This window comes from Eublepharis macularius, chromosome 12, assembly GCF_028583425.1.
Source record: "Eublepharis macularius isolate TG4126 chromosome 12, MPM_Emac_v1.0, whole genome shotgun sequence".
Lineage (NCBI taxonomy): Eukaryota > Metazoa > Chordata > Lepidosauria > Squamata > Eublepharidae > Eublepharis > Eublepharis macularius.
In genome coordinates this window covers 40,916,363-40,975,276 of record NC_072801.1, presented here as the reverse complement: position 1 = coordinate 40,975,276, position 58,914 = coordinate 40,916,363, and the positions used below count along the sequence as shown (strand labels likewise).

Here is a 58,914-nt window from a genome sequence, read left to right as displayed (position 1 = left end):
GTCCGCTCCAAGAGAAACGATTTAAACCAGTCCAGGGCACCTCCTCTGATGCCCACCTCTGTTTCTAAACACCTCAACAGGATGGCATGGTCAACTGTGTCAAAGGCTGCCGATAGATCCAGGAGGAGCAATAAGGAGGCATGGCCTTTGTCTATATTCAGACAGAGATCATCCACTAACGCTACTAGTGCTGTTTCTGTCCCATGCCCTGGTCTGAATCCAGACTGGAAAGAGTCCAGAGCACTAGAGTTATCCAAGAAGGTCTGGAGTTGGCCAGCTACTGCTCTCTCAATCACTTTTTCCAGAAAGGGCAGATTAGAGACTGGGTGATAATTGGCCACATCAGTTTTGTCTAGGGATGGATTTTTAAGTAGCAGATGGATAACAGCCTGTTTGAGCTACCAGGGAAAGCTGCCTTGAGTGAGTGATTGATTTACTATAGACCTCAGTGGTTCACTTATGTGGTCCTTACTTGATGTTAACAGCCAGGATGGGCAAGGATCGAGCGCACAAGTAGTGGTTTTCGTAGACATCAAGATCCTGTTAAAATCTGTCATTGTGATTGGTTCAAAGCAGTCCAAATGTTAGCTGGATGGTGTATTAAGCGTTTCTTCTATCTCGTTTGCAATGCAGCTAGCAGCTAGATCAGAGCATATTCGTGCTATTTTATCAGTGAAAAACTTAGCAAAGGCCTCACAGCTAATTGTCTATTCTTGGGACTGTAAAGATTCAGATTTAGGGGTTAGGAGGTGTCTGAATATCTTAAACAATTGGAATGGTCGTGAACTAGCTGACGCAATAGTTGCTGAAAAATAATGCTTCTTTGCTGCTTTCTTTTCTGCTTCATAGGTCCTCCAGTGGGTTCTGTAGCATGCTCTATCTGCTTCCACGTGAGTTTTTCGCCAGCGTCTTTCTAGACGTCTTCCAACCCTCTTTAAGTCAGCTAGCTCTGTGGTAAACCAGGGGCTGGCTTCCGTCCCAAGGGCTCCCTCTGGCAACCTGCCTGCGCTTCTGCTTGTGGCACTTTTATGTATTTCAGCGCATTTCCAATATCTGCCCTCCACTCTCCCCGTTGCTTGATGTCGGAGGTGGCTCTACCCAGGGGACTGGTGCACAGGGTCAATCTGCCAGCTGAGACAGAGTCTTGGGAACTAGCTGGTGTGGCTCAGTATGAGGACCGCAGGTCAATGCTAGCCCTTGACATGAACTGAGGGCATCAGAGGAGCCCCTGCGACACTGCAGGGGCCTCTGGAGGAACTCTCATGCTGCACAGGCAGGGGAGGACACCCCTTTTTAATGGTTAACAGGAATTTTTATTAAAAGCATTCTTTAGTTGACATATGATGTGCACGCACATTTATGTACACTTTTGGACAACTCACAGAGCATCACCAAGCGCTTGAACCAATATTTTTTTTTAAAAAAAGACAAGGGCTGGGTTTTTTTTAAAAATTGTAAGCAAAGCCACTTCCCCAGAGCTACATCTGGGAAGCAGTTTGGGGAATTCAAAACAAAAGCCAACAAGGACACAGCCACTCCCACTGCAACTGGCCCTCACTGCCGGAGAAGCAGGAATCATCAACGTGCTTTCTCAGAAGAGGGAGGCCTCACACTCACAACTGAATGCACTCCAATGTTGAGACCATCTCCTCTGGGAGATGGTCTCAACTCCTCTTGACCTACCTCAACCTAAAGGTAAAGGTAGTCCCCTGTGCAAGCACCGAGTCATTACTGACCCATGGGGGGACGTCACGCCATGATGTTTTCTTGGCAGACTTTTTATTATGGGGTGGTTTGCCGTTGCCTTCCCCAGTTATCTACACTTTACCCCCAGGAACCTGGTTACTCATTTTACCGACCTCAGAAGGATGAAAGGCTGAGTTAACCTTGAGCCAGCTACCTGAACGTGGCTTCTGCCAGGATCGAACTCAGGTTGTGAGCAGAGCTTCGACTGCAGTACTGTGGCTTACTACTCTCTGCCACCTCAACTTAAAGAGGGAAAAACTCTAAGCTATTCTGGCAGATGTAAATTGTGTGCCTGGCAGAGCAATCCTAAGGAGAGTTGCTCTCTTCTAAGCTTCAAAAAGTGCAACCCTTGCTTAAGCTTGCTCTGTTCATTGGGAGAAGGCGCTGATGAATGGATGCTGCCATCTATGAGTGGGGCATCACTTGGGGAGGGCAGAGACAACACCCCACCCCCATTATTTGGGACCACGGACAACCTATCATGTGGAGATCCACAGGGCGCAATCCCCATGTTGTCCAATCTCTATTTGTAGCCTTTAGGAGAACTCATACATAGCTATGGAATTGGATGCCTTCAATATACAGATGACACTCAGCTCTGTATCTCACTATCCAAATCACCATGGGATGCAGTAGAGATCTTAGGTCACTGTTTGATAGCTGTGGTCAAATGGTAGAAAGCAAACAAGTTGAAACTGAACCTAGACAAGATGGAAGTGAAGCTGGTTGGGAAGGCAGAGATCTTGAAGGACATCATGCTTTCCACTTTTAATGGAGTTTGTTTGGCCTTTGCAGACTCGGTCAAGAGCCTAGGCGCTATCCAGTGCTACTGCTAGAAAACAAATTAAGGTGGCTGCAAAAAATGCTTTCCACAAACTCAGCCTAGTTTGGAAGATGGCCCCTTACCTCGTCTCAACTGGATCCGTGCCATGGTAACATCAAGGCTTGACTACTGCAATGCACTGTACATTGGTCACCCCTCTAAGTTAATTCGGAGACTCCAGTTGGTGCAGAATGCTGCAGCTTGGCTATTATTAGGACAGGAGCTACTGTCATTCCATTGGCTTCCTATCAATTACCGAGCCCAGTTCAAGGTATTGACTATCACCTACAAAGCTCTCGATTCTCTGTGGTGGCCCCCACTTTATAGAATGGCCCACCTGAGGAGGTTAGGAAAGTTCCCACTCTCCTGGGCTTCTGTAAACTATGCAAAACCAAATTGTTCAAGAGGTCTTTTTGCTCAGATGGAAGGACTGTACTGTAAGAAAGTGGTCTCGAGATCCATCAGTAAAGGGATAAGGAGGGACCAAAGACTTTACTATTGCTGTAAGACTTTACTATTGCTGTGAATACCCTACCCTACTGGGTAGTTCCTATTTTATTTAATATATCATGGAAATTGCCTATGCTCTGTTTCAACATTGTTAAATCTTTAAACCTTTCTTTTAATTCTTTCTTACTTTCTCATTAAATCTTGTAAATTGCATGTACATACCCATTATATGTACAGTGAAATGTTGTGGTATTTATTGTATTGACTCACACTATGTAAACCTCCTTTAGTCTCAGTGAGAAAGGCATACTATAAATGTCTTAAAATAAAAAATAAAATAAAAACAAAATAAAGATGTGCCTACATCTTCAGTTGTTATTAAATTAGTCAGGTACCACTGTTTGTTTAAATTATCTATATTCCCTGACCTGGATAGCCAGGCAAGCTTGATCCTATTACATCGTGGAAGCTAAACAGGGTTTGCCTTGGTTAGTAATTAGAAGTTAGACCTCCAGTGAAGACTAGAGTTGCAGAGGCAGGCAATGGCAAACCATCTCAGTTAGTAAACCCCAGCAAGAGGTTGCCAGAAGTCAGCTATGATCTGATGGCACTTTATGACACCAGCAAATGATCTATTTGCTTCATTTATACCCCACCTGCTTCCTCAATGGGGACCGAAATCAACTCGCATCATTCTCCACTCCTCCGTTTTGTTATCACAACAACCCTGTAAGGTAGGTTAGGCTGATTGTGTGTAACTGGCCCAAGTTCACTCAGTAGGGTTGCCAGTTCCAAGTTGGGAAATTCCTGGAGATCTGGGGGCTGAAACCTGGAGAAATCTGGAGAAAGTGGGGTTTGGGAAGGGAAAGGACTTTGGCATGGTATAATTCCATAGCGTCCACCCCCCCCCTCAAAGTAGCCATTTTCTCCAGGTGAACTGATTTCTGTGGCCTGGAGACCAGTTGTAATTCCAGGAGATCTCCAGCCATTACCTGGAGGCTGGCAACCCTATAGCAAGCTTCCATGGCAGAGTAGAAAATCGAAACTGGGTCTTCCAGATCCTATTCTGCCACTCTAATCATTACTAACAGTTGGATTCTCCGGTCTCCTTTTTAGAAATAGCTTCCATTCCCCAGCCCCCAGCCCCCAGCCCCCCCAAACCCTGAAACAGCGTCTCTCTCTTTAAATGGAGGAATGGAATAGAATAGATGACGCTTTGACTTCATACACCCTTTGGTTAATCTCTCCCCTCCCCTCCCGAAAGACGAAACCTGGAGAGAGGGCATAGCAGACCTTGTCCTTGGCCTCACACTGGACAGGGGCTGCTTATCTCTGCAAGGTGGCCCTGCAAATCCCGTTTGGAGGCCCAGCCCTGCAGTGATCCTTGTTCAGGTTTTATCTGTTTGCAACTGATAGAGAAAAGCTTTCATTTGGGTGAGAGCTTTGCCCTCAGAACTCGGTTTTCAGTGCCACAGTTCAACCTTGCCAAGAGTGCTGCAGTAAAGAAAATATTGTCTTTGGGCCGCTTGCAGAGTTGGAGACATGCTCTGAGCCAAAGTTTCTCCCAGAATCCATATCAAAGAGCAATCACATGACTGTCTCCATAGGCCAAGGGATTCGGTTCCAAATTTTGACCTGGTAGCATCAAAAAGCAGCACAGAGATTAGCTTTGGAAGTGAAATGGAATCTGATACAAAGGGGCTGTAAACCCCAGAGGAATCGGGGCTTAATTGGAGACATGAGTCGGCCTGTTGGGCCTCAATCCTGGAAAACATTAAATGAGAGCATTTCTGGTCAAGTTCAGGGTCCTTTTCTCTCATCATAGAAAAACCAAGCACCAGACAAAACTGAAATCTGCATGCTTCCAAGACTCACGTGGTGAGGATTAATACCCCCATCTCCTTTCTTGCTAGAAATTAGCCACATCAGTTTTGCAGAAGTGTGATTTTTGGGTGATTTTTAAAAAAGAACTTCTGAGCCTATGCAATCCCCCCATTACTAATCACAGACATTGGAAGTCATGGCAGGTGGTGTAATGGTCGGGCAACCCGCCCCCCCCCCCCTCAAAGCTTGGAAAGATACAAAAGCACTTTCCAAACAAAGAGCTTGGAGCCAGCAGTGATTCCAGCTTTCTTTGCCAACACTGCCCCCTGGCCGCTGATCAGCGCTGATTCATTGAACTGTCTCAGAACATCATTCAGGGCAGATATGCAGATAGGCTGGTTGGTCGCTGATGGATGGAGAGGAACATCTGCTAAAGAGACACATTATTGGAGCTTCTGCTTCTGGCGCATCTGAGCATGGAGGCTGGCTTGGAAGCCACAAAGGTCATGAGAATGGAGCCTGTTGCAAAACTGCCACTGGCTCATAAACTAAGTTAGCAGACACTCATAGTCTGAGACAGACCAACTTTATTACTGGGCTGGGATAGGCAACCAGAGGCCCCAGAGCCAGACTAGCCCCAAATGTCTTTCCATCTCCTTCCCCACTTCTGATCCTGTAGCTACCCAATAATGTCTCTCAGTTATTTTCTGAGACTAGAGAAAAGGGCTCACTGACCATTTGACTTGTACTGTAAACATCAGAAGCTGAGACTGTAAGCTGCAGTCCAAGCTCTGCTCACATGACCTCCGATCCTGGTGGAAGCAGGTTTAAGTAGCCAGCTCAAGGTCGACTCAGCCTTCCATCCTTCCAAGGTTGGTAAAATGAGTACCCAGTTTTCTGGGGGTAAAGTATAGATGACTGGGGAAGGCAATGGCAAATCACCCCATAAAAGTCTGCCAAGAAAACGTTGTGATGCAACATCCCCCATGGGACCATAATGACTCAGTGCTTGCACAGGGGACTACCTTTGCCTTTACCTTTTACCCTTTCCTTAACAGGCTTTTGCTCATCTGCTTCCACCATAGAAAAGACAGTGAGTTTTATAATGAATGATTCAGGAAGATGCTTTAATAAGGGGAAAGGGATGTGGACTATACTGCTCTATATAGAACATACTCTCTTCTACTGTCATATTATCATACTATGTAATTAACATGTCATGTTAATACTTATGGGTTTTTTTTTTCCAGATCCCTTTGGTTTCAAGTTTCTGCAGTTCTAATTCTATTGCATTGCTTATTGGATGTCCCATCCTGTTGATTGCATTTAAGTCAACATGTGTAATCCACCTTGAATCTCAGTGAGAAAAGTGGACTATAAATAATGTAAACAAAATTAATTTACACTAGAGAAGAGCTGGATAAAGAAATATACTGGTATGTTTCCAATCTTAGGCTAGGCATTTCCTCCGGTTTAAGGAGCTTTCTTTCGTCTTAAGTGTCTCTTCCACCTTGCTCAAATTTAATTGGCACTTCTGCTGGAGGGAGAGTCACTTAACTGGGAGAAAAGCTCATTAGGCAGGAGGAAGGCTTCAAACCTTGTTCAGTGGAATGGCAAGATAGATGCCACTTTCAGCTCTGGACCATTGTCTGGACAGAAGAGAAGCTGGTATCCTCAGAAGCTGTGTCATCCCAAGGAAAAGGGATTGGGCATGACTCTACTCAGCATCCTGGCTTTAGTTGCAGGAGTCCATGATATTCCCAAAGGAATATAAGATAAAGGGGTTGTCATTCAGAGCCAGACAACCAGTCTTACAGCAGTCTACAGGTGAGTCCATTTCAATTTCACAGATGCACAGGGTATTTTCAATCTTGTGACTGAGGTCTTCCCTTGGCAATTGGGTATATCCATTGGCAGATTTTATATGTAGAAGTATATGCTTCATTGTAGATAATGTGTTACCATGGTCCTACACTGGACAGTAAAGGATTTCTGTATTTGAAATTTGCATATAGATAGATGGTTTATATATATATATAAAACCCAGGATGCTGGGTAGCGTCATGCCCAATCCCTTTTCCTTGGGATGACACAGGGGGAGGGGTTTGATGCTCAGTTCTGCCCACCACCCTTGCAAAGAAGATTTTTCCTCCAAATCAGATTTTACGATTATGGCTCTTATTTTAGTCAGTTATATACTTAGATGATAAAGAAATAACAGGGATGGAAGAACAGTATATATATAATAGATGGTTTATCTCTCAGTTGCAATTGTGCCATTGAAGCATTTCTGGTTTCTTGGATTTACAACTGCCCTGGACCTTGTAGGTTGGATCCAGCCATTTTTTCTGCTCAATATTGCTCTGTTCTCCTCCTTACTGCAGCCCCTACCTTACACAGCTTTTGTCCATGCAAATCCCACAATCCCCAGCATAGCCTCCTTTTTACTGGGCACAGCCCCCCTTCCACCAGTGGAAAAGCCAGCAGGATCCAACCCTATGGTTAAACATACCAGTGGAGGACAGCTCCCCCACCCCCCAGCAACCGAGCCTTCCACATGATTCTTTTAGCTCTGCTCACCCAGGATTGGGTGGATTTTTGAAGCTAACTACCCCTCTTATTATACCTAAGTGATCCTGGAAAAAAATCCCCCTTTAGCTACTAAGATTGTCTGCATGGAAGTTCTTATTAATTTAAGGATGGTGCTTGTTATGTGGGTAAAAGCTTCTGAGCTTAAAAATAACTGTTCTTATTCCACTTACGCATTTCTCATGCTAATAATTTTCCATTTTATTTATTTAAAACATCTATATCCCACACTCGTAGTTAAAAGCATTCAAACATTGGAGCTTGATGAGCTAATTCTAGAAGATTCTGTTGGTTGTGATGACGTCATCCGTTATTTTCCTTTCATTACTTTGAAGCTACCCACCTGGCTCCAGACCTGGAGGCATTTCACAGGGCAGAACTAATGGCGCTGGCCTTCCAAAGTTTTTCTTAAATTCGAATTATGGCTCCTGTTGTGGGTGGGAAAATACGTGCAGATTAGAAGGCCCTTTGTGGAGGTCTTTCCACATTGTGCTACCAGAAAGATGCTTCGGAATTAAGACTGCCAAGAACTGAAGTTGGGATTTGCACACAGCGTCAAGGCATGAGGCTGCCTTCTCCTGCATCAAGACCACTGTTCTGTCAAGGTCAGTGTTGTCTACTCTGGCTGGCAGCAGCTCTCTAGGGTCTCAACAAGAGGCCTTTCATGTCAGCTAATTCCTGATCCTGTTAACTGGAGATGTCAATGATTGAAGCTGGGTCCTTCTGCATGCAAAATAGATGCCTTACCTCAGTGTTTCCCAACCTGTGGGAGAGGACCCAAAAGTGGGTCGCATGGCAGGCCATCCATCCCTAATGGTGCCTGCCCTTTGCACCCTTCTCTTTCTCGCCTCTTCTTCCTTTCCAGCTTCTCGCATCTCCCTCCCTATTTGCAAAAGTAATGAGGGGAAAGAAGTTGTCTGGCAACTAGTAACATTATGATAGAGTCTGGAAGAAGGGGGGGTGAGGCTGGAAAGTAGGAGGGGGCTGTTCGATGCATGGAAAAGCAAGAGGAGAAAGAAGTCTGTGTGAGCTTAGGCTCTGTCTTGGCACTGCTCCTTCCAGCCTCGTGGCCAGCCGCCTACAGTGCTTCAACACTCTCTACCTGCTTCTCAATCTTTTGAGTCAGCCTTGAATGGGTCACCATACAAAGTACATTTGGACTTGTGGATCACCGTACCAAAAAGGCTGGGAATCACCACTCCAACTCTCTATCATTAAGCCTGTTCTGTCCAGGAGAGAATGACTAAGCTCTGAGCCAGGAATTTTGATCCTCAGTTGAAATTTTAGCCTGAATCATAAATTCTTGTAGCAGTAGAGCATCTAAGTTGCCTGCAGAAGAACCCTGGCTCAGGACCCAGGATCTCCAGTTTGAAAGTTTCGGTGGTAGTTGATATGAAAGTCCTTGACCCGCATTCAATGGCCCTGTTCATATTATAGAGAGTGCATGTACAACCTGCATGTACATGCCCGTACCTGTTTATAGTAAAGAGCCAATGCACGTTCACTTTACAAATAAAACCAGGGACTGGTATCTGGATATGTGGGGTTTAACTCATATCTTCAGATGTATATGTGATAAGTGTAACATGAGAATTACTCAGCGCATGTGTAAAGAAAATTCAACTGTACACGAATTGTGTGTCCTCTTTAACTTGTGAACAAGGCTACGGTGTAAGGCAGAATCATGCACACATATGAGAAAGGGTGGAAACCCATTTAGGCATCAACTGGGGGAAAGTGGGGCAATACTGGAAAAATCCAAATAAAGAACCTTCATAAATTTTGTACTTCCTGGTTTCTTCATTCCTAACCACTCAATGACCAGGAGAAATCTCTTTCCCAGTACAAGGCAGAGGGAAGTTGTTATGATCCCCAAATGCAAGCCTGAGTTCATTGGAGAGGAACTCTGGTACCCCTTCTGAGGTCCAGGGTGCAGACTTGGAACGAGGATGCCTTCTGAGTGTGTGCAAAGTGCCTGACTCACTGCAAGCAGAATGAGAGGGAGGGGCTTCCATGTCCTAGGTGATAAGGGAATCATTGGCTTTCCTTTCATTTAGTTGACCCCTGCTCCAGAAAAATGTAGCAGCCCCACCCAGCAAGGAAAGCTGATTATAGCCCTGGAAACAGTCAGTGGGCAGATCGTCTCATGAAGGCTCTTGAAGTGGACTCCTCCAGAGTAGCCCACTAGAGTCAGGAAGCTCCCCACTTCCCCCAATGGATGTATGAACAAATTTTTATAAACTACGTTAGCTGTGATAGTTGAATAGATCTTCCATGTATGGAGGCAGTATACCTTAGTGCCAGTGTCTGAGAATAAGGGAGAACTAGTGCCTAAAATGTTTGCTTCTCACAGACGTCTGGGCAGGCAGCTTTAGAGACTGAATGCTGAAATAGATGGATTCTGTAGTCTTATGCTGTTCTTGACAGATGTAGACAGACAGAATGGCTGTGAAATGCAATGGTTTGCTTTATTTGCTAAAGCACAGTGGAAGTGACAGATGTCCAGAAAAGAGCTATCTTACACTGGGGGACAGGGTACATTGTTTGGACCTCTGGTACAGCACCTGGCATGTAAGTGGCATTAAACAGCAGGAGTGGTGATGCTCAACAGGAGAGAGGACTCGCAGGAATTCCTGGGAAACACTTTCTTCATTTGCAAATACACACACACACACCTTAGTATACTGCAATTGCTCTGCTCAGTTTCTGGCAGGATGTTAAGTCATTCTCAAGGGGTGCTAAGCACCCCTTGGCTAAATCTGGCCCTGAAGCTGGCGTTGGCTGGTTTCTGGGCATACCCTCCTGGTGCTTTGTTGCCAGCTCAGCCTCCCTCTTGCCCATGGTGAGGATCCCAGCAGCCTGGTTGCTGGAGCCATGTAGGAGTTGGTAGAGCCGGTTCTGGAAGGCCTTGGTGATCATTGCGTGACTCCGCTTGCCGAGGGTGAGGATGCCCGCTGCGTGGTTGCCCATCCCGTGGAGCAGCTCAAGGATGCGGCAAGAGCAGCTCTTCTGACGGCAACAGTCGGGCATGGCTTGTTTGGCTACAGTGAAGGAGCACAGCAAGAGGAGCAGGAGCAATGAGGTTCCTTTGTGGATCTAGGAGGAGACAGAGTGGTGTCAGCAAGTGGCAGCCAGGAATGCCCGTGTGCTACTGCCAGAGGAATAAGTGAGACTGTATTGCCCTGCAGTGCCTTTAAGGCAGGGTATATAGCCCAGGGGTCCTTTTGTTACCGATGAATAACATTTAGCCATTGTCTTCTGTATTACAGAGGACAAATTGGGGCCTCACAGGAGAGGGAAATAAATTGCCTGGCAATCATCCACTCTCTGCCCATCCTAATCTCCCTTTCTAGGGTTCGACAATCTTTTGGGGGCTTGAGCAAGGTGATTTCCCCACTTCCCCCAATGTTTCCTCTTTTAATTGAGTCTCAGTTGCTCAACATTTCATGCCGCTTGGTGAATGTTCAGGCTTCATAAGGCAGTTTTTGAGGGTTTTAGTCAAATTTATGAAGCAATTCTGGGGGCAAAGCTGGCAAGTCCCTTGGGTATGTAGAAACCCGTCTTGTCTATGGACAGCATGACTTTGCCTCTGCCACAACTGGCACAAGCCACCCACTTTGCTATTAGATTTAATAATAAAGAAAATGAGTTCATTTTTGTGGTATATGTGCATACCAGTGCCATTGGGAAATGCAAATATAAAAGGGCCTGGAAGCCAAACTTAGCTTGTTAGGTACAAAGCTGAAATCCTGGGTTTCCTTGAAAATGTTTCCAGAAGCTTTAAGGATGGTCCGCTGGCCGAGCTGCGGGTGCCTCAATGCACAAGGGAGTGTGAGGCGTTGGACGGAAAGGTTTGGATTTGTTAATCGCTGAGCAAGAGACATGTCTGCATTTGAACTAAATCTGAACTATGAGCCAAGCTACAAGTGACGCCTTACACAGGTTGGACACTTGTCAGCTTACCTCAAGTTTTGATGGGAAATGTAGGCATCCTGGTTTTACAGCTTGGCTCTCCATTACAGCTGCAAGACCAGGATGCCTACATTTCCCATCAAAACTTGAGGGAAGCTGACAAGTATCCAACCTGTGTCAGGTGTCACTTGTAGTTTTGCAAAAACAAACAAACAGCATGGCTTCTGCGAAGAGCAGTCCTGCCTCACTGTTGTAAAGAGTAGCAACAGCCATACCAATCAGGATGACTTGACTGGAGATGAGACAGACATCCAAAATGTTTTAAACAAAATCCTTCATTAACAGTTCCTTCTATCCTTCTCTCTCTCTCTCTCTGTCTCTCTCTTTCTCTGATTTAATCTTGGATTATTTAACTCAGAGATAATAGTCTTGTGCAGGGCGTTTCAGGGGGAACGCAGTGGAACGAAGTTCCGGCACCTCTTGAAAATACTCGGCAATAGTGCTCGAAAATAATATTATTTCAAAGAACCCTGTGTGTTTCTTCCTCTTTTCCCTCTTGAGAGTTCCGCCACCTCTTTTCCCAGAAAAAAACCCCTGGTCTTGTGTGGTCTCCTATATTTTCGAAAACTAAAATTCCAATGCACATTCACCTATGTTTTTTAAATGTACGTATTCAGGCATAGTCAAGATCTTTTAATGGTTCAGACATAACTATTTGGTGTGAACAGATCTTGAGTGTGCGTATTGGTTTAAGAGCATACTTTTATTGGATCAGTTTCCTTGCAAGAATCTCAGTAACCAGCAATCTATAGGAAATCCAACAGAAATTAACTACGTTTTGCCACTGAAGTTATCAAATGTGTTTTTAATGTAAAATATTTTCAAAATCCTAATTTAGTGGGGGGGGGGACCAATGGTTTAAAAAAGTTCTTAAGAAGTCAAAGCAGTCTTAAGACGGCAGGTCTTTTGATGGCTCCATAACTGGTTAAAAAAAACAACAAACTGTTTTCTCAAGGATCTCCGGATTGAGATGTATGCTATTTATCTGACTGAGAAATAAGGCAGGGGCAAACAGCAAGACAGCTGAGTTTGCAGCCAATGTAATCATTCAAGTTGGTGAACCCTCAAGTGGAGCTTCAAACTAAACAAATGAGCAACAAAATGGAGTTATCAGTATAAGTAAGGGTGAAGTGATGTGCGTTTGGGGGCAAAACAAAAATCCAAACTACATAAATACTGATGAGATTGGAACTCGCTCTAGCTATCCAATAAAGAAGTCCTAGCATCATAATGCAATGTTCACTGAAAATGCCAAATTAATATATCTCGACAGCAGTGAAGAATGCAGAATTCTTATTAGAAACATAATTGAAAATAACGATGTGTGCATTATAATGACATTATATAAAGCCATCCGATGGCTCCATTTAGAATTCTGCATGCAACGCCTGATCCCTTTTCTCCAAAAGGATACCAAAGCACAGGAATAAAAAGACCGGGAAGAGCAATCAAAGGGTTGGAGTTTGAGGTTTTTAAGCTCAGAATAAACCAGCTGCAATGGGTATCATAAGAATGTGCAATTTTTCTCTCCCTCAACCATTACAACATCAAGCCACTTACTAAAACCAATTGGTGGCCATCTAGAATAGAAGACATACTTCAAGCTATGCATCATCAAATTCGCTGTCACAAGATGTGCCAGATACTTTTAATGGATTGGAGAATTCTGTAATGTCTATGGCTATTAACCTGGACATCAATGAATAGAACCTCTTTGTTCAGAAGTGGTATTCCTCACTGTGCCAGGTGCTGGGAGCAATCAAATGAAGGGCTTTTGATTTCATGCTTCTTTTTGTGTTTGGGGGGCAGAGCGATAGACCAGGTGGACCCAACCCAAGCAAGAAAATTCTCATGTCCTCTCTCTCTTCCCACTTCCTGTTTTGATCACCTGGTTTTGGCTTATTTGGTTGCTTACTTCCAGGACTTATTTTATGTTAGGAATAACTTCTGTTCAACAAGAACGTAAGAACCTCTTCTAGCCAACTTACTTCCTGCAAAGCCTTTCCTAAACCATCCTTACCTCATTTCACCTTCTCCTCTGCTGCTCTCCCCTTTCATATTTCCTCTACCCATCTATCAGACCTGCACCTTTCCCCATTCCATCAAAACCCTCTGAGCCGGTGTAGTAATGCTTCTGTCCTCTGGAACACAGCAGCAGTGGCAGAAAATCATGAGGGCCCCCCAAAGGAGACAAGGCACAGTAAGGAGGAGTCTATCCTTTACTGTATTAACTTTAGGTTGATGCAAGCTTCCGTTTCACAGCATTCTTCGGACTAATAAAGAGTTCTGTAAGATGGTTGTTGTGGGTTTTCCGGGCTGTATTGCCGTGGTCTTGGCATTGTAGTTCCTGACGTTTCGCCAGCAGCTGTGGCTGGCATCTTCAGAGGTGTAGTACCAAAAGACAGAGATCTCTCAGTGTCTCTGGACACTGAGAGATCTCTGTCTTTTGGTGCTACACCTCTGAAGATGCCAGCCACAGCTGCTGGCGAAACGTCAGGAACTACAATGCCAAGACCACGGCAATACAGCCCGGAAAACACACAACAACCATCGGTCTCCGGCCGTGAAAGCCTTCGACAATACATAGTTCTGTAAGACTTCGAAGATGTCTTGCTTCTGCAGCATCCTCTAACAGACTACTTAAAAAAAACTTCTTTGCACATCTCCTTCTCAAGCACATGCTGGTGTAACTTTTCCCTGTCTACAGCTCCTATCTAAAGGTTTCTTATCCTGTATACCCCCCTCCCCAGATCTGGCACCTCCAACCCAACATAACCATTACCTTAGCATTGGGGCTCTCCATATTCTGGGGTATCTTCAAGTCAACAGGGGGTCTTGTGTCATGATCTTCCAGGGTCGAAGTTCTCTGAAAATGCCTCCAGCAGTGGAGGATTTATAGGGTGAGGCTCTAAGCAGCCATCAGGTGCCTCACTTGTTACCGTACATGACCCCCTCAATTGTGGTGACCAAAATAATCCATTTCCTCCCCCCGCCCCCGCCATCCCCATAGTTTAGATCAGAAAAGAGAGGAAGGATCTCTTCATGTGCTGTTTCTTAGAAACAGGCCAAGACATTCACCTGCCTTTGTTGTTTTCCTCCCGCTGCTAATGAACCCGTCTGAGGAACTCGGCAGCTGATCATGAGCTACAAAAGCGGCTGAAGGCTTGGCTGGGATAATGAGACGGGCCGTCCTTGTTAGGCAGGGACCCATTACGCTAATCACCTCAAAAAAAGTTAAAGGGGAAGCGAGAGGCAGCCTTTTCATTGCCTTGGCCTGGCACGTGGTATTGGCATATTTCCATGGTGGCACGTGGCACTTGAGAAACTGAGAGGCCCTTGGCACTCACAGATGGGTGTTTTGTGGGTGCAGCTACCCTGCCACCCTCAGCTTCTAGTTGCCCTTCTCAGCTTCCCAAAGAAAAGATCCTCAAATTAAGGGGCAAAACACCATGAAATGCAGTACATTAAAAAGTCAGGCAAAATGTGGGTCTGTGCGCAACAGGTGATGCAGGAATTAAGATCTTTCTCCTGATGACACTTACCTTCCACCCTAACAAAAAAAGAAATCCCTCCCCTCAGCTGCTCTTCTCTTAGCAGGTCTAGTCTCAGAGTCCACCCAGGAGAACAGGGGCTTTGGTGGGGGGGGGGAGGGGGGGACAGAGGAAGGTTCCATGCACATCTCCTATAGGCTTCTCTGGCAGGTGAAATTGCTCCCTTTCCCCAGTATATATTTATGGTGGCCCATATTCTATAATGTGCATCTGCTGTTGCCAAGTAGACTCCAAGCTAAGAGTGCAAGTAGTCAAGAAAGAATCTACACTTTAAATTAGCATATTCCAAATGTATCTGTCTTTGGGAAACTTTCCATATTGATGTATCATGTAAAGAAAATTTGCACATGGATCCTCAGCATGTCTTTTTAAAGGATACCTTTTTTTAAAAAAAAGACGCATCTTAAAATGCTAATAGAGAAAACGGGGCTTATTTTGGAATAACAAAACCAATTGGAAGTTGATGGGTTAAATTCCCTTTCCCTTCCCTGCTGGGCCCTAAGGCAAACTGAGGGTGCGTGAGCCTACTATTTGTATTTTATTGACAGAATCTCCTCTCATTTGTTTCAGTCCCCAGAGTGTAACCTCAAATTCATTGAGCACTGCACCTGCCCCTCACATTGAGTAGAAATCTGTAGCCCCACTCACAGAACTACAGTTCCTTCTTCAGAATCCATGACAATACTGAACAGTCAGTTGCATAGTGAAGACAGAGGATTCTGACATCAGAGTGAGAGTGAGAGACTACAAGGGAAGCAGCAACATTCAAGGAGACAACAAAATGAAAGAGAATCTCAGGTTTTATTGTCAATAGCCTTCTCAATTCCAGAACATACCTCCTTGGTCTGACAGGTGGAGGAGCAGGGACCAGCCACAGAACCACAACCTTGCACCCCCACTTCCCACCTCAACCACTCAAAGCACGGGAAAGGGAAATGGCAGAATGATGTGCGCAGCTAAAAGGAAAGTTTGCACAAATTCACAGCTTGGCAACATTTGCATCCAAATGTCAAATATCAAAACTTTCACAGCTGATTTTGAGGGGCAGTTTTTTTCTCTTTTTGGGAGGCGGTGGTAGCTAAATTTGACATTCTGCGGAATCCACACTCCCCCCAAAACCAGGTAATAAAAAATACTAACTTGGGAGACTATATTTTGAAGCCTATTTTGTTTCTTTAAAAAAATCAAATGAAAACATCCACCCCCAAATCCTAAATTCAACAATTTTCCATGATCCAGAACACTGAACAATTCCAGTTAGGAGAATTAACAAGAAAATCTGAGATCCTCCTCATCCTACCCTGGCAATTTCCTTTTGGCTCTGACTAGGAGCTTAACAGCTGGGGCGTATTGGGGATCCTTTTCTGGAGGCCTCCCTCCTCTCCAAATAACATGCTCTGAGGAATGTCCACCCTTCAGCGGATTGCCTAGCCTTATGACCCACTCTGATTTTGGGGGGATTCCCATCTCTGGCACACCCCCACTCACCCACCCAATGAATTACGTTACAGGTTTCAGAAGGGGAAAAGACTCTTATAAGCCAGCCCAAGAAAATGCAAGTTGCAGCTTCCTCTTTCCAAGCAATAAAGGACCCATACATAATTGCTGTGTGCTGATGAGCCCTGAAGGATCACATTTCCTGTGGAATGTGAACAAGGAACTTGAGCTATGAGCCAGCTTTGGTCGAAAGGCAGGGACTGCAGGAAGAATAGCCAAGGAAGATCTCTTCCTTATACTAACAGGCCAGAACATAGGATACACTGGCTTTGCAATCTTAAATGAAGTTATTCCCTTCGAAATCCACCAACTTCAATGGCCTTAAAAAGGTGGTAACTCTGCTTAGGACTGCACAGCCAAAACCCTATAAAAGCTTCTGGGTCAGCCTTGCTCCATTGTCATTTCAGGCTCCTTTGATTCCCTCACCCCCTGCACCTTGCTTCACCCCTTCAGTGCCTCTGAAGCCTGGTATGAAAAAGCCCCTTGTGAATCAACAGAAACAGCACAGAAACGCAGCAGCTCCAGTTTTTAACAACGGGCTGGATCCAGCCAGCTGTTTTACTCAGTCCTGCCAAATCTCCCTCTTTATTAAAGCCTCCATCTCACATAGGACGTTTTGGAGGTCTTTCATTCATAGAGTCACCATAGGTTGGAGACAACTTGATGGCACATCACACACACACACTCGCCCACATGGCTTATTGTCCATGCAGGTCCTGTGATCCAGCATTGCCTCTTGGGATGGTCAAAGGCGATCCCTCTTTGCTTTTTCAGCAGCAGAAAAGCAAGTTGCATCCAACCCCATGGAGCTTGTGCAGGAGCATGTTCGCAGACTGTGCCCCATGGACTAGATCTCCTGCTCTTAAAAGGGTTCTGAATCGGAAACTGCCACCTTGCCTGGAAGTGGAGGTGCCCCCAGCTGTGGCACACGCAAATACTCAAGAAGTCAACCGTTTCCCCCTCCTCCCACGCTGGAGGCAACGTCATGCTTCATCTCTCTCTCTTTTTAAAAAACCTGTCTCATCACAATGTCTTTGTGCAGCACTTGCTGTGTCCATGAATTCCCTCCCCTCTAGCCTTTTTCATTCCAAGTCAGCAAGACCCCGTGTCGCTGCCTCCTCCTTCTGTCTCCGGGATGGGATCGAGGACGGCTCGGCTGCGGAAGAGGTCAGGGGAGGCGGCTCCGTTCCGCCCGATGCCACAGGACTGTGCGGCATTGTGAATCTGCCATAGCGTGTCCAGTGCCTCTGCCTTGGAGTGTTTGAGCAGGTCGGCCTGGCCCTGTAGGTGGAGGAAATGGTGAAAACATCAAGGAATGTAGTCATAGGGTCCAGGACAGAAAATAATCAAAAGTCCAGCAGGCAACTGCAGAGTGGGAAAGGTCAAGAATCTCAAGTTTTTAACCATTCTCCTCTGTACATTAAGTTCCTAAGCCTCAAGATAAATTTCAGAATTGTGAGTCCAAGGACAGGGAAGAAGCCTTTCTCTAAGCACTGACAGAGGCCTCTAGAAGCTGTTCAAAGACTTTTAAAGGTAGTGGCAGCTAAAGAAAGAATAAGCTAGAACCAAGCATTGGAAAGAGATGCTGTATTTGCATAAAATATACCAGAGTTAAAGATCATGAAGTCTAAATGTGAGAAAAGACAGGTCTTTCCCCCTCTGTTCCTGCTATTCCCCAGTACAAACATTCTAGCACACAGATTTGCGAGTTCCATCAGGGCAGAGCTCACACTGTTGTCAGGGCCTTTCCTTGGAATTGGGCTTAAGGCCAGGGCTCTGTCCTACCACATATTCAATCGTAACAATGAAAAATGTGCTTCTGGCCACATGCACTGAATAAGACATATGCACACACACACACATAATCTAGACTGGGAAAGCCTCAAGTCAAAAAGTTTCTAAAATTTGAACACTGAAGGAGAGATGAGAAAAATACATGGAGGAAGGAGGAAAAAGAAACTGACTTGACTATAAAGTGGGAATCCCCAGGGTAAAGACACACGTAACATGTAAACGGGGCTCTTTGCCTGTGTCGTGATCCTAGCTTTTCAACATACAGTACATGTAAATTAGTGTCAGCTGTCAGTCTTGTTCTCCTTCCCCCTGTTAAAATTGGCTGCCTACTTTTTAATTTAAAGCAGCATATATCTTTTTTATTCATGGACAGACGTCATCTTATTGTTCAAAATACGTATTAAAAAAAAAGTTGCACAACTGCTTTGGGAGTATGAGAGCACAGGCATGAGACAACAGGTGCTGCCTGCAGCACCTTTCCTCCAAAATTCTACCAGTTTAAAAAGCAGCAGATATTAATTTCTTCACAGCTCAGCCTAAAAGATCTAGTAGATCGCGCTTCTCTCCAGTGTAAAACTCATACCATGCAATGCATGGACTGAATGTGGCACATAGGATGGGTAGGGGTGGTGCTTAAAAAACTGCCCCCAATAATGTTAGTTTTGTCTACCCAAGCTTCAGAGAGCGCCGCCTGGATTTCAGGGGAAATGCGCCATCTGCTGGATGTGAAAAGTCTACTACACCATAGATGCAGAGAAGTTAGCCGTGTTAGTCTGTGGTAGTAAAATCAAAAAGAGTCCAGTAGCACCTTTAAGACTAACCAATTTTATTTTAGCATAAGCTTTCGAGAATCAAGTTCTCTTCGTCAGATGCCTGATACAGGCATCTGACGAAGAGAACTTGATTCTCGAAAGCTTATGCTAAAATAAAATTGGTTAGTCTTAAAGGTGCTACTGGACTCTTTTTGATTTTACTACACCATAGAAATCAAGGTTTATCCAGAATAATCCTGGATCCACGCCCACAATCAAGATGTCCACAATGGGCTCCTAGCTGGCTTCAGGGCCTCAGCATTTGCCCCCACTTCACCCCGCTCTGGAGTCATAGCAAGTCTAGAAACTGTAGATTTGCGGGGAGAGCCTATAGCTCAGTAGGGGAATACAGATTTTGTATCTGAAAGGCCCAAATTCAGTTTCGCCTATTCACACAAACACAAAGCAGGTTGCAAGACCAACAAATGCCTCTACCTGAAGTCTTGGGACTGGATCCGATCTGATTTTCTAATGGTGAAAGAAGAAGGCTGGGCCCCCATTTGACCACCAAAAAGAGTATACTAAGGAACGTAGGATGGGAGCTACAGTGAGGAGGATCAGACGGGATCAAGAAGAAAAACGGGAAGGATCCAGCCTTGGGTCTACTGCCAGTCACAGCGGACAAGGCTGGAGAGACCAATGGCGTGAATCAGAATAATGCATTCTCATATGAAGGAGTTCTACTTCTTAGGAGGAGACCAAACTACAGTTCCTACAATGCTTTGGGTGGGTGGGAGGGAGGGAGCAAGACAGTTCCACTTTTGACCTGGATTAAATCTGTAGATGTTTCCAAATAATCACTCTTCCTCCCACTCACAGGCTGTGTGGAGATGATAATTTTAGAGGAGCAGTGAGCACACTTTCCCTGTCCTCAGAAAAGCTTACTGTTCAAGGCCTGATCCTGCACTGAGAACAGGATAAATTGGTCAAACACAACAGATGGGGCTGGGGAGCCTTGCTTCCTTTAGAGGGAAAAAATTATAAAGCTGCTTTGCTCCCATTTTTTTAAAATTATGAGAGCTTGAGGAAGGGCGGGGGGAATAAACAAGCTAAAGTCATGTAAAAAAACAATCTCCTGTTTTCCAATGACCTGCATCACAATATTTGATGCTTAACTGGTAAGTACAACTGACTCATTTCAGTGGTGTGGTAAGGAGAACGCGGGCTAGGGTCTAGGAAACCCAGGTTCAAACCCCTACTCCACCATGAAAAAATGGCTCGACCGTGGGCCAGTCACTCTCAGCTTAACCTAACTCACAGGCGGAGGGGTGAATGATGTACTTCACCCTGAGCTTCTAGAAGGAAGGCTGGAATAAACACTGTATTAAAATGGGAACAAATGTGGCACACTGGTTAGGATCTGGGAGACCGAGGTTCGAATCCCCACACTGCCCTGAATGCTTGCTGGGTGACTGTGGGCCAGTTACACTCAGCCTAACCTACCTTACAGGGCTGTTGTGAGGATAAAATGGAGGAATGATGTAAGTAGTTTTGGGTCCCCTCTGGAGAGAAAGGTGGGGTACAAATGAAGGCAACAAATACATAAAACAATAAAATTAGGTAAGTGTTTATGCCCAAGTAAAACTGCCCAGAATTGCAGCTTAAGGCTTCTCTAGCCTAACCTTACAGAGAGGCAATAGAGTCTTGGTGTGTGAAAGGGGCTCCTCAGGTTATCTTCAAAGGTTTGGCCAGACGAAGATGCTCTACCCCAGAGCCCAGCATCTCCTTAGTTTCCTCACCTGGAATGTGACCACTGCTGCTTCTAAGCAATACTGCTGGTTCGTGCCAGAGCCAGATGGGGGCTCTGACATTGTTCCCATAACCACTGCAAAGGCAGGGCAGGACAGTGGGGCGGCAGCCCCTTTGCAGGAACAAGAAGGGGCTGACCTGCAGCTCCAGAGGCAAGGCTGGTGGTTGGTGCAGCTGCAAAGCCAGGTTTTCTCAGGGCAACAGGAAGGGGGTGAGCCAACCATGCCTTAGTGTCAATCCCTAGCAGGCCAGAAATCAGCACCATGCCTCCGCAGCCCAACGATGACCTGATGGCATCAGGCCAAAGATGAGGCCACAAGAGGTGCAAACCATTCCCAAGCCTTTTCCAAGGATGGGAGGCAACACCCAGGGTTGGCTAGTTGCCCATGAACCAGAGGGAGGCACCTGCAAAGACTGTGGGGAGCTATTTAAGCATCTCTAGCTCAGAGCCAAAGAGGACATGGTTAGGGTGACTCCTCTGTCCATGGAGCTAGCTCAGATAAGAGGGCAGGAGAGTTTCAACAGGAGGAGGTGGACCAGGGTAAAGATTCAACCTCTTCCCCTCTCAGTCTGAGCCCTCTGCAGGGGTGGAAGGTGAACTCAGTATGCCCTCTGGTGGCCTCATCTCCAAGGAAGTGGATATGCAACACCTGCACTCAACAATCTGCCCCACAGACCACTCAGTGGTTTTCTCTTTGCGTTACTAGTGCCGGCCCACCTCCTCACTCTGTTCTGTTACTGGACATTTTTTTGACCTGGAGATGTGCAAAGGAGTGAATGTTACAGCACCAGCATGGTGCAGTGATTAGAGTATTGAACTAGGAGCCAGGAGATCCAGGTTCAAATCCCGACTCTTCCATGGAAACTTGCTGAGCAGTCTTGGGCCAAGTCACTCACCCCCAGCCTAACCTACATCACAGGATTGTTGTGAGGATAAAATGGATGAGAGGAGAACAATGTAAACTGCTTTAGGGTTCCCACTGGGGAGAACGGCAGGCTGTAAATGAAGAAAATAAATAACGCATGACCTCTGCCACTAAAACTACAGCCCGTTCCCAAGGACAGCAATTTAATTTATGGCAGTAAACTCAATTATTTAGATTATGATAATTTTTTTACAATTTTGGAATAGGAGTACTTTGGGTTTTCTGCTTACTGGACCAAATTATCTTGGTTTGACTTTGCAGCATAGTCAGGTACTTGCTACAGCCACACCACACACACACACACACACATGACACTCAAAGTACTCGCTGAAGGAAAAAATGGATTTACACAGCCATTCATGGGCAACCTGAGCCTGATTCCTGGAAAGAAACGGAAGCAGAGATGTGACTGAGTCCCTTGTAGACAAATCATTGCTCACAAAATGCACAGCCCTTGTGCAAAGAAAAGACAAACCACCCAAAGCAACACAACAGTTCAAACACAGAGAAATTCATAAACACCCAAGAACCACTAGGTGGCAGGTGGTGGTCTTAGATTTGGCAGAAGTGGCTTGCCATTAGCAGAAGAAGTAAAACTCAAGCTACTATCCATGTAGCAACAGCTGGAGAAGAATATGATAGAACACAACAAACTCTGAGATGCATTTTGATAAAGACAACAGGGCTGTTAGTAACTATGTAAAAGGGAGTTGTTCGGCAGGGGTGTTCTATAAAGAAAACTGGGCTATACTATAACAGAATGGTTCAGGGACATGCTTTCTAAAGGGAAAGGGACTGCAGACTATACAATTGTTGCTGCACATATTATCCGGTTGTCACTGCATTATTTTCTACCTAGGTAATTCCGTTTTTATTAATTTTTTACTTGCCAATGGGAACCTAAAGCAGCTTACATCATTCTCTCCTCTATTTTATCCTCACAACAATCCTGTGAGGTAGGTTAGGCTGAGGGGGGTGACTGGCCCAAAGGCACCCAGCAAGCTTCTGTAGAAGATCAGGGATTTGAACCCAGATCTCCAATATTCTAGTCTGACACTCTAACCTCTATTCCACACAGGGTCTCTTTTTTCTGCATTTTATCTGTGTTCTGTATCATGTCTAGTGTGCTTTGCTTATACAGATTTCTGTTCTCCTAGTCCTAGTACATTGCTTATTCGATGTCTCTTCATACTGATTGTATCGACTCACACTGTTATCCAAGTCTCAGGGAGAAAGGCAGTCTATAAATACAGTCAATAAATAAATTTAATAAAGAGATAAGGGCTGTAGGTTATGGCATGGTTTAATGTACTGTTTTTACTGCATTGTTTTCTACTTTGCCTAATCCAATTTCTATCGCATTGTTTTCTAAGTTTATAATCCAATTTTGTTTATTATCTGAATTTGTGGTTTCCTCACTACACTTTAGTACAAATGAAAATATTATATTATAGGCAGCAAAATTTCTATCTCTTAGAGATCTGCTAAAAAAGGTTGGTTAAGTCAATTTAATCTGGAATTTTGCCTACGTTTTAAGATCTCTGATGTTCTAATTGTGCAATATGGTAATTAGACTGGAACTGGAACTGTACATGTGTGATTTTTGCCCAACTTCTGTTTGGCTACAAGAGGTCTGATTGGCTATGCAGATTAAAATACTATTCCTTCAGAGGCAGCTGCCACCACAGTGTTGCTTTTATTCTCTTTCACTCCTCTTTCTCAGTGTACTTTTAAATTTACCCCTCTCTTTTCCTACACTTGGCCTTCCTCTGTTTATGGTTCTGCCTCCTGCAGCAGCCATTTTGTGGTTGGTTCCGCTTCCTGCAGCAGCCATTTTGTGGTTGGTTCCGCTTCCTGCGGCAGCCATTTTGTGGTTGTGACCACCACCTTGTGTCAGAATTTCACTGCCCACAGGCTTTAAAAGCCTGCTCTACACCTTCCTCCTTGCCCCACTACCACCTCCTGTTCTGATGGGGGTATCACAGTACAGTTTTGGGATCCCACGCTGGAGATCCCTGCCTTAGAGTCGACTTACCTTGAGGACTGTGATGTTCCAGGCAAAACTTTCCAGAGCCTTCTGCAGCTTCCGCCCTTTAAGACCCTCCTTCACCTCCAGCCGGTAGAGCTCTTTGTGAAAACTCATTCCTAGAGAAGCAAGAAAGAGGAGATGAAAGAAAGAGAAGCACACAGGGAAGTGTCACAAGAGTGCCCCTTTTATCCAGGGCAGGACTTCTTGGCTAAGCCTGGAACTTATCAAAGACAGAATGAGGATGGCATTGTTGCGTACATTGTGCATTGTTTTTCTGCTATCACCCCTAGAAGAGAAGTTCTGCAGGTTTTTGTAGGGCTTAAAAAATCTACAAAAGCTGTTTGACCGAGGACAAGTGTGGGACCATGTGACTCTTGGAAAAACCATCAAGTCTCTCTCCAGCCTCTGTACATCTCCTTTTCTGTTCCCACTTGTGGTATTTGTTGTGTTCTTCCCCAAAATTCTACCCCCTCCCATCCTAATGCCTGCACTGTTTGCCATTCCCCATCTTCTACACAACCCCCTATATCATTTCAGTCCTTGCCCGTAGCAAATTCCAAGAACCTAAAGAACTTTGGATATGGAATTATGCAAAACAACAACACACATGCAAAGGAAGGAAACACTTTTAATGTTCCAGCAGAATGTCTGAATCATACAGAGATGCCAGTTGCTAAAAGCAAACATCTGGATGGGCAAACTGCCCAGGAACTTCATGCAAACCCCTGCAGGGGTTTATTCAGACCCAGGCCTGCAGCCAGACAATTTGTGGTGCGCGTGTGTGGGATCCCTAAGGGCACAACTCAATGCAGATCAGCAAGAACTGATTACTTTGTATACTACTTAATTATATCAAATGTAAATACAATTGTAATTTTATACTGTTTTTAAAAATCATGCTTGTCAGCAATGCCTTTATGGAATTCTGGAAGGCATGAGAGATTTTGCTTGTTATAGCAGAGCTGGACAGAATACAACTTTCCTGTGGTGCAATATTATGTTCACACATACAAATACATCACATAATTTTGAAACACTTCTTGATTTATAGCTGAATGCATGAACAGACTCCACTGGAAATCACTGTCTTTGGGCAACACAAAAGATCCACTGATAGCACATCTGATGTGTAATTCACGTGGTGAAATGTAAATCTCAGCTGAGGTGGTCAGATTACAAGCATGCCACTGAGAGTTCTTTCAAGATAGTCTGGGACACAAACTTTAAAAAGCACATGTGATTTAAAAGATTCCATGGCTGGCAACATCCAGGGATGACATTTTGCACGTGTGAATGGGACATCCATGCAAATATCATACTGCAGACAAAACTTCTGCTATCTTGGCATTTGATGCTTTTCAACATTGAGTCTGTTCACACATTCATCTGGCAGTTTTCAAGTGTACAGTAAAATTTTGGTTAGAAAAATCAAAGAATGTGTGAACTAGCCCCCAAAGCAACAGATAACTAAATCCTGGGAGTTTGCATTCATTCATTTACTCATTTCCTCTGTAGCCCTCCTTTCTATAAAAAGAGCTCACAGCACCTACATTTATTTATTTATTTAATCACATTTCTAGACCGCCCTCCCCGTCAGACGGGCTCATCCCAGGAAGGAGGGAAGAGAGGGGCTATTGTCACTCACCTGCTTGTTGCACCTGAATAATCTTGGTGTGAACAGCATCGGCTGACTCAATTAGTGTCCGGCTTGTCTGGATCATCTGAGGGGGAGGGAGGGCACAGACAGAATGCGTGGTGAGTATTTGGAGAGATGTGGCACACAAAGCACCACCACCCTCCAGGGGCTCTTGGCTCAACCCCTTCCCTTCCTCTGTAGCATCTGCAGCAGGCTGTTCACGGTAAAAGAGACACCTTGGTATAGTGGACAGAGGGTTGGACTACGGACACCCAAGTCTGAATCCTCCACTCTGCCACGGAAGCCTATCAGATGAATTAGGGCCAGCCCTACAAACACATACTCTCACAGCTATTTGGGGCTCCATTTGCTTTGGAGGGCCCATCAACCTTGGGAGCCAAGGTGGTATAGGGATCGGTCCCCCGTCCCCCCCGTGGTACTCTTTTCCTGGTGCTCACCAAGTGTTTTTAGAAAGTGGGTGGGGCCAGGGGGGAGCTTTTGCATATCAGGGTTTCTGATTGGTCACTGGAGATCTGATTGGCTGCACAGATTAAAAAACATCCTATTAAATTACAGACTGAAATGTTGAAGAGTTGTTATGAGAGCTATGCCTAACGTCATTCCCTGCCATTTTTTGTGGCTTGTTCCACCTCCTTCAGTAGCCATCTTGTGGTTGAGCCCACCGCCCTGTGTCAGAATTTTAAAGGTGTTCATAGGCTTAAAAAAGTTGAGGAGCCTTGAGCTAAAATGTCACACTACAATTGGGGTGGCCCAAGTTCAAACCTGCCAAGACTTTGAGCCAATCACTCTCAGCTTAACTTACCTCACAGGGCTGCTTTGAGGATAAAATGGGGAGGAGGGAAGCTGGCACACTGCCCTGAGCTTCTTCAAGGGAAGATGGGATACAAATGTATTTTATAGATAGACTAGCAACCCAGGCCGTTGGGAAAAAACAGGCTTGAGAGTGGTGCAGAGCCGCAGCGGGCTTCTCTGTCGAGGCTGCCACAGTGGCGGAGAAGGCCAGTGTGGCAGTATGGTCCTCCAGAGGACCGAACCGGTGCACAAGGCTTCCCCGTACCTCTGTGGCCACTGTGGAGCCTCCAGAGGGCTGTGCTGATGTGGCAGCCTTCTCCATCACTGCGAGGCTTCTGGATGGCCAGGCCAGCATACTGGGTCTCCCCATTGCCTCTGTGGCCACCCCCATGGCTGCTGCTTCTCTGTCGTCGTGTTGTCAATGACTCACTGTGCCTGCACCAGGATAAAAAGTGAGTCATCGGCAACACGGCTTGCCTTTTATATATTAAGAGATATTCCCAGCAATCAAGCCCCTTTCAGGCCTAGTTCCATCCAAAGCCCCCCTCCCAGATTGTCAACCCTTCCCTCTTTCCCTTGCATCAACACCCCTGAGGTACTTCCACTAACTGACACACTAACAAGCTTTAAGAAATGACATTTCAGTAGCAGGACTGTTAAGCAGAGAGACAGAACCACTCTATCCCTGCATCTCTATGCTACAAACCTTATTTGCCTGATCCTGACTGCACCCAAATGGCTGTGTACAGGAATGCCAACCAAAGTGTATTCGGACTGGGATCCTCTAGTTGAGATTTGTGGATACTTCTGCACTTGCCATTAGCAGGGGGATGGAGATGGAACCAGGTGACCCAGAAAGTGGTGACTCTTTAGGACAGCCCCAGCAATGTTTACTGGACTAGGCCAGGGCCCCACATGATAACAGGCAACACTCACAGCATCATAGGCGGCAAGCACTTTCCGTAGCAGCTCCGGGACAGGCCCCTGGGTCTCCATGGAAGGGTACTCCTCGCCCAGGTTCAGGGTGACAGTTGGGGGGCTTTCTTTCTCACTAGGTTGTAGCCAAGTGGCCAGCTTTAAGATGCACTGCTTGATGTTGGCTGCTGGAGTTAAGCCACACAACTCCTTGAAGGAGACCAAAGCATTCTAGAGGAAAACAAGACAGAGGCAGATAAAAATGCTGACACCCCTGGAGACAGTTATCAGATCCTCTGCTAAGCCCAGTGCTACCCTCTGCAGCAGTAACCCCATTCTCAGATATTTTCCAGTGATGGGTGGCTTGGGTAGCCAGCCAAACTCTGTGGTTGCCATGAGCCTCTTTTCTGATTTGGGGAGGAGCAGGGTCTTGGTTTTGCTTTCAGGCTGAGTTCCAAAGATATTGGAAAGCTCCTAAAGAATAATCACCATTACATGAACCACCCCAATGCCTCCTCCCCAAATCCAAATCGAGGAGAAGACCAGGGATTACCACACTTCCTGTTTGGGGAAGGGGAAGGCGTGCAGAGGCATGTGACTCTAAGAACTTGGTCCAATCCCCAGTCTAAATCAACAGAGACAAAAATGAGCTATTGTGGCTTTGGGGTCAAATCCTTCCACCGTAAGTTTGTTTTTCCCAGTCTGCAAAAAGAGAGTAAGGTGTGAGTCAAGCTGAACTCATACATGTGATTTTATACTAAGCCAGCCTTTTGGCCTGCAAAGTCCATTATTTTGTACTCTGACTGGCAGTAGCTCTCTGGGGTCTCAGGTACAGGGTTTTCATATAACTTACCTAATCTTAACTGGAGATGCTGGGGACTGAACCTGGGACCTTCTGCATGCCAAGCAGATGTTCTACAACTAAGGGAATTAATGGCTCAGCTGAAATTCCATCTGAAGCTCAGACTTACTGGCCTGAGTACATTAATTCTCTTGACTCTGATTCATATGTAACAAGCAAGCACTCAGTACTCAAGCCTGCTTCTTCCCTTCCTTTCCATGCTAGTAAAGATGGTCTGAGAAAGTTGGGCAGCCTTCTAGGTCCATGCCCTCTGTGCAGCCCTTACTTTCTCCAATGCTACTGCCATCCACTCATCCTTGGCCAGAGCAACCAGGGAGAAACATATCTGGGAAGAGAAGCACTGCCAATGAAGAAAGCAACCTCTCTATTGGCTGTGTTTTAATTTCCCCTTTCCTTCAAAGAGCTTCTAGCAGGATACATGGTTCTCCCGTTCCTTTGTTTTTTATCCTCACAACAACCCTGTAAAGTAGGTTAGGCTGAGAGAGAGAATGGCTGGCTAAAGATTACCCAATAAAGTTCATGGCATTGGCAGATTTGAACCTGGGTCTTAGTCCAACACTCAAACCATAACACCACATTTAGCCCGGGTAGCAGTACTCCCTGCTTGCCAGAAAAGGCAGAAAGAGATCAGTAGAGACCTGCCTTGGAGAGACTGAAAGGCTGAAACAGAAGGATAACTAATAGTTAGAGAGTAAACCTATGAGACCCGAGTTCAAATCCCAACTCGTCCATAGAAGCTCACTGGGTGTCCTTGGGCAAGTCACTCTTTCTCAACCTTGCTGAATTATCAGGGTTGTTGTGAGGACTGCATGGGGAGTGGGGGGTGGGTGGGAAGATCATATACACTATCATGAGCTCCTTGGAGGGAGAGTAGGATAAAAACTAGATACATGGACAGATCCTCATTGAGAGAATAATGTATACTAAACTGTAATATGCACATGTTGCTTTATGGAACATAAGGGGGAAAAGATCTCTGCCTAAAGTACTTAAAATTTTAATTCCAACAGTTAAGAACATACATACATCAGAGCTGAAGTTATAAGTTATGGATATCACATGGCTGTCACCCAAACTGGAAGCTTTGCATCTCTCCGTCTTCTCTTCCTAATGCATTGAGTGTCTCTCTGCCTCCATTCACTACCATCAGAAGTGTGGGGAAACCCACCATGTGATGATGTCACTTTAAGCAACTGAGACCCAAGCTACAAGTGACGCCTAACACAGGTTGAACACTTGTCAGCTTCCCTCAAGTTTTAATGGGAAATGTAGGCAGCTTGGTGGAATGTTAGACAAGTGACAGTTGAAAATCCATTGGACAGCAGTTGGAGAGCCAAGCTGCAAGACCAGAAGGCCTACATTTCCCATCAAAACTTGAGGGAAGCTGACAAGTGTCCAACCTGTGTCAGGCATCACTTGTAGCTTGGCCCTGAGTCCACAAGGCATTGCTGAGGGGGAGGAGACACCAGGCTGCTGCTTTCAAGGGCACCCAGCCAATCTTGACAATGTCTCATTTCAGCCAAAGGGAAGGAAGGCAGAGAGGAGGATACTCGGGTGAATTGACCATTGCAGGGGTATGGGGGAAAGGATTGTGGTATTATGGCCAAAGCTTCACAAAAACGGAAGAGGGATGAGGAGAGATTTGAAGGAAGAGAATGAGGTGGCATAGTTGAGGCGTTCTGGGAATGAGATCCACATATAGGATGCACACAACAAAGAAGTGGTAGAATCATTTAAGCCAGACTTTTGGATAGCTAGAGATGGCAGAGTGTATTGAAGGCAAGAGGGAGAAGGGAATGGGATTTGCAGTGCAGAGATCTGAGGGATTAGCATCTTGTTCTAGCATCTGTTTACTACAACGAGCAGAAAGGAGGACACGTAGGCCTTTGGGAGAGACTCAGGATACTCGTTTTGCTCAATGTCTTTCCCCCCCAGATCAGATTTGTGCCTTCTTCACCTGGTGCTTGTGGCTTGGATGCGAAGGTGTTCTAGTCTCTTACAAACATTATGACTTAAATCAACTTTCTACAACCTGCTTGAGTTTTTAAAACTTCCCCAAGGGAGTATCATGTCAGACCCAATTTCCCATTCAGGGCACATCTACCCTATCAATGTAAACCAGTTTTTAAACTCATTTTAACTACCAGGGTTCCCTGCTGGCTTGTTTAGGAAATTAATCCTCTTTCAAAAAATTCCCAGTTCCATTACAAAATAATGGTTCCCAGGCTCCTTTGTGAAAGCCAAGGGAGTTGAACTTCCAAGCCTCTATAGCAAAGATGTACCCTCCACGGAGTTCAAGCTCCAAGAAATACCCCTTTCTCCCCAACTCCAAAACCTGCAAACCAAACTCGGGAGTTGTGGCTCCCATTTCCCTCTACCTGGGTACCTGCATGTTCTCCCGCAGGTCTGTGGCCTCCCGCAGTGGCTGAGTGGCAGTACGGAACACTTCATCTATGGCCTTGATTCCTGTGGCTTTCGTGGATGTGTACTCTCGCATGCGCCGTCCCTTGCGCCCTGAGAGCCCCCGCCGGTGTGCTTTGCCCCCACCCCTTCGGTTGGTGATGGCCACATGCACAAATAAAGTTGCATTCGGGAGGGTCTCGCCAGAAAGGGACTGGAGAGGCACGTGGCGATAGCCCATCTGGAGGCATTCAAAGGGGATGGTGTACTGCGCAATGAACTCGTCCCCAATGTAATCGTCATCGAGCACCATGAATCGAAGGATGGCCAGCTCAGGAAGGTTCACCTGGAACTCCAGAGTCTCCTCAAATATAGGGTTGTCCCCGCTTTGTAGCACCGTCTTAGTGCGTTTCTCGGCACAGTCAGCTGGAATGCCATGCATTTCGGCACAGACATATGGCTCCACCACATCACCCTTGGCACCAGAGCCCTTGGGCTTGGGTAGATTCTGCCCACTGATGATCTTGAGGTGTAGCAGCTGGGCTGAGATGCCAGGGAAAGCATCCCTGGTGTTTGCACTAAAGTAGGACACCTCATCACGCATAATGGCGGGCCGGAGCACATAGCCACAGCCCCCATTTTGGCGGAACCAGCCAGCGTTCAGGTCCATCATCAGTCCTGGTGTCTGGTAGTTCATTGCCACCATCTGGCAGCCGCACTTCCAGAAGTCCTGTGGGTTCATGTTGCTGGCATCAATGCGCATAGGGCTGGGATAAACCCGCGACAGGAAGCGCTTGTTGTAGGCCACAAAATCCTCCGGCTCCTCGTTGGCATAGCGCCCAGCCTCCACTTCGCTGAAGGAACACACTTCCCAATAGTGTTGGCCCCGCCGAGAGGCCTCAAAGCCTTGGAAAGACACCATCTGGCACAAGCTCACCAGGTCAGACAGCTCACGGCACAGGACCCGCCGGTGTCGGGGCTGCTCCCGGTCCTCCTCGCCTAGCTGCAGTCCCAGCTCTGAGGTCTCCTCATCATCAGATACGTCCCCCTCACTTGACTGGCAGCTGGGGAGCAGCTTCCGGCCTTGGATAAGGATGCATCTCTTGAGCCTTTCTGGAGAGGGGAGATATACTTCATTGGGATTTGGGGGTACAAGATACAGCTTGTCTCCAAAAGTCTTCCTCAGATGTTCCGCCACGACCCTCTGCTGTGCGCAACAGCAGTGCACAGAGAGGCACAGGATCAGAGGAAACTCTGACGCTTCAAAGGCATATTCTGCAACAGCACCCACCACTCTAGAGAAAGCCAAGCGGGCACCAGCACCAACCACTGGCTCCCCAGAAGGGCCGTCACATACCACTAGTTCCAAGCTGCGGCAGCCTGCCTTGAGGGCTGCCACGTAACCCCCTATGTCTGAGGTGGAGCCACCCCAGAAGCAGCTGTCCTCAGCCAGACAAGCTCCATGTGCAGAGCTTATGAAATAATGAGACAGCGGTTGGTTCATGTCCTGGCACACTTGGCGGTGCTGAGGGTCAAATATGGAGCAGTCAGCCGAGAGGAGGTAGCGTGTGAAGCCGTCAATTGCCAAGTAGCTCTTTTCCCGGCCTTCCTTGGACGGCTCGTATTTGCTGATGATTTCCATGCACATTTCTTCCGTTACCCCTTCCATACCCTGCTCTGCCTCCAAGAAGATCATGAGGTCCTTCAAGCCCATGTACTCCTTATTGCTGGAAAACTGGACCAAGAGAAAAAATACCTCGGGCCTGGTGCACAGCTCGCAGTAGGCCTCCCCAAAGACCTCGCAGCTGACCTCTTCCCCAAGCCGTTCACTGGCTGCTTTCTGGAGCTCTTTGAACTTCAGCTCAATTGTAGCAGCCTTCATACCAGGGTTGAGAGCCCGTATAAGCTGCACGGCCCGAGAGACCGGGATTCGGCCTTCCTTCTCCAGGTCTGCAATGTCAAAGACAGAGGAGACCCACGAGGTGCGGGGGTTGGGCCGGCCAGCCTCAGGGGTCTCCTCTAGAGTGTGCTTTCCATAGGACGCCAAGTACCGCAGACCCATGACCCAGGCATTCACCACATCAGCAGAGCTCGCCACAAGGTCCAGAGACTCATAATTGTCACCATAGATGATGGAGAAAGCACATTCATCCGGGAACTGGTCTGAGAGGCCATTGGAGCGCAGCACGGGTGTCTTCTTCCCAACCCGCACCTCCTTGACCGACTTGATCTCAATCCTGGCTTTGTCAGAGTCTTTCTTGGAAGGTTCCCAATGCATGAAACGCAGGTCGGGGTCCAGCACAAAGAACCGGCTGTACATGCGCGAGTTGGAGCGCACTTTCTTCATCTCACAGCCCTCCAGCATGAAGGAGATGCAGGCGGCGGTGCTGCTGAGCTTGCGGTTGCTGGGCATGGTGCTGAAGGAGACGGTCTTCTTTTTCTGTAAGGGGCGCTGGCGGGATCCGTCCTGCAGGAAAGGGAGAAGGAACAGAGAGGTTAGGTGCACAGCTGAAGCTGGCAGGGCTGAGAAAATAGAGGAGGGAGGAGGGCAGGCAAGAGAAAAGGATCAACGTGGGACGACTCGTCTAGTCCTGATTTCTTTGTCCTACATTGTCTCCCAGCACAACTGTATGGCAACCTGAGATAAAGCAGGACTGGGAAGGAGGAGTTGGTTAAGCTGGGAGAAGACTGACAAGGGAGGAGGACCTGATGAAAAGTTCCAGCTGCATCACAGCTGTAAGCAGTGTGAGAGCAGGCAGGATACCACAGTTGAGAATGCTGGACTAGGAATGGGAGACCTGAGTTCAAATCCCTGTTCAACCAGGAAGCTCAGTTAGTTCCATCATTACCTCTCAGCCTATCTTATCTCAGACGGTTGTTGTTTGTGAGGACAGACATAGAGAAAGGAGAAATATAGTAATCCCCACTTTGCCATGAAGTCAATTGGGTAACTTTGATCCAGTCTCTCTTCTCTCAACTTGATAAGAATTTACTTATTTACTTCATTCGTACCCCACCTTTCTCCTCAATGGAAACCCAAAGCAGCTTATATCGTGCTCCCCTCATCTTCACAACAATCCTGTGAGGTTGGTTAGGCTGAAGGAGTATGAGTGGCACATGGTCACGTAATGAGCTTACATGTCAGAGCGGAGATTCAAACCTGGGTTTCCCAGATACTCGTTTGACACGCTAACTGCTACACAACACTGAATTGAGAATAGGGAATGAAGAGCCATGCGCACTGCCCTGAGCTTCTTTAGAGATAGGTGGGATAAAATAAAGGCAAAAGACAGCAGTGCCTATTTTTCTTTTTTTCAAACTAGCAGACCAGTCTAGCCCAGGGAAACAAGTATTGACCAATTAGGATTGGAAGAAAGAAACATTAAAATCAAAGGAAGGGTCTGAAGCATTCAGAGTGAAGGCAGTTAAATTTTATAACATAAAGCGGCTTTTTTAAAGCTGAAGAGTGCCCCAACTTGGATTTGTTCTAAATTCGCACTCTGAACTAGACTCCTCGATGGAGATGTGGCCATTTGCAAGCCCCTCCAGAAAAACCAGACCCTCCCTCCCTTCCAGCTGACCAGACCGGACTAGAGTGAGCATTGTTGCCCTCTCCCAAGGTGCAAGGGACAGATAAGACTGACTTGGGGGGCCAGGATCTCAGACCCATCCCCGGCTGCTAAATATAGTCACTTCCGACCATTCTGCCATTTCCTCCCCTTTCTCTCCTCCTGATGGTGTAGCCAGAAGGTCGCAGGGGGGGGGGGAGCGGCACTGAGACAGGACAAAGTGAAGAATGGAATTGATGAAAGAGGGGGATATGCTGGGAATAGTTAAATGGCATGAATTTCAGCTGCAGGGAAAATATTTAGTCCACACCAGTCACTCTGCAAACCTCACCCAGTTTCTCCCTAATGCCTATAATAGTTCAGAAAACAAAGGGGAGAGGGGAAAGGCCTCTTCTCACTTCTTCCCTCCTTTCTTAGTGGTGCACAGAAGGCACTCTGTACATGCTTAGGTGATTAAGGCACCGGACTAAGAGCCTAACAAGACATGACGGCAGTCATGGGTCCATCTCGTGGCCACAAATACTATTAGGTGTGCAACACGGCAGCCCCAGGAGCTTTTGTTTCTCCCCTTGCACCTTTTCAGGTGCTGAAACAGCAACAGGGGTGGGGGGTGGCACCTGAAAAAGCATGGGGGAAACAAGAGCTCCTGGTACTATCAGGGCCTTACAGCAATTTTAAAAATTGGAGCAAGAGCTCCAGTCCAGATCAAGGCCTCACAGCAATTTTAAAGAACTGCTTCTAAAATGGCATTAACCTACTAACAAGCTAAGAACAAAAGAGGCTCCTCTGGTTAACAGAGCAAAGATCTGTTATTGACTCGTGAGCATTTCATTCTCTTGGCTGTGGCTTGACCACTTTGATCTTTGTTCTAAAATGGCATTGGCGTCTCAGGATGGACTCGTAGCTACCGTCACATCAAGTGTGGCGTTCTCGTTTTAGGTCTTCCTCTTTTCCTACTGCCTTCCACTGTTCCTAGCATTATTGACTTTTCCAGAGAACAACAACAACAACAACAACAACATTTGATTTATATACTGCTCTTCAGGACAACTTAATGCCCACTCAGTGGTTTACAAAGTATGTTATTATTGTCCCCACAACAATCACCCTGTGAGGTGGGTGGGGCTGAGAGAGCTCCTGGAAGCTGTGACTGACCCAAGGTCACCCAGCTGGCTACAAGTGGAGGCAGGGCCGGCGCCAGAGTTTCTGGCGCCCACAGCCACGAGCGTGCATGCTGCGCACGCACACACCTCTGACTGTGTGATGACGTCATCATGCAGTGTGAGATGGACGGGGCGGCGCGCGGAAGCTTCTCTGTGCTCTGCACGCCGCCCCAGCAGTTGCTCGCAGCTTCTGTGCCCGGCTGGGGTGTGTGGGGGCGGAGGAGCGCACAGCAGAGCTGGCATGGCTGGCTACAGCAGTAGCTGCAGCCAGCCAGCCCCATGCCACTGCCGCTGCCACGCGCCCCAGCCGGGCGCAGAAACCCCAAGCTGCTGCTGGGGCAGCGCACGGAGGCTGCGCCCGGCTGGGGCATGCAGCGGCGGCGGCTTCTGCGCCTGGCTGGGGCGTGTGGGAGCAGAGGAGCGTGCAAACCAGCCCCATGCCGCTGGCGCCACGCGCCCCAGCTGGGCGCAGAAGCCGCGAGCCGCTGCTGGGGTGGTGCACGGAGGCTGCGCCCGGCTGGGGCATGCGGCGGCGGCGGCAGCACAGGGCTGGCTGGCTACAGCAGTAACTGCAGCCAAGTCATGCCAGCTTCGCTGCGCGCGCCTCAGCCCCCAACACCCCCACCGGTGCCCCTCCAGTTCCCTTGCGCCCGAGGCCACCGCCTACCTGGCCTCCATGGGTGCGCCGGCCCTGAGTGGAGGAGTGGGGAATCAAACCCAGTTCTCCAGATTAGAGTCTCACACTCTTAGAGTCAGATTAGAGTCTCACACTCTTATCCTCTACACCAAGCAGGCTCTTGTCTTCTCATGATGTGACCAAAGTATGATAGCCTTAGTCTTGTCATTTTAGCTTCTAGGGAGAATTCAGTATGGGAAACTTCAAATCCTCCTCTGCCAGGGAAGAGGGTAACTTTAGGTCACCCACTCTCAGCTTACCTTACCTCACAGGGGTGTTGTAAGAATAAAATGGAAAATGGGAGAATTGAAAGCCCCTTCAGGTCCCTCTTGGGGAGAACAGGGGGGTATAAATGAAGAAAATAAATGATTGAAAATGAGCCTCCTAAGCTAGTGCCTTAGAACTAAGTGCTCAAAACACACAAGGGCTACCTGAAAACACTGGAGGTTCCAAAAGGTGGAGGGTAGTAAAAAAATGTTTTAAAGATGTTATAATATTAAAATGGTGAAAGATGAGATATTAAAGGTACACATACTATTTTTAAAATCCAGGAGTAAGAAAAATAAATGTACTGCTGAAAACTTAAAAGCTCATGTCAGACAAATCAATAAGGAAACAGATTTCCTGCAGTGCTACAAGATGTTCCTATATGCTGTGGCCACCCACTTCACATCATAATGGAGGGATGTAGTTAGGGCCCTCGGCCGATGGGCTGGCAGGTACATATTTCATTGCCAAAAGGAGCTATTTCTGGAAGGGCCTTGCATAGCCTCCTAATCTATGCAAGGAATTGTGTGTACATGTTGACTGGGTGACTGACTGTAAGAGAGACCCGTCTCCTCTAAAGGAGAAAAAAGGCTTTGCTTTTCCTGTGAAGATCTGATTTCAGATATTTAATTTAAGATGAAGCATTTTTTGCTTTTAGATATCAAAACAGACTGGGGGCATAATATGGAATGAATTATCTTATGGGTCTTTAAGTTCAGTGGAAGTGGTGGAAAGTGCTGTCAAGTTGTGGCCGACTTATGGTAACCCCTGCTGGGGTCTTTAGGGCAAGAGACTAATACAGTAGGATTGCCATTGCCTGCCTCTGTATAGAATCCCTGGTCTTCCTTGGAGGTCTCCCATCCAATTACTAACCAAGGCCGACCCTGCTTAGCAGCCAAGATCTGATGAGATCAGGCTTGCTTGGGCTACCCAGGTCAGGGAATTCCAGTACTATTGATTATACTGTTTTTTTTAAAGTAAGCAGATATTTTCTTTAATGTTTCTGTGTATTTTGCCACGGTATTCGGGGAAGCTGCCCCATCCCCTCTCCAACCAGCCAGTTCAGTTTCCTGCTTACAGTGAGCTTCCAAGTTAACGGCTCTGAGTCCAAAGTCAAAAACATCTGCTTTCCTGCAAGTCAAGAGAGTGGTGAAATTAACTAGACCAGACCACAAGCCATGTGGGTCTAATCAATTTCATACCACAACAGAACTGCATGCCCATATATAGATTTATTGGAAGAGTTCGTCACAATTAGCCAATTTGCAAAAAAACGCCTAATGAATCTGCTTGGAATTCTAACCATTATGATTTCTTTCCACCAAGCAACTCAAGATGACATACACAGGGCTCCCAGGTAGTTTCTTAGCCAGGCATAACCCAGACCTACCTAGCACATTATCCCAAGAGAGTAGACATGTTTGAGTTTGATGGAGCGTCACTCCATCTAACAAGAGAGAAAGAAGCCCCATTTCTTAGGGCCAGATGGGTTGGAAGCTAAAGCAGATGCTCAGTGGCTGGGAGGAGAAGAAATGCTTTGCACAGGCTCAGAGGTAATCTCATCCACCCTCACAGGACACATATTGTGGTACTGAAAACAGGCTCAAAGGTATAAACCCTGGCTGTTGGCAGGTTCTTCATGCAGTGTATGAAACACTTTGCTCCCCAACTTAGCGGGTCTCAGTGTTGCACCCTGCTTCCTGGGAGGAGAGTCATGGAAAGTACCTTGAGCTCTTGAGGCAAGGGGATTTCACCGTGAAGGACCAGAGAGGGCTGCAATGCCCTCTAGCCAGACCCTGGTACTTTACTATAGCACTTTCCTGGGCGACCAGGAGGTGAGAGGGGACCCCGGGAAGGGAGGAGGAATGGCATCGCCCTAAGCTGGGCCAAGACAGAAAGTGACAGAGAGGAGGTGGAGGAGATGAGTCAGGCATCATGGTTACATAAAGTACTGTCTCTACGGTTACCATGAGAAGAAAGGGAAATGGATGGTTCTTGAATTGACACAGACTTGGGGGTTGAGAGGGAAGGATACCAATTCCAACTGGAGGGATTTCTGGATTCAGTGGAAGGCAGGTATAACATTGAGCGTGGACAGGTGCAGACCACAGTTACAGCCTTGGCGTGGCAACATCAGTACACAGCACCATAAATCTTAGCCTTAGCCAGGGTTTACTGGAGCACAACACCAGAACCTTTCTTCTGTATTGATGGCTCATCTTGTGATGTCATACAAAAAGCCAGAGCTCCCTACTGACCATGTGTACACTACATCACCTCTGGTGGGTAACCCCAGCAAATCCTCACACATTTGGAAATAAGGCACAGAGGCTTCCAGAATGGCAGGTTGGCTTCTGGGAAACTTTGCAACCGGCACCTCCATTTGGAGAAGATAAGCACCACGTATACCCACCCCAGCCAGAAATGTCCCTTCTGGGAGGCTGGCTGACCCTCATCTTGGTCTTCCAACAGCAAACCAACCCTGTAAACCAGAGGTCTTCAACCCCAGGTTGAGACACTACAGGTCATGTAGCCCCCTCCTCCTGAGCAGCTGCCATCTTTTCTGTTACCCTTTGGAAGGATCTGCTGTTAGTGTGCATGCAGAGAGAGCAAGAGTGCCACGCTTTCGGTCTCTCCGTGCACGCATGCATGCTCTGAGGAGCAGGAAGATGGCAAGGTGAGGTCACTCAGCAATGCAAAAGTGTTCACTCTGGCTCTGACCCTCTCGGCATTCCTTACTATGGTATACCTCCCAGTGTTCAACTTCCATTTCCTGTCTCCGGTTCTCTTGGTCTGCTGGGCTGTGAAATGGGTGAAGTCGGCATTCTGGTTCCCCCCCCCATTCCCATCACATGTGTGCAGTTCAGTGATCTCATGCTCAGTGAGTCCTGGGTCTGGAAACCACTGCTGTAAAAGCACGCCTTTTGCACCAGAGCAAAGGGGCAACCAGTACCTAGCAATTCTGCCTCGCAACCAGCTTGCCAAGACATGGAAGCAGCTGGAGGGGTGCAGAGGAAACGTAAGATGAATCTGTGCTAAGACTAAGACGATTCTATGATACGTATGCATGAGCAATCTGGGTTGCTCCATTCTTTCCAAACTGGTCAAGTACCACCCGTTGAAGATACCACCTCTCAGTAGCTAAAAGTGTCTTTAAGAGGTAGTGAAGGGCCATGAAAAAAGCTCCTAAGGAAAAAACAACACCCAAACACATGCAAAATCCACAGCGGCCTAAACGTCTCTGCTGCTGTCTGGCAGAGTGGCCTCATGAGATGAAAAAGGCCCGGGGAAATATGACACACATGTTGGTACAGTTGGAAATGCTCCATGCAAAACATCATTCCGAAACAATGCAGAGATAAACTTCCATAGGGTGAAGCACATTATGATGCAGGGGGACATCGACAATCAGCTACTCCCATGTTCTTCCTTTCTTGAAAGATCAAAACATGCACGTGGAGGAGGGTATCAGATCAGAGGAAAGGTGCTGGGGGAGAAGTTGTTTAATCCTTCTGCTTGCTGTTTTCTTGATTTAAATGACCCCCCCCCCGCGCGCAAGTTGCTACTCTTTGCCACATGGGAGAATATACAGAGGCACACATGCTTTAATCTAAGCATTTAAGAAAGAAAGTGAGATCTTAACCACTATTAGATCTCCTGCATCATACCTAGTTTGGCTCTTTGTAAGGAATGCATAAGAGTGCCGCAGTGTGCCCTTGTCCAGCGAAGGATGCATAGGAAGATATCCTCATGGGACACATCTGAGGGTCTACATTTCTACTGCCCTTCCTGGCACCCAAAACCTGGGAGATCGGGTTCAAATCCCCACAACCTGTTGAGTGATCCTGGGCCAGTCTGTCTCTCTCTGTGTCTAACCTACCTTGCAGGACTGTGGTGAGGATAAAATGGGCAGGGAGAGAACTGTGTATGCTGCTCTGAGTCCTGCAGAGGAAGGGGGGAATAAGATGTTTTAGATCTGGATAGCCACCTCTTCTTAACCTCGTGGCAGATTATACAAGTCTTTCTCCTGTGAAATCTAGCCATCTGTTCTGACACGTTATGGAGGGTAGCGCATTAATAATGATGAGCCCTCACTCTATGGAGTCGGCATTATTGCAGAAGCACGCCTGTGATGACCAGGTGTGGGGGCCCAACATGACACGGCTCTCTCCAACATGTCCTGCTGTCTGGACATCTGGCTGTCTCTGGTCTAAATTATAGATTTTTTTTTGTCTGCTCCTCCAAGCCTGTGTCCCTCTCCCAACCATGCATGCTAGGTCCCGGGGCTGCACAGAGTTCACCCAGCAGGCAAAAATGGGAAGGCTGGCCAAATCCTCAAGTAGGTAGAACAGCTGCTTTGCATACAGATGGTCTCAGGTTCAATCTCAGGCATCCCCTGTTTAAAAAAGCAGGGAGAACGTGATGTGAAAGACCTCTGCCCAGGACCCCAGAGAGCCACTGCCAGTGTAGATAATGCTGACCATGACAGACCAATCAGTCCTCATGATGGGGTAAGGTGTGCATTAGTTTAATGCTGGGGCTGTGGCACAGAGGTAGAGCATCTGCAACGCATGCAGAAGCTCCCAGTTTCAATCACCAGAATCACCAGTGGAATGGAGCAGGATGTGAAAGTCTTCTCCTCGAGACCTTGGAGAGCCACTGCTCATCAGAGTAGACAATATCAACCTTGATAGACCAAATCGACCTAATATCAGGGAGAGGTGAAGGGCTTCCCACAACCAGAAAAGCTCATGAAGCTGATGCAGTACAGCAGTTAGAGTGCTGGATTAGGAATGATGTGACCCCCCCACTCAGCATTGCTCACGAGGAGATCTTGGTCCAGTTAATCTCTCAAGCTGACCTACCTCACAGGGTTGTTGCGAGGATAATAGAAAGGAGGGGAGAATCATGTAGCCACCTGCTGTTTCTTGGAGGAAAGATGGGAAAGATAAACATATTCCACCATTCCTCGGACCTCAAGTAGCTCAGATGAGGCTCAGCTCAGATAAGATCAAGTTTAGCTGTAATTCTCATCTAAGTGCTCCAAGTGAACTACAAAGAAGGCTGCAGGAGAGAAATAGTGTATCCTCACCTGTCCTTCTCTTCTCCAGGCCAAATACATCCAATTCCTTCAACCTTTCTTGGTAGGACTTATTTTCATGAGCCCAGACCAGCTTTGCTGCCCTTCTCTGAACCTGTCCCAACACAGGACTGGCCAATGCATTGACTCGCACTGGGATGTCCCCAGTAGACTGTATGCTCTTTAGGCCAGAAACTGCCTTTGTGGCTTACATCAACACTGAAATGCATGGTTATGTAAGTGACTGTAATATAGAACACTGTTCATTTGCAAAACACTCTGCAACCTTGCAGTGGGACCAACAGCTGTGAATATCTCCCAGTCTCCTTGGAGAGGAAGCAAAGTACCGTGAGGGGCCCAGATGGTGTTTCAGGTTGCTTCTGCAAAGTGCAAATGGTTGGGAACAACTTCACTCTTTGCTGCCTCTCTCTGATGTGGTAAGCAGACAGACATGGGAGAAGGGGTGTGGAATCAGGAATGGACTCGAGCAGTTACTAGAGGAACAGCCCCCTCCACTTCCTGGCCCCCCTCCTCTCAGCTGAATGGCCAGATCCAGACAGTCGTTCCTGAGGAAGTTTATACAGGAGGAATAACTTTTCCTGCCTTTGGAAACAAAGCAGGTGTTTGGGCTTGGACCAGGGAGAAGAAAAAATAGGAACCAAATGCCAGGAAGAACCCATTATGTCTTGCTCAAAGAGGAGGGGCCATAGCTCAGTGGCCGAGGATGCATTTTGCCTGCAGAGGGTCCCAGATTCAACTGAAGGCAGAAGCACTTAGGGACCCTGTTCTCAATTGACAGGATGGGATGTGAGCCAATGGAATGAAGCCACTTCATACAGGCAGCTCCAAGCAAAGGGAAGCCTGAGCTCACCAGCACCAGCTGGGCAAGGGTGAATTTAAGTCACAGGGGTCAACACTGGGAACTTGTTCCAGGCTTGACTCTGGCATATACAACATCATTATGGTTATTTATTTCTTGACTTAAATTATACCCCACCCTTTTCCCCAATGGAAACCCAAAACAGTTTCCATCATTCACCTCTCTTTCATTTTATCCTCGCCACAACCCTGTGATGTAGGTTAGGCTGAGTGTGTGTGATCAGCCCAAGGTCATGCTGCAAACTTCTGTGGCAGAGTGGTGATTCAAACCTGGATTTTCCAGATCCCAATCTGACACTCTAACCACTATCCCACACTGTCTGGAGAGCACGTACTACAAATGAGAGTGTGTGCTCTTTTTCATTTCCTTTTTATTTTTGAATTTTCACCCATTTGTACTGCTGGCATTCCCAATCCCAACTGGTTATTTTTCACTGTTCCTGCACAATAGATGCAAAAAAAATTGTGAACACTTATGTGAGTTTAACATGAAAAAATCAGCATGAGGAAAGAGGAAGGGGCTATGGTTCAGTGGTGAAGCATCTGCTTTGGATGCGGAAGGTCCCAGGTTCAATCATCGGTACCTCCAGTTAACAACAACAACTGCACTTATATACCGTTCTTCTAGACAGATTAGTGCCCCACCCAGAGCGGTAAACAAAGTTGTGTTATTATTATCCCCACAGTGCAGCTGGGGAGCTGGGGCTGAGAGGAGGGGCTTACCCAAGCCCACCTACTGAGCTCATGGCAGTATTGGGATTCGAATCAGCAGAGTGCTGATTCGCAGCCAAACCACTTAACCACTGTGCTACAGATGCTGAAAATCCCAGGTTCAATCACCGGTACCTCCCGTTAAAGGTTATCAGGTGACAGGTGATATGAAAGACCTCTCCAATAAGTGTCACTATCAGAGTAGACAAGACTGGCATTGAGAGACCAATGACTCAGTATAAGGCAGCTTCAGCTGTTTATGAGGTTTGGAGAGCATCTGCTTTGCATACAAAAGGTCCCCGGTTCAATCCCCAGCACCTTCAGTTAAAAAGATATCAGGTAGGAGGTGATGTGAAGGAGCTCTCCCTCATACCCTGAAGAACTGGTGCCAGTCAAAGGAAGTAAGACTGACCCTGATAGGCCAGTGATCTGACTCAGCAGATCTTTCATGTACTCAATCCGACCTTTAAAAAACAGAAAATGGTCAAAAATGAAGTTTTCAATTCGCAGAAGGAAGACGCAGAAAACAAAACAGGGATTTTCAATGGAAGCAGCAGGGTGGACGAATTTAGCAGCATCCCTAACAGTGTAATCCTAAGCAGAGTTACTCCAGTCTGAACTCACCGATTTCAATGCACTGTAAATTCAGGTACTCTGCTGGAGATAATTCGGTCTGGATGCCCGAATGGGGTATCTCCAGGAACTCCTCTAAGAAAGTCAACTTGAATTCCATAATGGAAGAAATGAGGATACGAAACAGATAATATCATTGACTCAAGAATGTCCTAGAACCATCAGAAATGGCTTTGAAGGTCATGTTCTAAGGATTTATGTATACTTTAATGTCATTTTCAATACCTTGCATTTATTTAGTACAATTTTACACTACCTTTCCTAGGTTTCCCTCCATTTTACCTTCACAACAACGCTATGAAGTAGACCAGGCTGAGAGCTAGCAATTGCCCCAAGGTCACCCAGTGAGCTTCCGTGACAGATTGTATTGCAGTTGCAACAAAAAATATTTTAAAAATAAAGCAATTTAGCATGTGCAGAGTGTGTTTCCTTCACTGCTGAGCAAGAAGACATTTTCCCATCCCAAAGCAGATATTAGGAAGTACGTTGGAAGAGGTCTGCGGGATCAGACCAGCGGTCCATTTAGCACCCTGTTTCACACAGCAGCTGACCAGTTGCTATGGAGGGCCAAAAGCAAGGTATGGAGGCCCTGATGTTGCCTCCCAGCACTGGGATTCAGAGGTCTGCTGAATGCAGAGGTTTCCTTTAGTCACCATGAATAGTATCTGCTCATAGACCTCTCCTTCATGAATCTGTTTAAACCCTTTTTAAAGCTGCCTGTCTTGTGGCCATCATGACATTCTCTGGCAGTGAATCCCATATTTTAATCACTTGCTGTGTACAGAAGTATTTCCTTTTGTTCATCCTGAATCTACGGCCAATCAGCTTCATTGGATTCTCCCAAGTTCCAGTATTCGGGGAGGGGGAGAAAAAGATCTCTGTCCACTCTCTCTACCATGTGCATATTTTTATTAACTTTTATCATGTCCCCCCTTCCACATAGTCATCTCTTTTCAAAACTGAAAAGTCCCAATCTCTTCATACTTTCTTGATATGGAAAGGTGCTCCATCCCCTTATTTAGCTTGGTTGCCCTCTTCTGTACTTAGATTTTCCAGCTCTGCAATATTATTTTTTATTCCAAATGAAGCCACACCATAGATCTATATAGACTAGAGGCATTATAATATTGGCTGTTTTATTTTCATTCCTTTTCCTAATAATTCCCAGCATCGAGTTTGCCTCTTTCATGGCATACTGGGTTGACATTTCTACTGTGCTACCCACTACAACCCCAAAGTCTCTTTCTCTCTCGGGGCCAAGCTATACATGACGAATGACACTTGAACGGCAAGTGGATTGAGTGGAGGGCAAGAGAACAGGGAGAAATACACTTGCTGTTCAAGTGTCATTCGTCATGTGTAGCTTGGCCCTCGGTCTCAGCAAATTCAGACCCTATTCGTGTACACTTAAAGTTGGGATTTTTTTGTTCCAGCGTGCATCAGCTGAACTTCATTTATAACAATAACAACAACATTCAATTTATATACCACCCTTCAGGATGACTTAACACCCACTCAAAGTGGTTTACAAAGTATGTTATTATTATCCCCACAATAAAACACCCTGTGAGGTGGATGGGGCTGAGAGAGCTCCTAGAAGCTGTGACTGACCGAAGGTCACCCAGCTGGCTTCAAGTGGAGGAGTGGGGAATCAAACCTGGTTCTCCAGATTCGAGTCCCATGCTCTTAACCACTACACCAAACCATATTGTTGCCCACTCACCCAATTTTTGGAGATTCACCTGGAACATTTAACAGTTCTGACTTTGTATTCACCATCCTGAATAATATTGTGTCATCTGCAAACTTGGCCACCTTCTCTCCCTCAGTTCCAGATAACTGATGAACAAATTAAATACACCAGCCCCAATATGGATCCTTGTGGGACCCCACTGCTTCCTTCCTCTATTGAGAGATCTGTCATTTTGTTCGTACGTTGCTTCCTGTCATTTAACCAATTTTTAATTCATGAGAGGACTTGTTCTCTTATCCCATGACTGCTAAGTCTACTCAGGAGACTTTTGTTGATGAACCTTGTCAAAAGCCTTTTGAAAGTCCAAGTACATAATACCTACTGGATCACTGTTATCTAAATATTTGTTTGGTTTTTCAAAGAACTCCAAACAGTTGGCGAGGCAAGACTTCCTTTTACAAAAGCCAATCTGATTTTCTCTCAGCAGGTTTTGTTCCTCTATATGCCTAATAAGTATATCTTTGATTACAGTTTTTACTAATTTGCCTGGGACAGATGTTAGGCTAACTGACCTGTAATTTCCTGCTTCCATCCTGAGCTCCTGCTACTCTGCAGTCCTGTGGTACAGTGGCTGATTTTAGTGACAAGTTACATACAGTGGTTAGTAGATCAACAATGTTACGGTTGAGTTCCCTAAGAACTTTTGGATGTAAGCCACCAGGACCTGCAGAGTTATGGCACATACTCAAGAGTTCTTAGGGAACTCAAAGGAAAAAGGGCTTCAATATTACACAGAGTCTTCAATTGTTTTAAAAAGGCATGGTAAACCAGCCTTTTAGGTGCTACAAGATTCCTTTCTGTCCTTGCTGCAACAAATGGACTTCGCGACCTCTGTGGGATTTAATCTTCAAAATTAACAAGGCGTTTCTCACCATCCCTTCGAGGAGATCACTCAAGCTCAGGAGCCAGAGGGCAAAAGCCACAACCAACCATGCCCCTCAGTGGCTGGTGGGCTTAATATTAGTCACGATTCATAAACTCTCAGCTTTGGGAAAGCACGTGAAACAACTAAATTACAACCCAGACATCATGAAGCAGTGATAAAGACAGAGAGACTGAGCATGTGGCAATAACATCTACATAGCTCATGGTTAGCCCACTGCCCCTTCCGTTCTCCCATTTTAAAATTCATGGGCAGGGCTGCATGCTCAGAAAATTGCCTCTGAGCCTGTGTAAAGTGCCTTGAATAACAACCCATCTTCCACTTTTATGATCTCTTGCTAGTATCTTTTGTGTGCAAAATCACTTTGCCAGTGAGGTATAATGGTTAGATTGTGGGAGAAGGATCTGGGAGACCCAGATTCAAATCCCCATCTGCTAAGAAAGCTCGCTGGGTGACCTTGGGCCAGTCGCACCGTCTTAGTCCAACCCACTTTACAGAATTGTGAGGATAAAATGGAGGAGGGAGAATGATGTAAGTGGCTTAAGCAGGGTATAAATGAAGGAAATAAAATAAACTTAGTTAGAATGATCAAATTCTTCTGCTGAGGGGGCTCTACAAACAGGTTCAAGTTCTTACATCTCTCAGGACCCATCCCAAATTGGTTGTCTGTTGCACAAACTGCCAGTAATGGTTTTGGAAGATCAGTCTTCGGGGCTCATCTGTAACCCGTTGTCTTTCCCTCCCAATTAAAACCTTTCACTTCCAGGCATTCTTTTTTAAAAGGCTGCTGTCTTAATATCCTTTCCCCTCTCTCGACCTTTCTTTGACATCTTCTCTGGTGGGTGACATTTTGCTGACCAGATTATCTGAGTGGGGCTCTATTTTTCTTAATGACACTCTGGGAAAATTAATGTACTTCTTCCCACATCCTGCAATAAACCTACCAGATTCACTGTCACAAGATAACCACTGTCTTGGATGGCTCCAGAAAAAGAATGAACACGTCCACAAAGAAAGCCCTTAGTAGCGGCTAATTGCTACAAGAGCTAAGTGGAGACTCCATGTTCAGAGGCAGCATATCCTTGCCAGCCACAGGATGGAATACACACTGGGTTAGGCCTATCACCTTCACGCTGGCTTGCAGTCTTCCAAAAAGTACCTGGTAGGCCATGTTGAAAGCACGTTGCTGAACTGGAGGGAACCTGGGTCAGATATAAGCACGGCAAATTCTTACATTTTTAATGCAAGTGCCTTGCAGACTGTCAGTTGTGTATAAACAACACCACATCATCTCAAATCATGAGGTACAACTATTTCCACATTGGCTCAAAATCTTACTCCCCAGTCACTGCCCTACTGCCCCCCCCCCCCAAGTTCTCTAAAACCCTTCCTGCTTCTTTCGTACTTAATTTGCGACTCTCTCTGGACACCTTGCAGATTTTCTTTTCAACTCCTTTGCAGCAGAAGCAGCTCCCGGCTTATTCATGATCCTGCCTCAATGTTCCCTCCTCCTTTTCTTTGGAGTATGCTGTGTCTAATTTATTCAAGTGTGTATAGAGGTAATTACACAAAAAATACAATACAAACAAAGCCATGCCTGCAAGGCTGGCAAGAGGATATTATCATCAATGGAAAAGGGATGTATGAATGGAGGGGAGCCTACTTTTATGGTACAGCATGTACCTTGCATGCAGAAGGTCCCAGATTCAACACCCCCTTGCCCCCCGCTTCTCCAAGTCGTGTGTGTTAAGGATACCAAGTTGCTGGAAAACAGAGACCTGCTGTCGATTGAAACACACAATACTGGGATAAGTGGCCTGGTTCAGCACACAATGGGTTTGTATGCAATTAGAAGTGGCACAGCATGACCCAGAAGGACTGGTCTGGAACCCAGCTTTTAAAGCCCTGCTGCTTCCCCCATCTGATCTGCTTGAGCTGGTTACCACACTGGATGCCCCCCCCCCGCCCCAGCTCATGAAAGCAAGACCCTAGAGGGGACTGTGCTTCCTTGGCCAATTAGCATCCGGCGATTAAAGCTCCAAGGCCTGCCAAGCCTTAATCTCGAAAGTCCCGATGAACTGATTTGTTCCCGCATGGAATTAATTTGCTAACAAGGATTGGGAGAAATTTTCACCTTCCCTGCCAAAGCCCCTTTCGTTGCCCATCCTCATCTCCATTCCCCTCTGGGATGCAAGGGTGGCAATTGTGCTAACATGCAGGCCAAGTGGTCATAAGACCCAAGCAAAAAGTAGACAAGAAGACAGATGGGCAGAGGAGACTGACTTAGCAGCAGGGACAAGCCAGCGGAAACCAAAGCAGAAAGGCGATTGGAACACCACCCCCTCCTGTGTCCCTGCGCAGCCTCTCTGACCTGCCGAGAGCCTCTCTTGATGGCAGAACGCATCCTGTGCCAAAAGGGCCTTTGAAATTCGACTGAGGACCCAGCTGGAAAATCAAATTGTGTTCACCTTTTAGGCCCAAGACCCTTTTCCAGCCACCTGTGAAACCTCCGGCAAACACATTCTTCTCTGTCTGATCTCTGCCACTCTTACCCTTAGAGGCTGCAGCCTTTTGTGACGGGGGTACGGCCATGGTTTCATGATGGGGGTAAGGACACGGTTTTCTCTTCCAAGCACCGTAGGTGGAGGGGGGGTGGCAGAAATCTCTGCAGGAAAACGTCAGCTGTCACTTTGCAGACAAGGATAACATGCGTCAGTCCACACAGTGACGACAGTGACAGCAAAGCAATTTAGGGGCCCATTTGTGAAAACGCCTTTTAATTAAGCCATCTGTGCATCATGCCAGTATAAATGAGGTCATGCCGACAGTCATGTTTGGGGACAGTGGGAAATAAGCAGTACATACGTGAAACTGCCTTATACTACTGAATCAGACCAGCAGTCTATCAAAGTCAGTATTGTCTACTCAAACTGGTAGCCAGGTAGTCTTTCACATCACCTACTGCCTGGCTCTTTTAACTGGAGATGCCAGGGATTGAACCTGGGACCTTCTACATGCCAAGCAGAGGCTCTTTCACTGAGCCACAGCCCCTACCCTACCCTTATCATGGGTACTGCAAAGTATGCATATCTTGGTTTGGATAGCCTTTTAGTAGCTGAAGCTATTTAAGAGACTGTTTTAAGTGCTGCTCCCCAGCTCCAGTATCTAAGAGAGGGGCCAGCAGAACCAAACCTTCAGCATGGTTCTAGTTTCACTGGCCAGGCCTAAGGGTAGCCTTATTCTTTCAGCATTCATTTCCCATCTGCAAAACAAGGAGACCTCAGGTGGGATCTTTGCATGGGAGGAGGGCTGTCCTGTGAGTCAGAGACTTGGGAGCGAACTGAAGAGTCTTAAATATCCAGCTCCAAAACAGAGAGAGGGTTCGGACCTATCTGCTCCCCTATAGCTTGAGGCCAATGAGTGGGCAGTTCTGTCTGGGGCAGATCTGATGGTCCCATTGCTCATTTCCAATGTATTTATCAAATCTGTACCCCAGACTTTTTGCAAAGAACTCAAGGACACAATGTAAAAGGCGGGCTTTTCATATTCTCTGAAGAAGTAGATCAGGCTGAAAGGTAGTGGCTGGGATTTGAATGCAGTTCTCTCTAGTCAAAGGATGACCTTTGAGTCATTCCATTACACCAGACAGTAAGCTGGGACTCCATAAGGAGGGCTTCCGGCTATCAGGAAAGTGGACCCCAGCGCCCTCTTCTCCTCCTCCAGTCACCACCAGGTCCCCCGCTCATGCCTTCCTTCCAGCCCATCCAGATCCCCACCTACCTGCAGGGGCTTCATTCCTCTGCCCCTCTGGGAACCTTCCTACTGACCATATGTTCTTTTCATGATTGTGTGTGTGGATAGGCGTATCACCGCTGTGCCTGCCAGGTGTACCCCCATTTTATACCATCTGCAGGTCCTTCCCTGGCAGCATGTGGATGGGGGACTCTGCCAGAAGCCCTGGGCCCTGGCAGCTGCTCCACCTGAGGGTATGCCAATGCTAGCTCTAACACTCAGGATATCTGGCCAGATTCCTCCATGGGCTTCCAGCTTCTAACCTATAAACACTTGGAATAATATCAGGGCACAGCAAATCGCCACACAGCCCGTGTGGGTTCCAGTTAGCCTTTTAAAACACACCATTCAAAGACTTTCCCCCCCTCCAAGGTGCACAAAAAAGGCCTCACAAGTGGGGTGGAGGAGAAGGGTTGGAATGCAGCCCACACACCCTATATTAATAGCGCCCGAGCAATCAGCGCTTAAAATAGGCCACAAGGAGGCGGGTCTCAGCTGACAGTAACCTATTCTGCAGAAGAGCAACCGTGACGCAAGAACAATTAAAAAGACTGCTTTTAGAAACACACACACACACCTACGGGGAGGGGGGCACCTCCCTCTGAACTTCCAATACATACCCACACACAGGTTAATCCTCTACACACCCTTACAGAACCCCCATATGGGGGCATCTCAAGAAGGGGCGTATCATTTTCACCAAGTCTAACCTTTGCCCTCTCCAGCAAAAAAGGGGTTCTATTTCTTTCTTGGAAAAGGCTTTTGCTCAAGATTGGTAAAGTGGGTCTTGTGCTGCTAATTAGGATAAACCTAAATTCCATCCACATGCAAGGTTTGGCAAAGTTTTTTATTTCCACATTTCGAATTCCAGATTTATACAAGAATTTTAGGTGTGCTTGTAACTTTTTTCTCTATATAATATAAAGAACATATTCAGAGGTAGAATGATCATATATATTCTGCATGCCTAAGATCCCAGATTTGGTTGCCTCTAGTAAAGGATCTTAGAGAGCAGAGCTGAGAAAGACCTCTATGCCTGCTAATAGCTCTTCAAGATCTTGGGCAACCAGCTAATCAAACAATGGTCTGACACAGTATAAGTGAACTCTTGTTTGCTTATATTCAAACTTCAAAGTTTCAACAAACATTTAGTAGGGCTAAAAAATTGTGTTAATTGGTTGGTCAGAAATAATTATTTCTTATGATCAAACTAAAAAAAATGAGCACACACACCTCACTTGTGTTTCAGATTCATAGCATTCTCAACAAAAGTGCTTCTAAAAACTACAGATGGCAAGAAACACCATCTTACAAGGGGCATTTCCCTTTCCTCACACACAGGAAGGAATGCCTCTTCTAAGATGGAGACTGTGCATGTGCTTGCATACTTGAAAAACAAAGGGAAGCATGCCCTTGTTTCAGAAATATCATTTTCATTCATTTGCCGATTTAATCAGTTTCACATATCTGTCCAAAAATGTGCTCAATTCCTGCCATTAACTGATTAAGATGTCTTTGACTGGGCAATCCCTAATTTTTAGATAACAAGTAGAAACTCACCCAATTCAATATTTTATACCTCTTTTTCCTCCCCCTTCCTCAAATTCACAGCTGCAAATGCCAAAAGAGCAGAACTTCCAATTAGAATAAAAACTCTTGCTTTTCAGAGGAAGTTTGGATGAACAAAATTTGCCCGAAAACATTCCCAATTCTCCCACAGCTCTATTTATTTCAGGTTAAAAATTGGACTGCATAGATCATTGATCTGACATCCTAGAACACAAACATCTATATCCTTTTTAGACTTGTCTATGTTAACAACAAGCTGTCAGTTATTAAAAATACAGATGCCAATGGACTGCCCTTTCATAAGCACCCCCCTATCACAAAGGGACCCACTTTCAGTGCCAAATCCCAGCTCTGCAACACATGAAATAATACTAAAGCATGTGCCTCTGATCGGACAGTGGCAGTCAGCCATGACTGCAAACCCATGATTTGATCATTCTGCACTTAGTGGCAATGTCTAAATGGAAACAAGTCCAAAGAAATCAGGATGTGTTACTTACATCTGGGAGATAAACAGAATTTTTCACACAAGCTCATCAATTGCTTCACATATGCTGAGCGTTGGGAACTGACATGGTTTCAGAACTAAACCCCATTCAAATTACACCATTATGGGTTGACACTACAGGCCACAAAAGGGGAATGGGCACCTTTATTCCCCCCACCTCTCATATTTATTGATTTATTGCATTCAAATACTTATACTCCACTTTTCCCTTGGCTCAAGGCAGCTTACAAATCATAATTAAAACATTACAAATGCTTCCCTCCTCCCCTTAAAAGATGCCTGCCACTCATACCCCCTCAAAAGTCCTGGCAAACCGTGCCTTCCCAAGATCCCCAATGAGGGGGCCTCCCCTCTCCACTTCAGGGACCCCATTCCACAGAATGGAAGCCCCAGCGGAGTTTGCCCAGGCTCTGGTCAATGCCAGGTGAGCCACTCTAAGTGGGGAACAGCCAACAGCTGACAACCATAGTAGATGCTCAGGAACATGAGAACTATTCCTTCAGATATGTGATACAAACCAAAGGGGAGCCGTCCCTTTCCCCCATATTTACTGACTCCCAAAAACTGGTCATTTACGAGCCTGATGCTCCTTAACAGCAAAAAGACAGCCACCAGCACACCCTGAAGCCAAACAAACAGCCCTGTGAAATGTGCTGCCTTGGCCCCTTCCCCAAGGAATGGCCTTGACTCTGGTAAACAAGACAGAAATAACCTCAGGGAACCTGAGAGCCCCTCACAGTTGAGAGGCATGGCAGGATCCTTCAAGGATACTGATATAAAACACTTTAAAAAAAACGGTTTCTGGCATGTTTACAGGATCCATCCACCACTTCCCACAGTACACCTGCCCTGTCCACTCATGAGGCTTGGCAAATTTTAATCCTGGACCTCCAAGATAAAGGATCTCAGGCAGCCAGACAAAAAAGATCTTCACCTTATGATTTTGGTTCAATTCAGACATCGCAAACACAGTGGAGTTGGTCCCCAGTGGGTACAAAAGAGTTTAACTGACAAGGTTTCTCCCCGAGACTTACTCTAATTAATTGTGACATTCGAATGTGGGCACCTTCACTAACTGAGGCTTCTTTCCCAACAGAGATTCTTGACCACAGTTCAGTCTTGATTAAGAACCCTGGTTCTTGGGGAAACCCCCCCCCCCCGCCCCTTATGAAAGTGCTCTCATTCTGATCATTGGAACTAAACTGAAGACTTCTGTCTCAGGGCAGTGAGCAACGGGCAGGAATGTAAGAGATCAGCAATTAACTCAGTGTGGGTTAGTGGTTAAGAGTGTTAGATTACAGCCAAGGAGACCCAGCTTCAAACCTACCACATGCTATCATGAAGTTTACAGGTGAGGATAAAATGGAACAGGGCCACACAGGCAACGCTGTGGGCCTTGATTATTATATATTTACTTTGTTTATACCCTCACTTTCACCCCAAAGAGACCCGAAGCACCTTAATATCATTCTCCTCTCCTCCATTTCATCCTCAGAACAACCCTCTGAGGTAGGTTTGGCAGAGAGTGTGTGACTGCCCCAAGGTCACTGTGTGAGTATCCGGGGAAGAATAAGGCTCCTTGGAGGAGAACGATGGGATTAAAATGCAGTCAATCAAAAAATGCCCATCACAAACAACCTCCAGTTTGTTCGTGACGTCTGAAAGTAACCTTGGAGCTGCTACAAGTCAGAACAGGCAATCCCAGGCCGAGGGGACCATATGCTGTGGCAGCCGGCAGCCAGTGTGTGTGGGGAGGTGGGTAGTAGTGGGGGGTGACTGTGGGAGCAAGATGTCTCGGCTTTCCACCAGGCGGCCAGATTTGATGACTTTCAGCCTAATTTTATAACTATAATCGCAGCATGGAAAATGTCAACGAAACCCTCCAGGGATTTTCTCGTGAACTTTGGAACAAAAGTGGGGGCTGCAGGGGGGGAAGCCTCTGCTTAGAAAGAAGAGCAGGCACAGCAAGGAGTAGTGGGGCATCTCCCTGGCTATCCAAAATGGGTAATCCAGCCAGGGAGCCCTGCAGACAAGGAAAGTCAGGTATGACTTTGAAAGCCACCCGGACTAGCTGACCTGGGTACCCTAAAAGATCTACCTCCCACAATCACTTTTCTTCCATCTGCCAACAAGGAGGTAGGGGGAAACATACTGAAGGAAGGAACAATGCCAAATACTTCTATTCATAGTCCTGTATTTCATTTTCTTAATCTGGAATCGTTGTCATGGCTGCTGAAAAAGCACAGTGGCTAAAAGGCTGAGTTATAAGGCAGAAAGTCTTGGGTTCAAATCTCACCCATGTGCCACAGACTCACTAGATGGCCTTATTTGTTTATACTCTACCTTTCTCCCCAATTGGAGCTCCAAACAGCTCACTTCATTCTCCTCTCCATTTTATGCTCCATTTTATCATGAGGTAGGCTAGGCTGAGAGTGTATATGACCAGCCCAAGGTTACCCAGTAAGCTTCCATGGCAGAGCACCACTCTGGTATTAGGTAACCCACCAACTCTCAGACCTTTTCTTATCTAGATGTTTATTGAACATCTCAGAGCACTACACAAATATTATTTTCCATCCACACCCATTATTGCCAACACAAGTGAGAAGTACTACTTCACCCATAAGCATGTGCTGACAATGGTCCAGATTCATACACGCATATAAATCACTCAATGACCTCAAAAACCAAGCGATATCTGTAGCTTAGATCACCACAAACAGAATTTTCATATTGCTTTAAATGCAACAGCCTTTCAATGGGGCTGATGCACAAGCACAGCTCCTAGTCGCAAAGGCCCAGTTCATATGATTGCCAGACCCCTAGCCATCTGCCACAGGTGCCACTTTCATGAACCATATGAAGGGCGGAATATGCTGTCACTGGTGTGACCGGTGTGACTGCTAAAAAGAATGTGATGAGCAAATGGCACTGGCCACATATAAGCCCCTAGTGGAGACTCCAGGCCCACTATCTGCACCTCTACATGACATTAGTTAAGCCACAGCCCAGCTGGCCACTCCAGATCTTCTCACAAGTAGCCACATGGAGGATTCTGAATATATGCACCAGGCCCCGGTGTAATCAAGAGATGTGCATACATGTGTGAACTGCCTGTACCACTGTTTGGTTCTATTCAGATGCGTACGCCAAAAAGCAGGATAGGGTAGAGACACTATAAACAAATCCTAGCCCTGTTCACAAGTTACAATGAACACACACATACAGTGTGTACGCTTGATTTTTCTTTCTGAATATGTCCAGTGATTCTCACATAATGTTCAATGCATGTATAAGTTAACCTGTGGTTGAAACCTCACATTTATCCAGGTGCTGGTCCCTGGTTTCATTTGTAAAGGGTATGTGCGTCAGCAATTTTGAGTCCATGCAGGATGTACATACATTCCCTGTAAAATGTGAAAAGGGCTCCCCAGTACATCCATCACTTGATAGCTACAACATCAAGTGGCAATGTGCACATACACATGGATCGTCACTAATATGAACATTCACATCCCTTCAACTACGATATCTTTTTTTATTTAGTGGCCAAAGTAGACAAATGTTTTAAGAAATCAGACAATGTTACAGATGGGAATGGGTGGCTTTCTACAACCAGGTTATGAGTTGCATCAGTTGAATACATGTCAGTAGCTGTGTTAGTCTGTAGCAGCAAAACACAACAGGAATCCAGAGCTCCCTTCCACATCGCCTTTCAGTTGGCTGCAGTTTTGAGTATAAATACATGCATCTGATGAAGTGAGCTCAGAGTCATGAAAGATGATGCTGGAATACATTGTGTTAGTCTTTAAGGTGCCACTCACTTGTGCTTTACCATAGATTAAAGTGCATTAATTATTTTGAAAATACAACGGGAAGAGACAAGAGGAGGTTCTATAGAGGAACCTTCTTTAGAGTGGCTGGGAGAACAGCATCAAGTGATGCTCTTTTTGGCAAGGAAGATAAAGGGTAGGACTTTCCAGGGGGTATCAGGTTATATGGGTCACAAGCTGAAGATGACTGGATTGAAATAAAGAGTGGTTAAGATTATTTAGGAAGCAAAAGAAAAACTTATTTTGAGCTCCCATTATGTTCACCATTCACACCTCAGGAACAGAAAAGCATAACAACAGCTGCGACTCTGAGCATATACAGAGTGCTTTTTGCTTACATGCTGGAAATCCTACTGAAACAGTCCCCACGCGGGCCGGAACCCCAAAGCGAAGCGTTTTGGGAAGGAGAGGAATGCGGGGGAGAGGGGCAGGGAGCTTTTACGGTGGGGAGTAGAAGAAAAGACAGAAGGGTCTGGAGTATTCCCTGGATCCTCAGTTCGGATTTAGAAGGTCAGATGAGGACAGAGCTGGGGACATGGGGCGACCGCGGCTACAATGTCCTTAAGGCGGGGGCGGGGGGAGGCAGGAAATCCTCGCGGGGGTTCCAAATGAGGAGGGGGGGCAGACACACATGCCAAAGGAACCGGGGAGGGCCGAGGGCGCTGGAGCGAGGGAAGATCAGGGACCCACCTTCATGATGCCGGCGGCGGGGGCGGTCCTGGCCAGGCCGGGGGGGTCCCTCTCGGCCGAGTTGTCGCGGCTGCTGCACGCGGAGCCCCCCGAGGCGGAGCGCAGCGGGCTGAGCTCGCCGCCGGCGTCTGTCCGGGGCGGCAGGGTGCGCGGGGGCCCGGGCCGGGGCGAGCCCGAGGGGGGGACGCCGGGGGGTCCGTCCGCCATCCCCTGCCGGGGCTCCCAGCAGCCGGCCCGGCCCCGCCCGGAGGGGCTCCGCAGCGCCTGCCCCAGCGGCGCCCGGCGTGTGCGCCTTCGCAGCCGTGCGCTCCCGCCCGCCGCCTGGGCTGCGCCTAGCCTGTGCCCGGCGGGGAGCGAAGGAAGGAGGGACGCAGCGGGCCAGCCAGCCAGAAGACGCCGCCGCCGCCGCCGCCGGGGTGGAGGAATGGTGGGACGGCCGGGGCGGGGCCTGCCGGAGCACGGCCCCCCAAGCCCCTACCCCAGACCGCGGTGCGGCCCCTCGAGCCTTCCTTTCGCGTGGCGCCGCTCAGCCCCGGAGCCGCTGGACAGTACGGGGGCCTCGTGCGCCCCGGAGCGGCTTGCAGAGGGCCCGGGCGAGCCTGGCATGTGGGAATGGGCCACCGCGGACAGAAGCGCCCAGACCCCTGGCTAGGCTTTGCCTGCAAGACTCGGTGCGGGTTGGGGGTTTGGCCGCGTCCGGATTTCGGTTGTGGGATTTGTCACCGGATTTTTCACGTCGCCCAAGGCAACGCTTTCGCCCCCACGGGCTCGGGGCAGCTGCTTCCCATTAAGCGGCGGACGTGCGAGTGGGAATCAGCCGATCCTGGGTGCCCTCCAGCTAGCGTGTCCCCCCGCCCCGAAAGGCCACTTTTTCTAAGTCGGAGGGCAGGGTTACCGGCATGCTCGAACACCATCGCTTCTTTTGATACATTTTATTCCCAGCCGTCCTCTGAGGGCACAAGACTGTACCCATGATTCCAATCCCCCCTTTTATTTTCATAACAACCCTGTAAGGTAGACATAGCTGCACAATGATAGTTTTATGTGGGTAGTCGTGTCGGTCTGCAGTAGAACAGCAGGATTGGAGTTCGGTGGCACCTTAGAGATCTACCAGGTTATTCAAGGTATGAACTTTGAAGAGCTTTGACTCTGGAAAGCTCATGCCCTGAAAATCTTGTTGGTTTCCAAGGTGCCGCTGGACTCAAATCCTGCTGTTCAGCTACACCAGTGTATGAAGGCAAGGACAGCCAGTGAGATTCCTAGTAGGACTCTTCTGGTCTAAATCCACACTGCGCACCAGGGGCACCAGGGGATCCCCTCAGTGTTAAGAAAAGAACTCCCTCAGAGGTCTGTCAGGATCCTGGGTGCCTCCAGCCATTTCTGTCAGATCCACTGTCAACAGTTGTCTCAAACTGAGGGGCAAAGCCTCCCTGGACCTGTGCTCTCTGACCAAGATTTTTGGCTCCCTCATTCCAGTGTGGTGTAGAAATTAGAGCGTCAAACTAAGATTTGGGAGAATGAAAAAATGAAATCTGTCCCTCATGTCAGAACTGACTTATGGCTACCCCTGGTGGCGTTTTTCATGGCAAGAGACTAACCGGTGATTTACCATTGCCTGCCTAAGCAACCTTAATCGTGGTCAGAGGCCTCCCATCCAATTACTAACCAAGGCCAACCCTGCTTAGTTTTTAAGATCTTATGAAATCAGGCTGTCCTGGCCAGGGCAGGATTTGAAGGATCTGGGTTCAAATCCCCACTCTGTGGTGGAGGTTTGCTGGGTGACCTTAGGCCAGTCTCATACAGTCAGCCTTACCAACCTCACAGAGCTGTTGTGAAGATAAAATAGAGAGGAGAAAATGGGGAGAAAGGCAGGGTATAAACGATGTCAATAAATAATCCAGATGTGTTAGGCAACATAGTCTATGTTTATGGAAAGTAGCTTTGCGCAGACTCAGAGGTGCTCTCCCCTTTAATACTTCATGGGTTATATCGGGCCAGCATTCAAAATAGTAATCCCTGCTTAAGCTTTCCCTTGGCCCATCACTACAACGTTCATCTGTTTCCCTTCCATCTCCAGAATGATCCAGTCCAAGAAAGAATTTTCAGAGTGCTTGCTTGTGGGATTTTGCATGCTTGTGTGTTTTTGGATCAAATATAAACCAATGGAAACAGCCTTTTCCTAGCTCAGAGCAATAGAACACTTGCTCTGTACTCCAGTTTGCAAATAAATCCAGCAAGAACAGTTAGTTGCCCATCAACCCAGATTAGTCATTTATGCAACATGAATGGTTTGAAAGGGGGGCAAATATTGTGCAATTTACAAATCCTTCCCTGACCTGAGGGTAGGGGACTCTGTCTCAGCAGTAGTACATCTGCTTGGCATGCAGAAGGTCCCAGGTTTGATGATCTGATTCAATATAAGGCAGCTTCCTGTAACTGGTTGCTTAGAGTGTGAGATTTTATTAATTATGGACTATTTGGTATAAACTACCAAGGTATGTTTTTGTGAGATTAACTGTA

At 46.8% G+C, this 58,914-nt stretch overlaps 1 protein-coding gene across 2 annotated transcripts; it reads right to left on the bottom strand.

Annotated features, from left to right (window-relative positions):
• Positions 1–15,737: 15,737 nt before the first annotated feature.
• LOC129340673 (inactive phospholipase C-like protein 2) lies at positions 15,738–56,765 on the bottom strand. 2 transcript variants are annotated; one of them, XM_054995599.1, is made up of 6 exons: positions 56,395–56,765; positions 30,375–32,855; positions 27,148–27,357; positions 25,408–25,483; positions 23,769–23,878; positions 15,738–17,733 (listed from the first exon to the last, which is right to left on the bottom strand). In XM_054995599.1, the coding sequence occupies exons 1-6, from the start codon at positions 56,599–56,601 to the stop codon at positions 17,545–17,547; spliced, it is 3,273 nt and encodes a 1,090-aa protein (XP_054851574.1). In that variant the 5' UTR covers positions 56,602–56,765; the 3' UTR covers positions 15,738–17,544. The 2 variants fall into 2 exon arrangements, with proteins under 2 accessions (XP_054851574.1, XP_054851576.1); XM_054995601.1 differs by lacking the exons at positions 15,738–17,733; positions 23,769–23,878; positions 25,408–25,483 and having other exon boundaries at positions 27,235–27,357; positions 30,367–32,855.
• Between the last annotated feature and the right edge of the window lie 2,149 nt (positions 56,766–58,914).

Coding starts and splice junctions, on each gene's coding strand:
- LOC129340673 (XM_054995599.1), bottom strand. CDS start 56,601: ATGGCGGACGGACCCCCCGGCGTCCCCCCCTCGGGCTCGCCCCGGCCC. Junction 25,484..27,147: donor TGCTTGCCGCCTATGATGCT/GTGAGTGTTGCC, acceptor CCTCCCCCTCAG/ATGATCCAGACAAGCCGGAC. Junction 23,879..25,407: donor TATTCAGGTGCAACAAGCAG/GTGAGTGACAAT, acceptor TTGCTTCTCTAG/GAATGAGTTTTCACAAAGAG.